Source organism: Chlorocebus sabaeus, chromosome 11 (genome assembly GCF_047675955.1).
Source record: "Chlorocebus sabaeus isolate Y175 chromosome 11, mChlSab1.0.hap1, whole genome shotgun sequence".
Taxonomy (NCBI): Eukaryota; Metazoa; Chordata; class Mammalia; order Primates; family Cercopithecidae; genus Chlorocebus; species Chlorocebus sabaeus.
In genome coordinates, this window is record NC_132914.1 from 50464597 (window position 1) to 50535022 (window position 70426).

The window sequence follows — 70426 nt, forward strand, 5'->3', positions numbered from 1 at the left end:
TCAGCGTTTTAAGGAGAGGCCAGTGAGGGCAATGAGAGGATGGGCACTCCTGAGAGCCAGGTGTGGGGGTCTGTACCCTGGGGCTCCTCTTTCCCCAGGCCAGAGAGCTGCCCCTGCTGGCCTCCTACCCCAGGCATATACAGGCAGGGGCTTCCCAGCATGTTCTGGCAGCAAAAGCACCCTCACAAACCAAATCACGTGCACAGCCTCATGAGTAAAACAGATAAGGAGAGATGATCCAGTTGGTGCAGAGGAGGGGACCATGATACTTCTCACCTACTGACCTCCCCCTGCAGCCCTGAAAGCAGTCCTTAGGGTCCTCAGTTTGGAAACCCCTGTGTCTGGGCCATTCCCATCCTTCGACAAGTATGTCTAAGCAGCACATTACTGTTGGTGGGCCCTCCTGGGCTGCAATATAATCTCTGAGGTTTTTTTCCATGACAATTAAAAGTTTCTATTGTTCAGTTTTTGAGCCCTAAATAGAATTTTTTTGAGACAGGGTCTCCCTCTGTCACCCAGGCTGCAGTGCAATGGTGCAATCACAGCTTACTGCGGCCTCAACAGCCTCAAGTGATCCTCCCACCTCAGCCTCCCGAGTAGCTGGGACGACAGGTATGCATTATCAAACCCAGCTAATTTTTGTATTTTTTTGTAGAGACAGAGTCTCACCATGTTGCCCAGGCTGGTCTTGAACTCCTGGGTTCAAGCGATCCACTTGCCTCAGCCTCCGCCTCCTGAAGAGCTGAAATTACAGGCATGAGCCACCACACCTGGCCTATGATCTCAGTAAAATTGATTTTTTTAACACTGCCATTAAGTTACCATGGCTTTGGATAAATTCTTCCCCTTCCTCAACCTGTTTTCTTATCTATGAAATAAAAAGTTTGGAGTCGATTGCATCCAATGCCCCTTCTAGCTCCAGCACCCCCTCCTCTCTATTCCTTTTTCTATATAAGCAAAATAACCTGGTGGTTAAGAGCTTGGGTTATGGAACCAGATTGCTTGGATTCCACACCTAGCTCTTCTACTTACTAGCTGTGTGACCTTAGGCAAGTTATTTAACCACTCTGCCTTATTTTCCTTATAGACAAAATTAGGATGATAATAGTATTTGTATTACAGGCTGCTGTGAAGACAATCAGTTAAAGGCTTGACAGCAGTGCTGACACACAGTTGGCACTCAAGGAGCATTAGCAAGTATTCCTCAAAGTGTTGTACATGGGGTGGGCTATACTCCGTCTGTCTGAGAATGGAAGCTAGAGACCTCCCAGGCTAGTGAGGCAGAGCTGACCCTAAACCGCTAGGCCTTTGTGTTCCTAAGCTGGAGGTTAGGATTTGGCTGAAAATCCCTCTGCTGGCCTTCCAGAGCCCTGGAGGAAGCTTTATCAGGACTCTTTGGGGCTCCTCTGAGGAGGATGGGGTGATCAGGCCTGAAGAGTGAGAGTTGCATCCCAGCAACGGCCAGGAGCCCTAAGGGGTTGGCAGCACTAACGTTGCCAAGGAAGGGAGCAGTGTGGTGACAGCCTCGGGTCGGGCCGACTGGTTTGGTAGCAGGGTGGGGAGGGCCTGAGAGTTGCAGGGCTGAGAGGTCAGCCAATTGGGGAATCACTTAGAAACAGCTTGAAGAGTGGGGTCCAGGCTCAGAGCAGAGAACTGTGGAGATGAAGAGGAAAGGAGGTGATACCAGGAGACACACGGAGGAAGGAGCAGTAAGATTTAGCAAGTGATGGAGGCAGGAGTAGGACAGAGGTAGCATCCAGGGTCACGGGACAGAGCGCTTGAAATTGCAGCCCTGGACACTACTGACCCGCCTCTAACCAGCAAGACGACTACAGCATGAGCGTTCACTTCTGTGAGCGTGAATCGCCTAACCTGTAAACTGGAACACCACATGCCCACTGCTGAACCCAGGGCTGTGGTGATGGTCACAGGCAAAGTAATGTATTTGTAAACCACAAAATCCAATTAAATGTGGATTTTTCTTGCCGACTGGATGTGGGGGCTGAGAGAGACATCACTGAGGCCAAGAGGATGAGCTGGGAATCCAGAAGTCAGGGAGTGGGGAAGCAAAGAAACCCGATTCCCGTAAGGGCTTCCATAAGCCAGATGCTTTACACATGTTCTTATCACAACCCACTTTACAAAGGAGGAAACTAAGGCTCAGAGAGGTTAGGTAACTTGACCAAGGTCACACAGCTAGTAAGTGGCAGAACTTGGATTTAAACCCAAGTTGCCTAGTTCTGAAGCCTAAGATCTCTTCACTGAACAAAGCATGCCGTCTGCCCCTACAGAGTTAGTGGGAGGCTGAACGGGCACCAGGGGGTGGCTGGATAATAGGCAGCCACTCAGCCAGGTCTGGACTTGAGCTGCTTACATATTCCCTCTGAGCTTCGGTCTCCTCTTGTGAGCCATGTACAGCCCTGGAGTGGCAATGATATCAAACTAATGTACCTAAGTAAGCATGGCGATTGGGACGTAGTGAGTATGTGATTGTTGCTGTGTCAGGCATCAGGACATTAATCAATGGACACAATTTCAGTTCCCCAGGCAGGACAGACTGCAGCCACAGACAGCTAGCTGTAGTCGTACCATTTATTGAGACACAGACAGGGAAGGGGTGTGTGGGTAGATTCAGGGAGAGGGTGGGTCTGGTGGGGGACTGGGGAGGTTGAAGGGTCTTTGGGGACCACTCTCAATTTCTCTCTCTCCAAATGGCTTGGGAAATTCAGCCTCCTCTCAGTGGTCAAAAGATCACCCCCAAGTCACCCAAGCACATCACTCAAGCTGGCAACTTTAACCTTCCCTCCCACCCTATTGCAGGACCAAGAAAAAAACCTGAGTAGATTTGAGTGCTTTCCAAGATGCAAATAGTCTGGTATGAAAACACCCTGGGTCTGAGGTCCCCTGGCTGTTCCTGCTCCTGAGAAGTGACTGGAAAGGGCAGCAGAGGTGGGGTGAGGAGGGCAGGGAGAGGATTGCAGGGACCCTTGCAGGGCTCAGCAGCTAATACCTCCGGCTGGAAGTCTTGACCGTGGTGGTCTTCCGCAGGATGGAGGTTCCCCCAGAGACTGGCCCTCCCTTGACGGTGCCGTAGCCCACATTTGTGCTGAATCCACCCTTGGTGGCCCCCCCATTCCCACCCAGGGCGATGCCACCTCCGCACACAGTAGTGGAGTTGCCAGTCACAGCTGCAAAGCAAAGGGTCTGGATTAATCAGGGTGGCTGTGCCAGGAGAGGGCTGGGGGACACCCAGAAATCAGTGGAGAATCAGAACAAAATCAGGCAGCAGAGCTATGGGAAATGGATAGAGAAGCCCAGTACTAAGACCCTCTGAACCTGTCTCCAGGGGCTCGAATGGAGGAGAGCATGCTTTAGGACAAGGACAGGTTGCATAAACTGAGCAGAGTTCTGGGGCCTGGCCAGGGGTGGAGCAGGAAGCGGGGAGTAAATACTCACAAATGCTGACTGCACTGGGACATTCTCCAGACATCCTAGGGGACACAGAAAGGCCGGGAGAGCAGTCAGTGGTCCCTGGTGCCCACATGAAAACCCTCTCCTTCCCTCTGCCTTTACATTGGATCAACTCAGTGGATCCTGATGACAAGACCAGGAAATGTGAGAAGTATGTGTATAGGGCTGTGCCCAGGTCCAAAACCCGGTGCTGCAGAGAAGGCAGAGTGGCCAGTAGGCTGTGCCAACTCCCATCCTCCCCTTTTCTTTCCTCTCTCCCCATGTGGGCTACGGACAGCATCCCTGCCCCAATGGTAACAAGCCCACGACCAGATAGAGCTGCCTAGTTTCTGCCCACTTTCTCTCTATTTCATGCCTTTCCTAAGGACAGAAATGGATTTTTTTTCCAAAGCTTCCACTGCTGGTGGAATCTGGTGATAGAAGAGGAAGTTCCATTCCTACCGGGCTGTCAGCCACAATGAGGATTAACAAGAGTTGTGCCAGCCAAGGAAAGGAGTGACGGAGGCAGTGGGCACAAACAGATTTTCCCCCGGCGTGAGTCAAGATCTTGCTCCCTGGTTCCTCCCTCTCCCTCTTGACCCCAGAGCAGACTCCTCGGGTTCTCCCCCAGGGCAGGCCTGAGCAGCTCTCTGGGTCGGGCAGGAGGGGCCACCACCTGCTCTCCTCGCTCTCCAGCAGCTTGCGGTAGGTGGCAATCTCCACGTCCAGGGCCAGCTTGACATTCATCAGCTCCTGGTAGTCACGCAGCAGCCGTGCCAGGTCCTCCTTGGCCTGGTGCAGGGCCACATCCAGATCCCCAAGCTTCTTCTGAGCATCCTTGAGCGCCAGCTCCCCACGCTGCTCTGCTTCCTCAATGGCCGTCTGCAGCTGCTGACACTGCCCAGCGGGGAGAGGTGTTGGAAGCACCCTCCGGGGTCATCCCATTCATCTCTCTGCCCTCAAGCCATGAAGGCATCATGATTCCCACATCCCTGCCCCCAACCAACTGGGAAAGAAAGAAGAGAGAAGTATTTATCTGAAGAGATGCTATTACACAAGCAGGATCAAGTAAGGCCACTGGGAAAGTCCTCACTGAAGTCTAACGTCAACCCCTCCTACTGCAGATCAGCCCAGTGCCTCAGAAGAGATGAAATAAATAACAGAGCCTGATTAGTAACCAAGTGCTTCATTCTAATCTGTGGAAGAACCCACACTTTTCAGCTGTCCTCAAGATGGAGTCAGCATCAGCATCTGTGACCTGGCCCCTTGAACCCTCTACCTCCTGTTCTGACCTCCTGGAGATGGGATGGATCAGTCTTCTTGGAGAAGGTTGTGCCACCTGCTCTACCACTCATATACCATGTGGCATTGGACAAGCCCCTTCCCTCTCTGGGCCTCAGTCTCCCCCCTGTAAAAGGAGCCTGTGATCAATGGCCTAGCATTCTATTGTGTCCATCAAGAGAAGAGCAGGCCTAGCCCCTCGGGATGACAATGAGAAGGCCCTACCAACACCAGGCCAGACCCCCCAGCCCCCAGGTAGAGTCCCACCTGCTTCTTGGCTGCATCTACCTCCCCCTGCAGCCTCTGGATAGTGCGGGTGAGCTCAGCAATCTCGTTCTTGGTGTCCCGCAGGTTGTCCCCATGCTTCCCAGCCGTCACTTGCAGCTCCTCATACTGGGGACCAAAGAAGTGGCAGTGAGCTTTCAAATGGCCCCAGCCCACTCTCACAGCTGGAGGCCCCTTGCAGGTTGAGTATACCTGGCCCCCCAGACTCTAAGAGTCCCAGAGGCCCAAGCCTCTTACGATGGGAGAAGATCTGATCAGACCCCAGGCCTCACACCTGAGCCAGCTATGCCTCTCACCTTGGTCTGGTACCAGGCCTCGGCCTCAGCCCGGCTCCTCTGGGCAATCAGCTCATACTGGGCCTTGACCTCGGCGATGATGCTGTCCAGGTCCAGGTTGCGGTTGTTGTCCATGGACAGCACCACATTGGTGTCAGACACGTGGGTCTGCACTTGGCTCAGCTCCTGAAGAAACAGAGACAGTTGCCACCAGCATCCCTGCTCCAGGCCCCAGGAAGCCTCAGGGGGTGAAAGACAGGTAGCATCAGGAGGCCTGTGCTCTTGTCCAGGCTCCAGCCTAGAGCAAAGTCACAACTGGAAAGACCTCAGTCTCCCCAGCTATAAAATGAAGCTCCCATTTTTACAGACTTCATTTATTTTTGTGGGTTTGCAGGTTTCCAAAAGATTAGAGAGGGAAAAGAGAATGTGTACTGCCTGCACTACCACTGATGCCCGGCACTGTGCTAGCACATTCACTAACCCCTCTAGGCCTCAGAACACCCTGTGCGGCAGGCGGACCCATGGCAGGTTCACAGGGTGCCCATGGCAGGCTCACAGGCAGGCCCGCGGCAGGCTCACAGAGTGCCTTTGTGCAAATTGGGGAAAGACAGCCCTTCAGGAGGAAGCAGCACGTCCAGCACCAGCCAAATCACCAGCTGCACCACCATCCACAGTGGCCCTGACCGTGGACATGTGATGAAAGAGGTTTGGAGAGAAGTGATGCATCCAAGACCACCAGGTCCAGGGTGGGACCCAGCCTCGGACCAGTCAATTACACCACAAAGCCCAAGTGGTTTCCTCTAGAGCACACAGAAAGGTATAGACTGTCATGATGTTCTTGGGCCCTCCTGTTTCTAGAAGTATCGTCTTTCACACATAAGTAGGCTTCAGGATGCTGTGAATGGCAGGTTAGGTGATGGGGAGTCAAGGGTCTCTGTTCTGGTCTTGGGACCAGCCGGATCACTGGTCACACGTGGGGCTCTGCCTCCATCTCTCCCATGGTCCTTCCTGCTCTGGGCTGCCCATAGAATGCTCTAAACAAATCACTCATTCACTCAGTACTCCTTAGAGGCTCCCTGATGGGTGAAGAACCTTAACCCTAAAACCCAACACCTCCCATATTCTGGTCTTGTGTCCATCCTTTCTCAAACACTGGCCCTTCATGGCAGCCCAGGGAATTAGAATAGAATAATAATAACAACCCTCGGATGCTGAGCATCACTGTGGTTCAGGCTCTGCATTAGGCATGTGGCAGGTACTAACTCATTACATGCCCTTTTCCAGTAGCACAAAGAGATTAAGTAACTTGCCCCAGATCACAAGCCAGTAAGTGAGAAGCTCAGTTTCAAACCCCAGGAGTCTGACTTCAGAAGCTGAGAGGACATAGACTAAAATAGAGCTAGGCAGGAACAAAGAGAGACAAGGGGTAAAGAGAAATACCAAAGGCAAAACCAATATCCATACTGATGTGGATGCAGGTTGTTAAATTAGATTGTATTTCAAAAAGTGGGATGAGGAGGTTAGAGACAGAATCAATCCAGTCACTACAAAAACTTGTGGTTTTTGGAAAGATATGAGTTTTGGAGATAGACAAGCCTGAGATCAAGTCCCCGGCCTGACATGCACTGGCTCTGTAGCTGATGTAGCAGCTAAGACTTGCGATGCCTCAGTTCCTTCTTCTGTACCACGGCCTGATCATACTTTCTTCCTGTGGTGGTTGTGGGGCTTAAGATCCATGTATGACCCATGGCATGTGCTGATTTAAGTGCATTCTTACCTGCCCAGACTTCTCTGAAGGCCACTGGAGGTGCCCATAAGGCCTATTTGTCACAGATAAGATTGTGTTGTCACAGCTGCCTTGACTCCTTCCCCACCAAGATGAACTGTCAGCATCATCTTGAAGCATCCTGCCCCTGCCCTCCCCAACTCAGGGTCTCTCTCCAGCTCCATGTCAGAGCATAGTCCCGAGGAAAATCAACCCGAAACTTCTAAGACAAGGAGGCAAAAACTCTCCACTGAACAGCATCAAGAGTGGATGAGATGATGCAATGGTCTTGCTAGACCAAGGGGATAGAAAGGTCAGGCTTGGCCAGGTGCAGTGGCTCACACCTGTAATCCCAGCATTTTGGGAGGCCAAGGTGGGCCGATCACTTGAGCTCAGGAGTTCGAGACTAGCCTGGGAAAAATGGCAAACCCTGTTGCTACAAAAAATACAAAAATTAGCCGGGCATGGTGACGTGTGCTTGTAATCCCAGCTACTTGGGAGGCTGAGGTGGGAGGATCGCTTAAGCCCAGAAAGTCGAGACTGTAGTGAGCCATGATTACACCACTGCCCTCCAGCTAGAGTGACAGAATGAGACCCTGCCTCAAAAAAAAAAAGAAAAGAAAAGAAAAAGTCAGGCTTTCCAATGAAAGGGAGTTCATGAAATCAGAGCAGAAAGAGCTCTGTGAATCGCTAAGGTGTGTGTCTCCTTAGACACCAGGGACTCTAAGGGGGAAAGATAGTGGAGACGTCTAGGTAAGGGTAAAGGGAGCCAGCAGGCAGAAGTGGCATAACTAGAAGAGGGACTGGGTTCTGCAGACACCCCAGGCCAGAGAGAGGCCACCATGGAGGCTGCCTTCCTGCCCCGTGAGACACCCAGTGATAGGTGGTTCACCGCCCAGATTGCTGTGGGATCTGGCTTGGCCAAAATCAGACCGTGGCATTGGTTACTGAGAGCCATGCTGGTTCCGTGACTGATTGAGCCCATGAGACAACAAGGGAACGACTGTACTGGCTTTTGTTCTCACCCCACTGAGGCACTGCTAGGCCGTGAGGACCTCTGACAGGAAAGGGCCCAGGCTTGGTCTCTACTTCTCCTTCCCTTGCCTCCTCCTCACCTAACTGTGCCCACACACTCGATGTGGGCACTCACCACCCACTGGTACCCAAGCACCATGCTCCTTCACGCCTCTGTGACACTGCACAGGCTGGGCCCCAGGCTGCGAAGTCCTTCCTGCTCCTTCTCTAGAAGTCTAGCCCCTCCATCAAGATCCAACTCAGATGTCATCTCCCTCGAAGGCTTCTGCGGCCCTTCTAGGAAGGGTCGGCCACGGCGTCCCCATGTGCCTTTGCACCTGTGCCTGTCCCCCACAGCTCTCATCACCTGATAACCTGTCCCCACAAGAGCTGAGACTTTGTCTTTGTTGCTATGTGGAAGCTGTTCAGTAAATGTTTGTTAAATAAACAAGGCATAGCAATGCAAAGGAATGCTGAGTGTGCCAGCTATGTGCCTTAGACCAGAGAAAAGCCAAGTCCTAAACAATCAGAGAAGAAGAGGAGAGAGAATGGAACCTAAGGGACCACAAGGAGGCCCCAGACCATGAATGACCATCAGTGACCCCGGCAAAGTAGAAACTGGGGAAGCACCTAAAAACTCAGCATGGCGGCCCAGAACACTTCCCAGCAAGTTCCATCCAGACAGGCCATGCAGAGATGCTGGAAGGCAAGCAGTCCAGCCAAGGATAAACCTGGGAAACAGCAAAGTCAGAGGTCAGATGCTGTTAGATGAACTCTAGGCAGGAATAACACGGAGGTCCCTTTGGGCTGATCCCTACGAAAGATCCAGAAAAGGCCAATCGCCCAGCTAGCTGCTTTGTCATTTGCCACTTTTCCATCAAGAACAAACCGGTAATCAAAGTGGAAAGCACAAGAAAAATACTTGAGAGGAAATGGGGACAGGGAAGGTGAGAGGCCTTGGCCTTGTTGGAGATCCCAGAGATCCAGGCCGGAAGAGCATACACTCAGAGGCTCCAGGGACTGCCAAGGGGAGGAATGCCTGGTTATCCTTGAGAGATATGGAGAGGAGGAGACCCCAAAACCCCACAGTAAATGGCCTGATTTTCAAACAGGAGAGATTTGGAATTCTTCAAATAAGGCTGACATCAACCTCCTCCAGACCCATAGAATGAATTCCTAAATGTGTGTGGGAGGCATGAAGCCATCATGGGTTCCCTAAGGAAAAGTGGAACCAAGTGGATTTAATTTTCCTTCATGATTATAATATTAAACTGCTAAAGGTCTGCCATGGACAATGTTTGACCAAGCCTTTCATAGCATTCTTGAAAGAAGACAGAAAAATGTGGTCCAGGTAAGGGTACTGTTAAGGGGATTTTAAAGTAGCTGAGGTTATTTAACCACAAATTATTGATTAACAGACATGGAACAGTCTGTTAACAGTCCCATGGAAAATCACCACTGAAGACCCACAGGACTTTATTTTGGGCCCTGATTGCCTTAACATGTGTATCAATGATTTACACGAGATGCTATCAAATACCTACACTGAAAGTTTATCCCATCTGCAGATAACACAAAGCTATGCATCACTAATACATTGAATAAAAGAATCAAGTTACTCAGAGCCCACAGAGCTCAAAATGTTGGGATGACACCACAATGGCATTTCATAGGAAATAAAGGGAATGGTTAACTATGCCACTCAGTTTCAAAATTCAGCTACCCAAAATTCAGCTACAGGAAGTTGGAGGAGAGTAGATGTGTGTCTCATTTGAAAGGATTTATGTGAAAAAGTCCAGGAGGGGTTCTAAGAAGCCAACATTGTGAAATGACTTCTAAAACAACACATAAACTAGTGCACTATTAGGCTGCATCAATAGAGGTTTGTATCTGGAATCTCCCTCCCCATCCCTCTATCTTCTGAATACTTTACTCACATGCCACAGATTTTTATCCTCTCATCATCGTGACTTCTAAAGGGCTGTCATGTGAAAGGCATAAGTCAAATGGAAGACAACTGGATATGTGCAGCCCAGAGAGCAAAGTCAAGGGCAGAAGTCATGAGAAGGAGATCTAAGTCTGTGCTCTAATAAAGTTGTTCAACAATGGCAATGCCTGCCCTAAAAAGTAGTGAGCTCCCTACCACAGCAAGTGCTAGAGTAGAGGTTACATATGATAGGGATATGTCAGGGATATCATAGAAAGTGTTCTTGTACTGGATGAAAGGTTGGTCTTGAGGTCCTGCGGACCCTAAGAGTCTATGATTCTGTGGTCAATTCATGTTAAGTTCAACCCTCTCACTCCAGTCTCCAAAGCCGCCTTGTGTTCTGGAACCCCTCCTGGATTCTTTAATCTACCCACTACTCACCTTCTACTCCAATCTGGAATCCCAGTCCCTCCTGTCTGCCCATTCCTGCTCCCTCATCCCTTGCTCCATTATAAACTGGGCAGGAGGGGGCAATATAACAGTGCCAAGAGTCAGACTTTGGAGTTCAAGAGCCAGATTCAAATTCTAGAATGCTTCTTCCTAGCTATGTGACCACAAGCAAGTAACTGTGAGCCCCAGGGTCCTTGACTATAAAATGGAGACAATAATAGTACCTGCATTATGGGGTTATTGAGATGATTATGTTAAAAGCTTGCCCCAGTGCCTGGCCCATCAAAAGCACTTAATACGTGGAAGCTAATATTAATTAAAGTGTCAAGGTTTGAGGCTGTGTGCGGTGGCTCACGCCTGTAATCCCAGGGCTTTGGGAGGCCGAGGCGGGTGGATCACCTGAGGTCAGGAGTTCAAGACCAGCCTGGCCAACATGGCGAAACTCCATCTCTACTAAAAATACAAAAATTAGCCAGGCGTGGTGGCAGGCACCTGTAGTCCCAGCTACTCCAGAGACTGAAGCAGGAGAATCGCTTGAACCTGGGGGCAGAGGTTGCAATGAGCCAATACTATGCCACTACACTTCAGCTTGGGCAACAGAGCGAAACTCCATCTCCAAAAAAAAAAGTGTCAAGATTTCATCTTCCACCAATGAGGCTGCACTGGTGAATTCAGGTCAGACCTCCATTGAAAACCCCCAGTGCTGTTTATGATGTATGCAAACTCTCCCTGCCCATTGGCCACCTCACCATTTCATAGAGTTGCTGCAGGAAGTCAATCTCCTGGGTCAAGGTGCCTACTTTGCCATGCAAATCCATCCGGCCCATGTACGCTGCATCCACATCCTGGGGATGAGAGAGCAAGACACAGCCTCAGCCCCCAGGGATGTCACCTCCTCCCGAACCAGCCCAGTACCCTGGCAGCCGAAGGACCACCTCCCCCACCCCACTCGGCTCACCTTCTTGAGCACCACAAACTCGTTCTCCGCAGCAGTGCGCTTGTTGATTTCATCCTCGTACCTGTTACACATGGGAGACTCAGGCCAGGCTCAGCCTGGCTCTGCCTTTCAGGCATGGGGCCCACTCAGCTTTATGGAAGCCCTGATGGATCACTCACTGGTCAAGAACACCTCTGAGGAGCAGTTCTTTAATGTGGCCAACCAGTGAAGAAATGTGGGGTCTGCCTTGATTCAAACATTCCCTCTCCCCACCCCATTTTAGGGAAAGAGACACAGAACTTGTGCAATAGTATGGCAATCAAGAGCTGCCATCTCTTTGGATCCAAGCCCTTAGGAGGCTTTAGAGGGACAAGTGAAGATGTGTCAACAGTGGCTGACCTTTACTGTCACTTTCAACAACACGGTGTCATTCAAACCAGCTAACTCCTCCCCAACCACTTTCGATGAGATTTTAAGGCTTAGAAATTGCCATGGTCGATTTATGCAAAAAGTCATTTTTAAATATGCCTTAAAGTTATAAATATACATATCAACCAATTATAATATATAAACCTTATTTGGAGCTTGAGTCAAACAAGCCGTATTTTTTAAAGTTACGACATGTATGGGACCACTGGAAATCCAAAACTGGCTGGATATTTAATTATACTGAGGAATTATTGTTTTAAAATGTATTAGATGTGATTATGGCACTGTATGTTTTATTGAGTCATGTAGAAGAACTACATTCATATATGCAGATATATGAATATAACTTGTAAAATATTAATGAATGAAATGACAAGATGTCTGGGATTTGCTTCAAGACTACAAGGGAGTCAGAACACGTAGAAAAATGCAAAGTTAAAAAACAAAAAAGACTACACAGGAAGAAGGGAAGTGGGGAGGTGTAAAAAATTGGCTATGAGCCAATAATGATTAAAGCTGGGTGACAGGAACATGGGGTTCACTATACTATTCTCCCTACTTTAAAGACTTTTTAAAATTACAAACAAACCTGCCAATTCTCCAGATGGCAGCAGGTGCTGGACCTGAGCACCTGAGGGATCCAGCTCTGTCTGTGTGTCCCCCAGGTGAGCCTGGGACCCTGGGAATGGGGTGGCCCTCTCAGCAGGTTTCCCACTGCCCCTCCTCATTCCCACATGGCCCCTCCTGGCCTGCTCTCCTCACTTGTTCTTGAAGTCCTCCACAAGGTCCTGCACATTCCTGAGCTCTGAGTCCAGCCTCCCCCGCTCGCTCTGAAGTCTGTCCAGCGTGCTCCGCATGCTGCCCAGGTAAGCCTCAAAGAGGGGCTCCACGTTGTTTCTGGTGACACCCAAGTTCTGGCCTTGCTCCTGCAGCAGTGCCCACTTGGTCTCCAGCACCTTATTCTGCTGCTCCAGGAACCGCACCTGAGCCAGAGCAGAAAGGGTGGGCTGACGTCATCCTCCGGTCACCAGAGGGGCCAAGGATGGGGTCCATTGCCACCTCCCCTCCTAGGCCAGGGCATCATAGGGACACTGCAGCCGCACCTACACCTTGCTGTGGGGAAGGGTCCTTAGGGGAACAGACTGCTGGAAATGACCGTCCCATCTGATGGAAAGAACTCTAACAAGTTAATAAGCACCAAAGCCTAGCTCAATAGCAGTACCAATTTACTAGTTGGTAGCCTTGGTTGAATCATTTCTCTCTGAGTCTCCTTCTCTCACTTGTCCTGCGTAAACTGGACTAGATCTATGTTTCTGACCCCTAATTCTGCATTAAAATCAACTGTTTAAAATGTAAATCAACTGTTTAAAATCACACACTTCGGGAACCTGAAGCTGGAGGAGTGCTTGAGTTCAGGAGTTCAAGACCTGCCTGGGCGACATAGCAAGACTGTCTCTACTAAAAATCAAATCTACTAAAAATCTCTACTAAAAATTAGCCAGGTGTAGTGGCATGTGCCAGTAGTCCCAGCTATTCAGGAGGCTGAGGTGGGAGGATCACTTGAACCCAAGAGATGGAGGTTGCAGTGAGCTTTGATTATACCACTGCACTCCAGTCTGGGAAACAGAGCAAGACCCTGTCTCAAAAAAAAAAAAAAAATTAAGAAAATTGGTGAACTGGGTGAAAGAGTATATAGGAGTACGTTGTACTATTCTTGCAACTTTTCTGTAAATTCCACATTTTTCCCCAAAAAATAAACTTTTTAAAAAAATACCGATGTATGGGCCCTTCCTCTATAGACTCAGAAGGAAGCTTATAGTGTGAGTTTAACAGGACCCCCAGGAGTTTTTGACCCAGCTGGGGTTCCAAGACAATCTCTCAGACCTCCAGCTCCCAGGCTATGATTCTGCAAGCCTGGGAAAGGTTTTGGCTTATTTGGCCTCTGGGACAGTCCCACAGGAAAACCAAAAGTCACTAGGGGAGAGGGTGAGGAGGCAGGCAAGATGGCTTGCTTCACATTCTGTCATCCAGTCTTTCCAGGTCCTACCTCCACAGCACCTGGGCCTCAGTCACATGGCCCGGGAGCACCATGCTGCAGGTGTGCCTATCGTGAGCAGTAACACCTCTTAGTGCCAAGAACCACAGAGTCCAGGGGCCTGGTTTCCAGTCCTGCCTCTGCCTCCAACTCCTTGTATCATCGTGGGCAAATCACTTGAGCTCTCTAGACCTCAATTTTCTCATCTCAAAAATGGGCACAATATCACCATTTCTGACTCTTCATAAAAGCACTGTAGGTACCACAGGAGAAAAGAGATGTGCATGTTCTTTGGAAAAATACAAATCACTGAACCAAGGGACATTTGTCTGCCAGACCTTCCCCATCATGACCCACATCCTTGGCTCAGGATCGAGGAGGACAATGCCAGCAAAACAGACCAGGAAATCCCAGCACAAGTGCTGCCCCCATCCATGTGGAGCAAGGGCAGGGTTCAGGACACGCCTATGGGCAACAGGTCAAACTCCACACCCCCAGAGCTTGGTGACCTGACGACCACCCTCCTCATTGTCCACCCCAACCTGAGCCTCTTCACTCAAACAGAGAGGAAAAAAAGGAGAAGCAAAGGGGAGCCTTCCTCTATGACCCCACCCACACACAACTGTGTTCTGATCACATCTTGCCCTTAAGCCTCCTCCGAACCTGAAAGAATGAAACAAACAGGGCTCCATGCCCTTAGCCTTGAACAACTCTTTCAACTCCTGAGCCATTGTTTCCCCAGCTGTAAAATGACAAAAGGCAATGCGGACCACCCCGCTAAGAGGAGCAATGAGGACCATCCATTTTTTGATAATGAGGTAAGGCTACTGTGTAATCAATCGTATTAATCATGGTGGTAGAATAGGCTTCAACACAGGCAAGGTGGGCTTGGCAAACAGGACTCATGAGTAGACTGGAGACTCCCCCGCACAGGCACAGCAAAGACCTGAAGGTTGCCTCCAGCCACCCACATCTCGGTATCCCAGGCTTAGACGGGGAGAGCTCCAGAGCTCTGTCAACAACCACCCTAGTACAAGGGGGCTATAGCAGCCCTAGCCCAGCCCACCCTCTCTTAGAGGTCCCACTTCTTCCCCAAGAGCTCCCTTCCTCCTTCCTGCTTGGCTCACCTTGTCGATGAAGGAGGCGAACTTGTTGTTGAGGGTCTTGATCTGCTCCCGCTCCTGAGTGCGCACTCGCTGGATCTCGGGGTCTATCTCCACATGGAGGGGAGTCAGCAGGCTCTGGTTGACGGTGACCTCCTGGATCCCCCCAGGAGGACAAGTGGGCCCGAACGTCTGCCTGCCAGCCCCCTGTCCTGTAAATGCCCTGCTGCCAAAGCCAAAGCCCCCCAGAGCCCGCCCCGAAGAGGCCCCTCCGGCCACACTGACAGAGATACTCTTGTGGCCCCCCAAGTTATAGAGGCTTCGGCTGCCAAAGCCACCTGTGCTGGGGCCACAGCGGGCCCCGCCACCACTGCCACTGTTTCGGGACACCGTCACTGAGCTGAAGCTGGTGCGGGCCTGGGACCCACCCCCTCCACTGGCAGAGTTGGAGCTGAAGCCCCCTTTGGTGGAGTATGTTTGCCGAGAGACAGAGGACCTCATAGCTGCAGAGAGGCCAGAGGGCAGGATGAGAGGGCAGGAAGGGAGTGCCGTGAGCTGCTGGGCCACCGTGGGCTTTTTATCTTTTCCCAGCTGGGCCGGCTCCCCAGCTCCACAGACACTCCTGCCCCATCGCCCCAGGGGGAGAGGGAGGGGTCTCCCCCAGCAGGAGGGAGGGGCCCCCCTGGTTATCACCTGTGCTCCAGAGCTGGGGCTGAGCTGAGACTGTCTGGGGCAGGATGCCACCTTCTCCCCGTGCCCCCAGGCTCTCCTTGGTTGGCACAGGATGATACGGGCTCCCACGGCCACCCCCACCACCCAGTGGTTGCCTTGCTGTCCTCCTACCCAGCCCCAGTGGCCGCTGTCAATAGAGCTCTGTTCTACGGGGTTTGTCCCAGGCCCCTGTTGTAAGCCAAGGCTGCAGGGCCTGGGGCTGTGCAGGTGGTAGGAGAAGGAGCATTGAGCAATGGGCTGCCAGAGGCAGCATCCAGGCCTGCTCCCTTCCCACCCCCAGCCCACAGCCCACCGTTCCTCACAGGTCCAGGGTGGGTGACACAGGTGATAGGGTCAGAGTGGGGATAGCCTGTGCCTCTGCCATAGAGCGACAGAGCCTTCTGGGAAGTGAGCCTGTGCAAGCAAAGTGAATTCAAAGACAGAAAGAGGGTCCCTGGCCAATCATGGGGGCAAGGCACTTGATCAGGAGGTAAAAAAGGCCTGGGGTCCTCAGGCAGGGCCCAGAAGCCTGGGAGCAAAGGACCCTCTTATGGAGGCTGAAGAGACAGCAGGGGATTTAACCAATACCTAAGATCCCTGACCCTCTGCACCACAGCAGAGTCCCCACAGAAATGTTCGGCCACTTTGGAGGGAGCTGGAGGTGGGCTGAGGACACAGACCACCCTGGGTGGAGACAGGCACAGCTCCAAAAGGCAGGTGTTCTGAAAAAGCCCCAGGAGACCCATGCAGAAACCCTGTCACTCCCATCTTCCCCTTATGCAGGAGCCCATGTGTCTGATTCAGAGGGGCCAGTGGAGCTCCTTAAATCACTCCATATGGTCGCCCCCAACTTCCTATTCGCCTCAATCTGCTGGGACCAAACAAAGGCCCAAGCAAAGACAGAGACGTCAACTGTCAGGGGCAAGGGGTGATTGAGGAGGTGACTTTAGACACTGGCCCTCCTCACCCCCTTCATCTCTCAGCAAGAAGATGGGCTCAAAGTGAACCGAGACTTGCCTGAAAAAAAAGAGCGAGGACAGCATCATTGTGCTCCCCACCCCCACAAGATGAGCAGAACGACCAACCAGCCTGTGTCCCCAGGATCCCAAAAGAGAGGACATGGGACTGCCATGGAGAAGGCTTGGCCTCCCTCAGCCCAGGGAGGGCAAGTGAAGAGACTGCCTGCTCCAGGACCAGAGGGAGCTGTGGGATCTTCTCCTGGGGCCCCTGGGAGGCTGTAAGTGGCTCCCAGTTGCTTGAAGAAGTTGAACCCGGCTCCCACGAGGAATGAGAGTGACAGCACTTGCAGAACTAGTCCCTTAATAGCCAAGAGGAGATTTTGGAGTTAGGACACTGGGCATTTGAGGAGCCAAGCCGAGCCATCTCCCACACTGAGTTGTGTGTCCTGGGGCAACTCACAACTTCTCTGAGCCCCATTTCCTCCTCTGCCTATAAGCAGGGCCCTCCATGGAAGCCCTTTGGAAAAGCGATCCCTGGATGAAGCCACCACTTCCCACTGACCTTTGTTTCCTTTACCCAGGCTGAGATCACTTTCTCAGCCTCCCTTATCTCTCCCTGGGCCGTGTGGGAGGAGGAAACAGTCATGAGTGGGCCCTAGCCTCCAGGATGTGGCTGTGGGCCCCCTCTGAGTCACAGGACAGCCAGGCTGGTGGGAGTGAGAGGCAGTCAGTAAACACAAGTCTCACCTCACCCCAGACACTGACACTCACGCCATCCCTCACACACATTTACCAAGCTTGCTCTCTGGGCCAGGCTTTGTGCTGGGAGCTGGGGACAGGTGCACAGGGCCCAGGGCACACTCTCATGGAGCTCCCGGCTTGCTGCTTGAAGACAGCCTCCCTCCCACCCAGGCTCACAGTCCAGGCCCAGACAGAAGTCTAGGAGGCCACTTTGCCTCCACCAGCCCTCACAACTCTACCTTCAGACAGGACATGCAAGCTAAGACCTTCTTTCCGCAGCCCAGGGAGGAGCGGTTTCCTCCCCTCCTGCCCTCCACGGAGAGGAAGAGCTGCTGCACACTGCTATACTCATTACTGAGGGGCTCCATCTCTGGAGACTGTCACCTGCCCAGAGTCCCTCCCTGATGGCAGGACACAAAAGCAGAGGGGAAAGAAGGTTGCTGCCGCCAAAGGGAGGGGGCAAGACAGTGGATACTGCCAACCTAGTACCTACCATGGGCCAGGCTGGGTGCTGAGCAATAAGAAAGTTACAGGAACAAAGGAGCCTCCAAAGGGTAGGGCTTTCTGAGCTAATTATCGTCATTTTTACAGTCAGCATTTACTCAGCACATACTATGAGGCAGACAGTGGCCTGGGCACCATCCCTGCAATGATGTGTTGAGTCTCCACGATGGTGATGCTCCATCTGCCTCCCTCACGCTCCATTCTCCACCCTCCTCTGACCCTTGTGGGCTGCTCCCTGGCACTCTGGCTTCCAGTGGGGTTGACCAAAGGGAGACACCAGCAGGAGATCAGAGGGAGGAGAGAGGTCAGGTGCTTCTTCCCAGCTCCCTCCCTACTTCCAACCCCTTCAGACCACTGTCTGGGGTCATGGCTGCGTCTCCCCAAGATTACAGCTTCTGCCGCCTCACTGCTTCTCTTGACCTTCAGCTCTACATAAGGCGACCAGCCCATCCTGATTTTCTCAGGACTGCCCAGCTTTAGCTCTGCAAGTCCTCTCAGTCTTGGACACACTGAGAGGGTGGACCTCGCTCTAGGGGTGGTAACAGCTTCCCCCCATTGCTGGTCCCTGGCCTCTCCATCCCTGTTCCCTCAGCCCTACCTATACCACTGTAAGTAATCCTTTCGTTAAAGTCAGTTTAGCCCTCTCAGGCCCTCACTTCCAAGATGACAAAGAAAAGAAGGAACAGCAATCACGCCCACGGCCACGTGCAGCCTATTCACTGCACAAACTCTACCTGACACGTGCCCGAGGGCAAGGCCATTAAGAAAGTCTTCATCTGAAAATGTGGTAGAGGCCACCACCATCAGGGACATTTCCAAAGCAAGTGTCTTGTATGTCTGGGTGCTTCCCAGGCTGAATGTGAAACTGCATTACCATGTGAGGGGAGCCGCTCACAGCAGGCCAGGCAGGAAGCAGCCTTGTGAAGCCCAGAAGGACCCAACACCCATATCTCGATTCAGAATGGCAGGTGCTGCCCGCAACCTCTGCCAAAGCCCACGTAAGGGGCTGAATCCCTCAGCACTAAAGAAAGACTATCCTCTGGGAGTGTGGAGAAACGGAAATTATACTTTTTTAAAAAGTCAATTTAATTGAACTACCTTGAATGAATTCCGTTTCCTTCTGGGATCCTAGTGGCACAGTTGCCACACAGCCCTGTGAGGTACATATTATTATTATTCTCTTTTTACAGATGAGGTAATTGAAGAGGTCAAGCCGCTTGATCAAGGTCGCACCACTAGGAAACGGCAGAGCTGGGATTCAAGCCTAGGAGTTCTAGCCACATCCTCACCGGTTCCTGTCTCCTTCACACAAAGCTGAAAAGCCTTCTTGCATAATTTGGATGGAGAGATTCATGGATCTGAGGAAAGGCCTGCCCTCCCTCTAAAGCAAGGACAGGTGTAATGTGAACTCCTGCAGCCCAGACAGTGGAGTGTGAGGTTGAGCAAGGTCCCCCACCTGTGTCTGGAAAGCAAGAATGGAGAAAGAGCAACTGCAGGCACCCGTGAGGCTGCTGGGGGTGGGTAGAAAAGGTGATCCTTCCAGCCCCTCCTGGCACCCCACCCGACTCCCACACTCCTGGCTTCCTGCAGAGTTTCCTGAAGGAGAGGAAAGAGGAGAAGTTTCCAGCCTCATGTTCAGACTTGCCCAAAGATAAGATGAGAGCCAACAGATAAGGGGGTAGGGGCAGAGTTTGAGCCGCAAGTCTCCATCAGAGCCCCCAGGCACAAGCTGATCACATCCTCATCCTGGGTGCAGGAGTGCAGGCTAATTGAGAAGCTGAGTCCCTGACCAGAACCAGACAGACACAGAGCCCGGGACAGCAACAGGTGCAGCCAGACTGCCAGGGACAGGAAGGGCCCAGCAGGTTAAACATGAGAATTAGCGAATCTTCCTAGGAGGAGAAAAATTTGGTGCACAGTCAGGAAGAAGGAAGGGGGCTGCCCACAGTAAGAACTAGAACCTCTTAACACAGGCAATTGACGAGGAAGTGAGCTACAAGCACAGCTAAAACATCAGTGGAAGTATGAGAGATGGAGGGCACCCCGAGGAACACACTGGAGGGCTTGAAGGATCCCTTGATAGAGTGGCTGGGATGTGGAGTGAGATGCCAGTAGGACCCGTTTGGACACACATATGCCACAGATTGCCTTCCAAGGAGAGGAGGCTGGGGAGCCACACAGCTTTTGTTTTGCTGGGTGAGGTGTGCAAGCACTTAGACCATTCAGAACGGCAGGAGGGGAGACTTTATTGATTTTTGCAGCATCCGCTGTGGGCTGGCTTGGGCTGTGGGCAGTGGACACAGAGTTGGCCGTGCAGAGCCGGCTGATGGGGGGAGCAGGCCAAATGTGTTCAGGAAGGAGGTGGCTGCTGGCTCACTCAGTAGGTGATGGATGTCTTCAGACTCGACTCAACTGTCTTCTTCAGGATGGTGTGGCAGCTGGAGCCAGAGCTGGAGCCAGACACAGAGCAGGAACCCAAAACAGGGTCCTTCCCAGAGCCCAGGATAATGTTGGAGCCTCCAGTCACGATGCTGGTGCAGCAGGACCCAGAGCTGCCTTTCCTGCCACCAAGTCCACAAGTGCTCCCCAAGCCTCCACCAACTCCTCCAGACACGACAGTGCTGCCTCCCACCGAGGCTGCCAAGAAATGCACCGGGTCAGAGCAGGGTCCTCGGCTCCCCATGGGGATCCCATCCCCAAAGTCCCCCGATACTCACAGATAGTGATCTGGCTGGGGCACTCCCCAGACATCCTAGGGGAAAAAGGACAAGAGAGGGATGCGCTAAGAAATACTGCAAAGAATGCATCCCTACAAGCTTTTAAGCCCCTCAGAGCAGGCCACCCACCCTCTCAGCAGATAAAATCCACAGTCCCCAACTTAAAATATCTCTCTGCAGCGTCAGTTGCCCTTAGCGACTCGCAATGTCAGGAAATCTCTCGGAATCCTCTTTAGCAAGCAGCTCACTGTGTTGGCATCCCATCCTCCTCCCCCACCTCATATTCCCAGGTCCCTCCAAACCTCCCTCACCTGCACTCCTCGCCCTCCAGCAGCCTGCGGTAGGTGGCAATCTCCACATCCAGGGAAAGCTTCGTGCTCATCAGCTCCTGGTACTTGCACAGCAGCTGGGCCAGGTTCTGCTTGGCCGTCCTCAGAGCAGCCTCCAGCTCGTGCACCTTGGCCTGAGCGTCCTTGAGGGCCAGCTCCCCACGCTGCTCAGCGTCAGCAATGGCGGCCTGCAGGCTGGCGTTCTGGAAGCGGGGTAGAAATGAGCGAGAAAGTGGTTGTAAGTCCAACATAGCCTCTCAAAGCACCCCCTGTGGATATCACTTGAGGGCTGGGGTGGATCATAATCTCATGAGCTCAAAATTATACATGGCCGTCTGTACCAACACCACCCCTGCAACAGGCTCCTCTCATTCTAAGGGAAGGTATTGCTTCCCTCACTTCCTTACCTCCTGCAGTAGGTTGAAGAGAATCCCCCAAAACTTTCATGTCCACCCAGGACCCCAGAATGTGATCTTATTGGAAGTAGGGTCTTTACAGATGTAATTAATTAAGGATCTCATAATCATATCATACCATACTTAGGGTGAGCCCTAAATCCAATGACTGGTGTCCTTATGAATAGAAGAGAGAACACAGAGACAGACACAGAGAGAAGAACTCATCAGAAGAGAGAGGCAGGGCTGGGTGTCGTGGCTCACGTCTGTAATCCCAGCACTTTAGGAGGCCAAGGCAGACAGATTACAGGAGTTCGAGACCATCCTGGCTAACACAGTGAAACCCTGTCTCTACTAAAAATTAAAAAAAAAAAAAAAATAGCTGACCGTGGTGGCACGCACCTGTGGTCCCAGCTACTGGGGAGGCTGAGGCAGAAGAATTGCTTGAACCCAGGAGGTGGAGGTTGCAGTGAGCCAAGATCGTGCCATTGCACTCCAGCCTGGCAACAGAGCAAGACTCTGTCTCAAAAAAAAAGAAAAAAAAAGAAGAAAGAGGCGGAGATGGGAATGATGCAGCATTAAGACGAAAAATGCCAAGGAGCTCCTGGAGCCTGCAGAAGCTAGCAAGACCCAGGGAGGACTCCCACTGCATCTTCAGAGGAAGCACAGCCCTGCCAACACCTTGATTTCAGACTTCAAGCCTCCAGGACAGGGAGAGATTACATTTCTGTTGTTTTTAGCCACCCAATTTGTGAAGATTTGTCACGGCAGCCCTAGGACACTAGTACAACTCCTGTGCCACCTCCCCACTTGCTCTTTCCCTATTTCTTCCCACCCCCAGCCCTCGGCACCTCTCCCAGGGTGCTTAGCGCTCTTCCTGTACCGTGGATCACCACCTACAAGGCTCCCCCTGAGGGCCACCAACGTTCTTTTTTTTTTTTCAGACAGTCCCATTTCAAATACTTTGTCCTGTTGTCAGAGTACATCAAACCGTGCGCCTCAATTTTGGGTTTGAAAAACATAATCTCAGCCGGGTGTAGTGGCTCACACCTGTAATCCCAGCACTTTGGGAGGCTGAGGCGGGCAGATCACTAGATCAGGAGATCAAGACCATTCTTAACACAGTGAAACCCTGTCTCTACTAAAAATACAAAAAAAAAAAAAATTAGCTGGACATGGTGGCACACGCCTGTAGTCCCAGCTACTCAGGAGGCTGAGACAGGAGAATCTCTTAAACCTGGGAGGTGGAGGTTGCAGTGAGCCAAGATCACGCCACTGCACTCTAGCCTGGGTGACAGAGCGAGACTCCTTCTCAAAAAAAAGGAAGGAAAATATAATCCCTTTACTGACAATAGAAAGCTAGGGGAAGGATGAGATCCCTGTCTTTATCAGCCTTACAGTTTATTTGCCCTCACATCTGACTCAGGAAAGAAGGAATTATCTAAAGTCTGTCATTATTAGATCCCCACTCTGTGGATAGAAACATAATCTCTACTCTACAGATGAAGAAACTGAGGCTCAGAAAGATGGGTGGCAGAACTGGGATCCTAACCCACTTGGGCCTGCGCAGGGGAGCCCAGTTAATCATGTTTGTGCAGGAAAAGCAGCAGGGGACAGTGCTATATCCCCAGGAGGGATTCTCCCAGGAAAGGCACATTGCTGTGTGAGGAGCTGTGATTCCCAGGCCCAGGTACCCAGTACACACTCCTGCATGCTGCCACTAGACTCTGAAGACCACATGCTTCAGAACCAGCTGGGCAACCTCATTTAAAAAGCAGGTTTCTGGGCCCCATCCTTAGAGATTCTGACTCCTCAGCTCTGCCAGGAGGCCAGGAATCTGGATCTTAACAGCTGCCCCAGAGGATTCCAAAGCAAGGGGTTCAAATTGGTTGGTGAAACATACTGGCAGCAAATTGAGTAACAGGACTCATCACATTCCTCTCAGGCCCTGCCTCTCATTGCAAACAAGAGCCAGAAGGATGGTTTGGGATGAAGTGTGGGTTCTGGATACTCCAAGAACCCTCCCCAGAGGGCCTTGCTTGGGAGTCAAGGGACCGCATGTGACTTTCGAACCAAGCTGTAGTGCTTGAGGAAATGACCTAACTCTGTGGTCTCTGCTCTCCATCCTCCATTGATCCCCAAATTGATCTTTTGGATTTAGGAAATATGAGTGCAAGAATACTTTACAGTTTGAGAATTCATAACACTTCACACCTAGAAGTGAGGTCTCCTCACTGCAGGAGGAGCAGGAAATGGCTTCCTTCCCCTTGCCAATCCCTTCCTCTACTTCTGACCATTGTAATGCATCTACCTAAGGAGAAGTTAGCCCCACCCTGCCACCCACCTCACTTACTCTCTGAGGCCCTGGCTCCCAAATTCCCCCACAGGGCCCCAGGACCTTCAGTGTTTGACCTTAAAGTCCCTGCTGGGCTTGAGAAGTAAGAGTCAAAAGAAGAGATAAGAAAAGAGATGTGGGCTGGGCACAGTGGCTCACACCTGTAATCCCAGCACTTTGGGAGGCTGAGTCCAGTGGATCACCTGATGTCAGGAGTTCGAGACCAGCCTGGTCAACATGGTGAAACCCTGTCTCTACTAAAAATACAAAAATTAACCAGGCATGGTGGTGGGCGCCTGTAATCTCAGCTACTCGGGAGGCTGAGGCAGGAGAATTACTGGAACCCGGGAGGCAGAGGTTGCAGTGAGCTGAGATCACGCCATTGCATTCCAGCCCAGGCCAACAAGAGTGAAACTCCATTTCAAAAAAAAACAGAAAAGAAAGAAAAAGAAAAGAGATGAGGCTGGGTGCAGTGGCTCACGCCTGTAATCCCACCACTTTGAGAGGCCGAGGTGGGCAGATCACTTGAGGTCAAGAGTTTGAGACCAGCCTGGCCAACATGGTGAAACCCCGTCTCTACTAAAAATACAAAAATTAGCCAAGCATGGTGGCACGTGCCTGTAATTCAAGCTACTCAGGAGGATGAGGCAGGAGAATCCCTTGAACCCGGAGGCAGAGGTTGCAGTGAGCCAAGATCACGCCACTGCACTCCAGCCTGGGCAACGGAGTAAGACTCTATAGGAAAGAAAGAAGGAAAGAAATAAACAAGAAAGAAAGAAAAGAAAAGAAAGAGATAAGAAAAGAGAAAAGAGATGAATTAACCATCTCCCCAAAAAGTTGAAAGCAAGATGTACACCTGGACATAGGCTCCAATGCTGTCAGCCCCTCCCCAACGCCAGGGGAGTGCAATGCAGTGGCACTATCCCACAGAAGCCAACATGCAGCTAGAAGTCACAACAGGAAGGCTGAATTCACCCTAAATGGGGCTTGAAGTTCTCTTCTCCCCAAATTATCCAAAGCTCCAGCCAGTTATCAACGTCCTCGACACAAACCCACTGGCAACCCAAATGGAGAGACAGAAACTAGGAACTGGGGAGTGAGTTGAAGACACAAAGGCAATGAGAGGATGTTTGGGGGGCTCTGGGAATCTACCTGCTTCCTGAGGTTCTCAATCTGACTCTGCAGCCTCTGAATCTCTTGGTGCAGCCGAGAGATCTGGACTTTCGTTTCCTGCATCCTGTCTCCATGAAGCTGGGCAGACACCTGAAGCTCCTGGTACTGAGAGGGGAACAAAGGGGACACCATTAGTTGAGAGGACCGCCACCTTTGACCATCTCCTCATGTTTGGAATGCCACCTCTCACTTCCTTATTTGGAGTGTTTGTTAAACGCCTACAGCCAGGACACAGTGGGATGTACTTCCAGAAGTCCAAGCTTATCTCCCACAGTTCCTCTGCATCACCTCCCTCCTGGAGGGGAAATGGCCCTGCCCACCCAGCCCCAGACCTTCAGGGAGGTAACTGGAACTGCCCCAGTGGAATCTAGGTGGATGACCACCCTAGACTGTGGGCATGGAGACCTAGCCATTTCCAGCATGGTGCTGCCCTCCCGGGTCCCACCACCTTGGTCTGGTACAGGGCCTCAGCCTCAGCCTTGCTGGTCCGGGCGATCTCCTCATACCGGGCACGGACCTCAGTGATGATGCTGCTGAAGTCCAGGTAGCGGTTGTTGTCCATGGACAGTACCACAGACGTGTCGCTGACCTGGGTCTGGAGCTGGCCCAGCTCCTACAGGGAAGACAGGTTCAGTGTCCACCCACCCCCAGCTCCCTCTCCCCTTGAAGCCTAGGATGATTGAGCAAGATGGCAAATTTCTGCTTACACACCATGACCCCCATTCATCCCAGGTGGCATTGAGTATGCCCTGCTCACCATGGGACTTAATCTCCTCATTCAAAAATGAGGGCCATAGGAGGTGGTCTCTGAGGTCTCTTGCAGCTTGGACATTAATGGAAAATGACCTGCAAGGCCCGAAATCACCCAGCCCCCATCACTCATCAGGCTTCATTTTTTTTCTTCTTCTTCTACTTTTTTCTTTCTTTCTTTCTTCTTCTTCTTCTTTTTTTTTTTTTTTTTGTTTTTTTTTTTTTTGTTTTTTTTGAGATGGAGTCTTACTCTGTTGCCCAGGCTGAAGTGCAGTGGCATGATCTCAGCTCACTGTAACCTCCGCCTTCCAGGTTCAAGCCATTCTTCTGCCTCAGCCTCCCTAGCAGCTGGGATTACAAGCACTTGCCACAAAGTCTGGCTAATTTTTGTGTTTTTTGTAGAGACAGCATTTCACCAGGCTAGTCTCGAACTCCTGACCTCAGGTGATCCACCTGCCTCAGCCTCCCAAAGTGCTGGGATTGTAGGCACGAGCCACTGTGCCCAGCCATCTTCAGACCTCTTATCACATTCCTCTCTCTCTTGCTCCTACAACTCTGGCCACACTGGCCTTCCTGCATTTCCTCAGACAGCACACACCCACTGTGGGCTGCAGCCACTGCCTGGAATCCCGGAAACCCCCCTGCATGGTAACCTTTCTCACCTCCTCCAAATCTTTGCTCAGATTTTATCTCCTAAATAAGGCCGACCCTGGCCACATGATTTGAAATTGGCACCTGCTCCATGTTCCCAATCCTCCTTTCCCTGTGCTCATTTTCCTTTTTTCCACTGTGTTTATAACCTCCTAGCATACTGTATAATTTCCTTATTTACTAAGTCTGTTGCTTATTGTCTGTCTCCCAATAGAATGCAAACTTAGCCGGGCGCGGTGGCTCATGCCTGTAATCCCAGCACTTTGGGAGGCCAAGGCGGGTGGATCACGAGGTCAGGAGTTCAAGACCAGCCTAGCTAAGATGGTGAAACCCCATCTCTACTAAAAATAAAAAAATTAGCTGGCTGTGGTGGCAGGCGCCTGTAACCCCACCTACTCGGGAGACTGAGGCAGACAATTGCTTGAACCCGGGAGGCAGAGGTTGCAGTGAGCTGAGATCATACCACAACACTCCAGCCTGGGTGACTGAGCAAGACTCCATCTCAAAAAAAAAAAAAAAGCAATCTTTTTGTCTGTAGTGATTTTTGTCTGGTTATTCATTGATGTATCCCCAGGACGTAGTGATTCACATAGTAAGTTTTTAGTAATTGGTTGTCAAGTGACTGAATGACCCAGAATCTAAGCCACCCTAACAGACTTCCCCTCTGGCCACTCTCCCCATGGCCACGGGGAGCCTGCCCACCCTGTCCCCTCTCTTGGCTCCCGCCTGCCCTTTGGTTGAGCCTCACTTCTTCATTCAGATGCTTCAAGAAGCAGATGTATTCTCTCAGAGTCTCCAGCTTGCCCTCCAACTCCATCTTGCTCAGGAAAACCCCATCCGCATCCTAGACACAGCGGGAGAGAAACCATGCAACCCCCTCTTCTCCTTTGGGGATCCTACTCTGGCTCAGGAATACTGTTCATGCACTGCTCGACACCCATCCACCATGCCTCCCAAGTCCCCCTCCTTCCTCCTGCAGCCCCACCCTGTCCTGCTCTCTCCTTTGCCCAACATTGACCCAACATCGCCTTCAGGAAGTCTTCCCTGATTAATCACAACCAGTTCTGCTTCTTGCTCTCCCTCCCCACCCTCTCCTGCTGTGACATCAGAGCTCGTCAAGCAGTCCTTCAGTCAGATCTTGTCTTGGGGTCCCTGTGTCTAGGCAGATGTCCCATTTCCCCAGGGGAACCCTGCAGGCAGAGCGATAGCCTGTCCTAAATCAGGACCTCTCACCCTTTCCCTCCCAGCCTAGGACTAGGCTCCGTGTACAGTGGGTGCTCAGGACGTAAGTGGAGCACTGGCCCCCACCCTCACCTTCTTGAGGACCACAAAGTCATTCTCAAGTGTGGCGCGCCTGTGGGCCTCCTCCTCATACCTGCCAAATAAGTAGAGAAGGACGCAGTTCGAGGTTCCACGGTCAGAGCTCATGCCCCCACTTCCAAGCATGACTTCCCTGAAAATGACTCCTTGCCTGAGAATGCCCCCAAACAGGACAACAAACAGCCCTTCTCTCCTGTCCCGCCACGTCCTGGCTACGTACCTGTGCCACTCTTTCAGCCCATGTCCTTTTGATGACGACAGTCACATTGTTTCAGTTTATAAGGCACATTAGAAAACCTTTTCCCACTTGCTACTCACACCCATCACTGGGGCAGACAGTTTGGGTTTTATCAGAGAGATTAGACTATTTGACCAAGACCCCACAGATGACTAGGTAGACAAAACAGAGCCAACCCGGGTCTCCTGACCCCAATCCTGGGCTCCTTCCAGACCTGCCCTCCTCTGCCTCATATCCCATCATCCCAACAGACCTGGGAGGCTGGAAGGGCAGGTGACATTTCCCAAGTTTACAGAAGGGAAACCAAGTCTGGGAGAGATGAGATGCCTTGCCCAGGCCGCACAGCTACCCCTCACTCACAGTCGCCCCAACCCAAGCCCCCTATTAGTCCAGGGCTCTCTCCACTCCACCAGGTGACCTAGGCGTGCAGCCCAGAACCACAACCCATCTGTGAATTGTGTCACGGGCCTGGGGATGGCCCCACTAAATTGATTCCCTCCCCTCCTTGGGAGGAATCAATTTCAGTCAATTCAGAGAACATCTGAATCACTTTAGCCCACAGCCTGTTGAACAGGAATTTCTCAAGAAAAAAAAAAAAAAAAAGCCACTGGGGCATTGTTTAAATAAGCCCTTCCCAGCCTTGACCGGAAACACGGGCCCTTGTAGCTGGGGCATGTAGGACACTGGTCTCCTCGCCTTTCCTCCGAGGTTCTCCAGACCTGGGTGGGGGCTGCGGGACACCTCCTTTACCTGTAGCAGGTGGGCACCTGAGAGCCTGGGGAATGGGGATGCGGAGGGGTAGAGGGGAGGCCAGTCATGTGCCTCTGGGTGCTCAGTATGTGGGACACCTCCTGACTGACAGACCCAATCTGAGTCCTCCCAGACCCCGCCCACATAGCATGGGGAAATTTCAGTGTGCCTACTTGAACTTATACTCCTCCTCCTGGTCCCGGCAGGCCTTCAACTCAGCATCCAGACCCCCTCGTTCTCCCTGGAGCTGCTGCAGCTGCTTCCTGAGCTGATCCAGGCAGGCCTCAAAGACAGGCTCCAGGCCCTGCTGGCTGCCACTCAACCCCTGTTGCTGCAGCAGGTGCCACTTGGTCTCCAGGACCTTGTTCTGCTGCTCCAGGAACCGCACCTGCAGCAGAAGCAGAAGATCCCTGAGGCTCCCGTGGGACTCCCTGTGTACGGCCTCTGGAAAGTAAAGCCTGTGGGACCCTCCCATCAGCCCCACCTTTCCGCTGTCTCCCTGCCCAACCTGGCCAGGGGGAGCCTCATGACCTTCCATGACACTCTGAACACACCAAAAGACTGGACAGACTAATGGGGCAGGGTCTTCCCCTCTGCTGGTTGGCTGTTCTCTGTCCCTGAGCCCCAGTCATGGAACAACAGGGCCTCCGCATAGCCAGAGAGTCCAGTTAGTCCACAGGAGGGACTTCCTTGCTGCAGAAGTTATTAGAAAAGTGGTAGAAGGAGGACAAACGTCCCATTCCCAAGTCCATCAAGAGCAGCTTCTCTAAGGGAAGCACAGAGACAGGGGCTTGGCTGAGCTGACGCTCACCTTGTCAATGAAGGAAGCAAACTGGTTGTTGAGGGTCCTGATCTCCTGGGTCTCCTGCGTCCGCACCACCTGGAACTGGGGGTCGATCTCAATCTTCAGTGGGGTCAGCAGATTCTGGTTAATGGTCACTTCTTGGATGCCCCCCGGAGGGCACAGGGAGAGCCCAGCCCCAGCACTCCACTCCCCAAACTGCACCCCCACCCTTCCCCCTGACCCCCAGGTACTCCCACGAGAGCCTCCCAGGCACCCCCCAAAGGAATTAAGGCTCCTGCTGCTGAAGCCGCCCCTGCTGCAGCCCCTTGAGCGAGCAGAACAGGCTGAGCGAGAGCTGAAGCCCCTCTGGGCCCGGCATGGGGAGAGAGACATGGCAGAGAGAGACAGTCACGCAGCTGCAGACGGACAGACAGATTGTCAAGGTGTGTGAGTTTCTGCCCTGGGGCCCCAGCACGAGACTTTTATCCACTCCCGTACCTGGGCTGGGCCTTGGAGAGCAAGATGCTCTTGATCTGACTGTGTCTGTCACTTGGCTCCAGCTGACTTATTCTGACGTGCCTGGAGAATAAGTGTCCAGCACGTGCAGAGCCAAGGGAGAAGGAAACCCAGACCCTGCCCTCGGAGCTCCCAGGTTGTTGGAGAAATAGGCATGCCCAAAGGCGAGGAAGCAGGCAGGAGACCAGGATGTCAGTGCTGAGGGACGGGGAGGGGTGGCCAGAGCAAAGTCACTGAGGCCACTCAGGGAAGGCTTCCTGGAGCAGATAGGGAAGCAGCGGGGAGGTTGAAGAGGAAAGAAAGCTATAAGGGGTTCAGAGGAAGCATCAGAGTGCCCTGGATTCTCAAGGGAGAATCTGCCTCAAGGAGTTGGAGAAGGAACGCACTTGCAGCGCCACAAAGCGAGGAGGTGTTATTGCCATCGTTGGCTAAAAGACACTCCAGGATTTGGAAATGAAACAGAAAAACAGGGTTTCCAAGTCCTTCCTCTTTCCCAACCCAGCAATCATCCATGAGGCACCACCCACTGAAACCAGGCATCTCCATCCAGGATCTCATGGACAGTTCGTTTCTGACCCAGCCTATGGCTCTGCTCCATCCACAAGCACTCAGGGCCAGGCCCATCCACCTGCCATCAGGCTCTGCTTCCTCAGGTTACAAATCAGAGCCACCCAGCCTCCAAAATGAAATGTGCATTTAGGGCCGGGCACAGTGGCTCATGCCTGTCATCCCAACACTTTGGAAGGCTGAGGTGGGTGGATCACTGGAGGTCAGGAGTTTGAGACCAGCCTGTCCAACATGGCGAAACCCCATCTCTACTAAAAATACAAAAATTGGCCAGGTGTGGTGGTACACACCTGTAATCCCGGCTACATAGGAAGCTGAGGCAGGAGAATTGCTTGAACCCAGGAGGCAGAGGTCGAGCAGTGAATCAAGATTGCGCCACTGCACTCCAGCCTGGGCAACAGAGTGAGACTCCATCTCAAAAAGAAAAAGCAATGTGCATTTAGAAAAATACTCCAGATGGACTGGGAGAGGAAACAGGACATTTGGGGTTCCCCACAGGACAGTCTCTGCCTCTGGCCTGAAAGTCTGGTGGTTGGAGGAAAACTCTAGGGTTCATGTGATACTTCAGTACAAACTCTCCTGAGTGGCAGGACTCCTGGAAGGAAGGCATCCAGTAGACTCCACTTAAGCTTCTCCACCACTGGCCGGCAGAGTTGGACCACTCTGATTTGGGCAAGTATCTAAAATTTCTTATTTACATGGCAAGGGGGCTATTTCTTCCGGTCCCGCTCCCCTTTCCTAGAGCCTGGCACATTCGTAAGCAAGGACACTGGGGCCTTTGACAATGCAACTCAAAGCAAGAACAAACAAAGGCTCAGAATACTGAACACTCAAGAGATGTGCTATGAGGAAGTCACTCTTAGCAATGTGAACAATCCCACAGATATTCCACCGCAAGGCCAGATAACAGTGAGTGCGCCTCACCTCCCTCCAGAGGATTAAAAGCCCCTTCCTCCTTCCCCTGGCCCCAACCGGCAGCACGCCTTAATGAAACTGAATGGCAGGTGACCTCAAGAGGAAGAAGAGGCAGGGCCTTCAGTGGGGAGAACAAAGGAATTCAAGGAGGAAGGGACCAGGTAAGGAAGAGAAGAGGAGAGAAAAGACACAGGAGGAGAATTAGGTGCACCAAGGAGAGAGGAGGCAATGCAGAGCATCCAGAGTCCAGAAGAGGGCTGGGAAATGCATTGAATTCTGCTCATTCCTCAGGGGATTCCAAGCCCTACTCCCTGGGGACCACTGTGCAGGGGCGAGGTTCTGGGCCTGCCTTCCAGATCCCACAAATGTGCTTGAGAAAGATTTCTGTGAACTGAACTCTACCATCCCTCCCTGTCAGGATTCAGGGTGGAGGACAGAGGCCACATTTGGGATGGGGCCAAATCCACCTCCATGGAACTTCCCCATATTTGTAATTTTATAGATAACAGAGCCAGAAGGGCACTTCAAGGTCATCTGAGCCAATGCCTTTGTTTTACACTCGAGGACCCTGAGGCCCCATAGGTGTGGGGCAGGGCATAGAGACTGCATACTCTAGGGCAACATAAGAGGTTCCCGGGTGACCTCTAAGTCTGCTCTGGCCCATCCCTCTGTGATCTTAGGGACTTGCTCAAGGCAGCCCACAGAGCTCCTCAGGCTGGAGGTACCACCTGTACCCAACTCAGACCACTGCCCCATGGAGCAGCCCACAATGAACATCCTCCCTGTTCCACATGCCCACCCGCCCTTCAAACTGTCTAAGACAGCACCACTAAACACTGAATCACAGCTCCATGATGTATGTCCTGTCCACCCCTCTATCCAGCTCAGCGTCTGGCATACACTAGGCATCAATCACTATTTGTTTAAACAGATGAATTTTTATCCATGACCATTATACCCAGGGACCTTGCAGAATCCCCAGATTTGCAATTGCTGCTGTAACAGATGCTGCCCCTACTTAGAAATAATTCCCCTACTTAGAAAGATGGTCATGCAGTGATGGGGAGAATGACAACAGTCTGGAGATTGAACCAGGCCCCTCAGCAGCCGAGTGACTTGGTTTTGCACACAAAGGTGCACAGAGATCCCAATTCATGCAGCAGCAAAAGTATAATTGGCTCACATCATGGACTTAATTCTAAATCCTGCAGTGCCAAGGCTCTAATGGGTTATATCTTTCCTCAGTTTCCCCTGCTCCAGGTTAACCCTTCTCAACCACACCTCATGCTCTACAGCCTGTCCCTACCTTGGCCCTTATCAATGGGAAAGGCCCTGCCAGCACAGCTTTTTTTTTTTTTTTTTTTTTTTTTTTTGAGACAGGGTCTAGCTCTGCAGCCCAGGCTACAGTGCAGTGGTGCAGTCTCCACTCACTGCAGCCTCAACTTCCCAGGCTCAAGCTATCCTCCCACCTCAGCCTTCTGAATAGCTGGGACTACAGCCACACACCACTGCACCTGGTTAATTTTTGCATTTTTAGTAGAAATGGGGTTTCATCATGTTGCCATGTTGCCTATGTTGAACTCCTGGGTTCAAGCAAACCGCCCACCTCAGCCTCCCAAAGTGCTGAGTTTACAGGCATGAGCCACTGCACCCGGCATCTCAGCACAGCTTCTTATGGCTTTCCTGTAGCCTCTTCTCTCACCGTACCACCCTAAGTTCACCGTTGGCCACAGCTACAAGTCTCCAACCTTTCTCTCTAATTGCTCTCAAGCCGGTTCTTGCTTGTGCAGTCGATCTTTTCACCCAAAAGTCATTTCTTCACATTTATTCATTTATTCAACAACATATGGTTGAGCATCTACCATATTTCAGGCCCTGTGCTGAGAGTTAGAAATTTACCTGAGAACCAGGCTGGGCACGGAGGCTCACGTCTGTAATCACAGCACTTTAGGAGACCGAGGCGGGCAGATCACCTGAGGTCAGGAGTTCAAGGCTATCCTGGTCAACATGGTGAAACACTGTCTCTACTAAAAATACAAAAATTAGCTGGGTGTGATGGCAGGCTCCTGTAGTCCCAGCTACTCAGGAGGCTGAGGCAGGAGAATCACTTGAACCCAGGAGGCAGCTGTTGCAGTGAGCCGAGATCACGCCATTGCACTCCAGCCTGGGCAACACAGGGAAACTTTGGGAGGCCGAGACGGGCGGATCACGAGGTCAGGAGATCGAGACCATCCTGGCTAACACGGTGAAACCCCGTCTCTACTAAAAAATACAAAAAACTAGCCGGGCGCGGTGGCGGGCGCCTGTAGTCCCAGCTACTCGGGAGGCTGAGGCAGGAGAATGGCGTAAACCCGGGAGGCGGAGCTTGCAGTGAGCTGAGATCGGCCACTGCACTCCAGCCTGGGCGACAGAGCGAGACTCCGTCTCAAAAAAAAAAAAAAAAAAAAAAAAAAAAAACAGATATTTACCTGAGACCAAGCCCCAGCCACTGAACTAAGAGACCTTAGAGTCTATTGGGGAAACAGATATTAAACAAGTCTTTAAGTGTAATTATGATTGGGAGAGAAAAGTATAAGGCACAAAAGAAGGCTAACCTAGTTTATCCCCTAATTTATTCTCCAACACTCCAGAACACTCCAGCCTCAGGGCTTTGGCACGCACTGTGTCCTCTTCCTGGCATGCTCCTCCCCAGATACCCACCTAGCTTACTCCCCATCTTCTTCTGGCCTTCCTCCACCTTCTCTGGCTGCGCCAAACCAAAACTGCAACCCCGAGACCAACCCTCCTTTGCCACTCTTCTCCCCTTCCCTGCTTTCTTTCTACTTGGCATCTATCGCTTCCTCATACACCGTGTATTCTACTCACTCATTCTGTTTGCCAGCTTTCCTGCCCTAGAATGTGAGATCCAAGAGGGCAGAGATTTTATCTATTTTGCTCACCTCTGTATTCTCTGCACTTAAGAATGGTGCCTGGCAGCCAGTAGGTGCTCAGTACATACTAGTTGAATGAATGAATCCCCATTCAGTTTCATCTTGGTGATTTCCTGTCAATCTCTGGGGATCCTTCTGATTCTCAATTCTCTTCTTTGAAACAATAGTCATCCCCCGCAACCTGCCCACCCATTCATTTGGGAAATGTGGTTTCATTACTCTATATGCACATGAGTATGTGTTATTGAGCATCTACTATTGGCTGAACAATCAGTTAAGTGATACAGGAGATACACAATGCATAAGCCGCCTCTCCAACCTGAAGGAGTGTCTAGTCTCATGGAGGATACACACATGAGCACAGAAACCAAGAGGAGGAAGGAGCTAAGAGGGTCTGTCCTGGTTGCAAGTTGGCATGTTGGTGTGGTGGGGGAGCTCCTATTGCTCCAGCAGCCCGCTCTTGAAGAAAAGCAAGAACAAGGGCCCGTGGCGTGCTCTTCTTAGAAACCCTCCCTCTGTTTGGGAATCTACCCAGCTGTACTTTTCTCCACATCCCACTTTTGCCATCTTGCCTTCAAGAACATCAGAAAATTTGTCAAATGTCTCATTGAATCCCAGAGAGCCTCTGTCGGACCTACAATAACTATGAAGATCACATTGTCACCAGGCGCTGTGGCTCACACCTGTAATCCCAGCACTTTGGGAGGCCAAGGCGGGTGGATCGTTTGAGCTCAGGAGTTCAAGACCAGCCTGGGCAACATGGCAAAACCCCATCTCTACAAAACATACAAAAATCAGCCAGGCGTGGTGGTGCACACCTGTGGTTCCAGCTACTAAGGAGACAGAGGTGGAAGGATGTCTTAGCCCAGGAGGCAGTGGTTGCAGTGAGCCAAGATCATGCCACTCCACTCCAGTCTGGGCCACAGAGCTAGACCCTGTCAAAAAAAAACAAAGATAAACAATACTGAATGGGCAAAAACTGGAAGCATTCCCTTTGAAAACCAGCACAAGACAAGGATGCCCTCTCTCACCACTCCTATTCAACATAGTATTGGAAGTTCTGGCCAGGGCAATCAGGCAAGAGAAAGAAATAAAGGGTATTCAATTAGGAAAAGAGGAAGTCAAATTGTCTCTGTTTGCAGATGACATGATCGTATATTTAGAAAACCCCATTATCTCAACCCAAAATCTCCTTAAACTGATAAGCACCTTCAGCAAAGTCTCAGGATACAAAATCAATGTGCAAAAATCACAAGCATTCCTATACACCAAGAACAGATAAACAGCCAAATCATAAGTAAACTCTCATTCACAATTGCTACAAAGAGAATAAAATACCTAGGAATCCAGCTTACAAGGGATGTGAAGGACCTCTTCAAGGAGAACTACAAATCACACTGTTCAAGGAAATAAGAGAGGACACAAACAAATGGAAAAACATTCCATGCTCATGGATAGGAAGAATCAATATCATGAAAATGGCCACACCCGCCCAAGGTAATTTATAGATTCAATGCTATCCCTATCAAGCTACCACTGACTTTCTTCACAGAATTGGGAAAAAAAAAAAACTACTTTAAATTTCAGATGAAACCAAAAAAGAGCCTGTATAGCCAAAACAATCCTAAGCAAAAAGAACAAAGCTGGAGGCATCATGCTACCTGACTTCAAACTATACTACAAGGCTACAGTAACCAAAACAGCATGGTACTGGTACCAAAACAGATACATAGACCAATGGAACAGAACAGAGGCCTCAGAAATAACACCATACATCTAAAACCATCTGATTTTTGACAAACCTGACAAAAACAAGCAATGCGGAAAGGATTCCCTATTTAATAAATGGTGCTGGGAAAACGGGTTAGCCATATATAGAAAGCTGAAACTGGATCCCTTCCTTACGCCTTACACAAAAATTAACTCAAGATGGATTAGAGACTTAAATGTAAGACCTAAAACCATAAAAACCCTAGAAGAAAACCTAGGCAATACCATTCAGGACATAGGCATGGGCAAAGACTTCATGACTGAAACACCAAAAGCAATGGCAAAGAAAGCCAAAATAGATAAATGGGATCTAATTAAATTAAAGAGCTTCTGCACAGCAAAAGAAACCATCATCAGTGTGAACAGGCTCAGTGTGAACTGAACCTACAGATTGGGAGAAAATTTTTGCAATGTATCCATCTGACAAAGGGCTAATATCCAGAACCTACAAAGAACTTAAACAAATTTACAGGAAAAAAGCAAACAACCCCATCAAAAAGTGGGCAAACGATATGAACAGACACTTCTCAAAAGAAGACATTTATGCAGCCAACAGACATATGAAAAAATGCTCATCATCACTGGTCATCAGAGAAATGTAAATCAAAACCACGATGAGATACCATCTCATGCCAGCTAGAATACTAATCATTAAAAAGTCAGGAAACAACAGATGCTGGAGAGGATGTGGAGAAATGGGAATACTTTTACATTGTTGGTGGGAATGTAAATTAGTTCAACCATGTGGAAGACAGTGTGGTGATTCCTCAAGGATCTAGAACTAGAAATACCACTTGACCCAGCAATCCCGTTACTGGGTATATACCCAAAGGACAACAAATCATGCTACTATAAAGACCCATGCCACGTATGTTTATTGTGGCACTATTCACAATAGCAAAGACTTGGAACCAACCCAAAAGTCCATCAATAATAGACTGGATAAAGAAAATGTGGCACATATACACCATGGAATACTGTGCAGCCATTGAAACAGGATGAGCTCATATCCTTTTGCAGGGACATGGATGAAGCTGGAAACCATCATTCTCAGCAAAATATCACAAGGACAGAAAACCAAACACCACATGTTCTCACTCATACGTGGGAGTTGAACAATGAGAACACATGGACACAGGGAGAGGAACATCACACACTGGGGCCTGCTGGGGGCTGGGGGGCTGGGGGAGGGATAGCGTTAGGAGAAATACCTGATGTAAATGATGAGGTGGTGATGCGTCAAACCATCATGGCACATGTATACCTATGTAACATACCTGCACATTGTGCACTTGTACCCTAGAACTTAAAGTATAATAATAAAAAAAATTTTTTAAGTTAGCATTGTCAGTGAGCTGTTTTATCCAAAGATCAAACAATAAATGGAGACTTTATGACAGGTCCGGTTCTCAGAACTTACATATAATAAGCATTTAGTGTTTACATTTACACTCCAACTTTAAAACATTTAATGCTAACAACCCTATGAAGTAGGTACTTTATCATCACCATCTTACAGAAGGGGAAACTTACAGAAAGGGACATGAAGAGAACAATAATGGTAAATGGCAGAGCCAGGATTTGGACACATGCTGCAGGCTTCAGAGTCTTTGCACTTTACCACCACACTGTGTTCCTCTCAGAGACCCAGGAATGTCAGTGTTAAAGGCTACCTTAGCCAACTGAAGCCCAGAGAAGTGGAGCAAAGTACCTAAGGTCACACAGCAGATCCCAAACTGAAACTCATCCCTCAACAATCATTCACGCAGCATTTAGGAAGCATCACCAGGTGCCAGGCACCATGGGAGCCCAGGTTCAATGAAGATTAATCAAAGTCTCTGCATTGCAGGAACTTGCAGTGTGGTGAGGGAGAGGAAGGGTTGGGAAACTGGGGAACCTACGTGAAAACCAGTAAGGGCAATAGAGTATTGGAGGCACCATTTCAGAGACTGTGGAAGGCTGCGTTTTTTCTTGAAGCAGAAGCAGCAGGCATTCTTATTCTTGGCATGCTCCAAGAAAAAACAAAAGTCATCTCCTGGGGTCTAAAGCCTCCAGGCACAAAGGGAGCAGAGTGTAGGCTGGGAGAGGAGGATGGAGCTCCGCCTGGGCGAAGGGGAGGCTGGCCCACCCACACGCGTTCAGGTCCCCTGGCTTTCACAGGCCAAGGAAGGGCTTGGCTACTGTCGTGTTGTTTGAGAGGGACTGCACAGAAAAGGCTGCTGTGTCCTGCCCCTGCCGTTGGTCAGCCTTCGCTCCCTCACCATGGACACCCCGGTGACCTCCCTGATCCAGGCACCATGGAAGCTTCTCTCCGTTTTTGGCTTTTGCAGCTGAGAAGTGCATGCCGAATTCTAACCCAGGATATCCTGACTATCCTGAACATCGGTCATTGGCATTCAACCTTTACCATCAAGCTGCATTGACATTCCATAGGTATTACGGCATACTTAAGACTTTTCTTTAGGCCGGGCGTGGCAGTTCATGCCTGTAATCTCAGCACTTTGGGAGGCCAAGGCAGGTAGATCACAAGGTCAGGAGATCGAGACCATCCTGCCTAACACAGTGAAAACCCATCTCTACTAAAAACACAAAAATTAGCTAGGCATGGTGGCAGGCGCCTGTAGTCCCAGGTACTCGGGAGGCTGAGGCAGGAGAATGGCGTGAACCTGGAAGGCAGAGTGCAGTGAGCCGAGACCACACCACTGCACTCCAGCCTGGGCAACAGAGCAAGACTCTGTCTCAAAAAAAAAAAAAAAAAAAAGTTTTATTTAAATCAAATCTAAATCAGTTCACTTTTTTCTTATCCTGACCCTAAACAATAACAGCCTTGAAATCTTGACTTCTGTGTGCTAATTCTTAATGCTCTAATTCATATTCAATAAAACATAACTATTAAAATGTATGACATTTGGCTGGGCGCAGTGGCTCACGCCTGTAATCCCAACACTTTGGGAGGCTGAGGCGGGTGGATCACCTGAGGTTGGGAGTTCAAGACCAGTCTGACCAACATGGTGAAATTCCAACTCTACTAAAAATACAAAACTAGCCAGGCGTGGTGGCGCATGCTTGTAATCCCAGCTCCTCGGGAGGCTGAGGCAGGAGAATTGCTTGAACCTGGAGATGGAGGTTGTGGTGATCAGAAATCACACCATTGTAATCCAGCCTGGGCGACAGAGCGAAACTCCATCTCAAAAAAAAAAAAAAAAAAAAGTAAGAAATTTGTCTTTGCGCCACCTGAGTCCATCTTGTGTTTCTTCAGTGGCTTACACAGTACCCTTGAGGAAGGGCTCTAAGTTCCTCCAAAGCCAGGAAGGGCAAAGATGAATGTGGCTATTCTCTGACTTCTAGCACCAATCTTGGCCTGTCGGGCAAGAGAGAAAGAAGGGAGAAGATTACAGAGTGCACCCCTTCTCTACCCCATACCCAGGCAGAGCACACTCTGGCATTCTCTGCCCCTGGTACCCTCCTGCCTAGGAGGTAGCTACCCAGGCTACCCAGGTAGCCCTGCTCCCGTCACTGAACTGGAAGTGAAGGAAGTGGCACCCACCCAGGCAATGGGTTCACTGCAACAGGGAAAGGGTACCCCACAGGTAAGCCAAGCTGCTGCCTCTGCAGCCCCTCCATGCCCAGGTAGAGAGGCCCCGAAACCCACAAGAAGGGCATTCCTAAGGCAGAGACCTTGGAGAGAAAAGATTAGCAAAACATTGCCTGGGAGTCCAGAACTGAAGTATATGTCTCCAAGTTGAGGGTGGGAGTGAGGGATGATGCCAAACTTTGGAATAATAATGGCCCTTTTACCCATAGTGGCTAATATGATCATGTTCTACAACACACTTTTAAAAATACTATTACGGGTTGGGCACAGTGGTTCACACCTGTAATCCCAGCACTTTGGGAGGTCAAAGAGGGCAGATCACTTGAGACCAGGAATTCAAGATCAGCATGGCCAACATGGTGAAACCCCGTCTCTACTAAAAACACAAAATTAGCTGCGTGTGGTGGCACATGCCTGTAATCCCAGCTATTCAGGAGGCTAAGGCAGGAGAATCACTCGAACCCCAGAGGTGGAGGTTGCAGTGAGCAGAGATCACACTACCGCACTCCAGCCTGGGCAACAGAGTGAGATTCCCTCTCAAAAAAATAAATAAATAAAAATACTATTGGGAACTCTCTGAGTGCCAATCACTGGGCTGGACCTGTGCAGATCCTTCATCTTCTTTTATCTTCACCACAATCTGAGATGTGAGTATTATTCTTGCTCACTCTACAGACACAGAAACAAAGCAATTGTCCAAGATCTCAAAGATGGAAGGAGGCCAAGTTAGAATAAAAACCCAGATCTTCTAAACATACACTGCCCCAATAGTCTTCCCAGGAACACTGTACAGGCTTCATGTAGTACTTATGTGTACATGTTTCCTATATAACAAAGAAACCGGAAGCTTCCCTGGTGCTGGGGGCTATGGAGAGAGCACAAGGGAGAAGACACCAGCTCCCACTCTGCTGCAACACATAGCACTCTTCTCAGGGATGGGGCAGTGGTGTGTTATTGTTACATAAGGGGCTGTCTGTCAGGGAGGGAAGATAAGTCTCTTCTGTAGCGTTTGCCATTTTCCATGGTGCAAATATTCCATGGCTGATTTCAAGCTGCCACTATGATGTCACTGAATGCAGAGCTGGGAAGAGACGCACACAACCAGGTCTCCTGAGTTTGCTCAAGCAGGCCCAGCACACCATGGGCCAGGGTGAGGAAAGGGAGACTGTCCCAGGCTGGGAGTGAGGAACACACATCCAGGAACAAACTGCTGGTGCCTGAGAGAGGAAGGGGATTGGACAGAGCTTCCGACTCTGGGGGCCCCTGAGAGGAGAAGAGGGAAGTGTTCAGACAAGAACTTGAGTAGAGAGTCCAGACAAGCCCATCCAGGGCTTAGTACCCAGCCATTACCACCCTGACCCAATCAGGTTCAACCAGTTGGGTGCCCTGCTGCTAGCAACGGCTCCTGATTTGGAAAATATTATGAGGCCTGTTACTAAGGACAGCCTCCCAACACCCCAGAGGGTGAAGGGCAACTTCCAGGGGAAAGTTGCCAGGATTCCTACACCCTGGGGATGTTCAGTGAAAGCTGCAGCAGGAACTCCCGGACCAGGAGACAGAGTTGGGGGGTTACATGGACCAGCTCCCTCCCCCTCAACCGTCTCACCAGCCTCTCTCCCGTGGCCATCTGAGTGCTGTGCCCTGGGTGTTGGAAGTGAGGCACCCGTCTTCAAGGAATTTCCATCTGAGAGGAGATCCATATTTTCAAAACTGCAAGCTACAACCCACTAGTGGATTGTGAAATCAATTGCACAAGTCTTTACCAGCACATGAGTGTGCATCACAGGTAGTAAGGGTAATATTGCACCCTGAAATTTTGTTTTGTGTGTGTGTGCGCGTGCGCGTGCGCGTGTGCAGAACTGTAATATAAAATGAATTTATTATTAGAGATCATTGTTCAAAAACAATTTCAGAAATTCCCTGACAAACGAAGTCGTCCCCACACCCAAACACACACAAACCCAAGAAAATAAGACCAGAAACAGGAGCAGCGTTAGGTGTCACGACTTGGGGATAGAACATAGAGGGGAAGTCTGGGAAACTTTTCCAAAGGAGAGAAGTAATGAAAAGCAGAGTTGGAAAGGGGAAACTAAGAAACTGACGAATCTCTCCCAATCTATCCTGGAAGGGAGAGGAAATTCTCTTAATATCTAATCCCTAAACCCACTGATGTGCTCTTCCCTGCAGCCCACCCACTCCTCAAAAGGAAAACCCACAGCTCCCTCCTCCAGGTAACCACCTTTCCTGGGTCACAACAGTGACACAGCTGGTCGGGGCTAGGGAGGGTGGAGTGAGCTGGGCTCAGGGGCACAGATGGCAGCATGCTGGGCACAGCCAGGCAGGAGGGCCCAGCGCTGCGGGTGCTGGGGCAACACAGAACCATATCAGATTCATGCCTGCCCTTGGCAAACGTAGACTCTAGTTAAGAAGACCAAAGTAGGCCGGGCGCGGTAGCTCACGCCTGTAATACCAGCACTTTGGGAGGCCAAGGTGAATGGATCATAAGGTTAGGAGTTCAAGACCAGCCTGGAGAGCATGGCGAAAGCCCGTCTCCACTAAAAATACAAAAATTAGCCAGGTGTGGTGGCACGTGCCTGTATTCCCAGCTACTTGGGAGGCTGAGGCAGGAGAATCTCTTGAACTTGGGAGGCGAAGGTTGCAGTGAGCCAAGATCACACCATTGCACTCCAGCCTGGGTGACAGAGCAAGACTCTGTCTCAAAAAAAAAAAAAAAAAAAAAAAAAAGACCAAAGTAACACACGCCTAGAGCAACCCAACAGCAGAAACATCCCACAGGGGCGTAACACTTGCCAGTGCAGAATGGCAGAGCAGTGAGATCTTGCAGATCATCTCGTCCAACAAGCTGTTTCACTGCAGAAGAAACAAGCCCAGAGAGGAAGAGCAACAGGCCAAGGACACATAAGAAGGATGGGACTAGAGTCCACTAGGCCAGGACTCATTTCATCTTGCAATATGGACAGCCTGGAACAAACCCTAAGAGTAGGATGGAGATACAGGAAGGGGGACCTCAACATCCCACTTCAGACAAACTCATTCATACTATTATCCACCCATCAACATTGACTGGGCACTTCTCAGTGCCAAGCACTGTGCTGCGTGCTTCAGATGCAATGAATAATCCCATCTAGGGGAGAGTGGAGTGCACCTGCTGCCCTCCAGGAAAGAACACGGGCTCTGTGACCTCGCTGACTGGCTGTAGCCTCCTTTATCATCAGGAAGCTCTCAGGTCTAACCTCACTCCTTCCTGCTGCAACATCAGCCCAGTTCCCCTTGGCCCCAGAGGCACTGCTTGCTGGCCTGACCTGGCAGGTGGGGAGTGTGCTTGTATGGCCCAGGGCCCTCTCCCAGCTCCTGAGTCAGCCTGATCCATTGTTCCAACGACTCTGCCTGCTAAGGTGGCTTGAAAGCCCAGCGAGCCCGGCCAGCTGAAGCTTGTGGGTGAAGAAGGGGCAGAAAGAGGGAGAACTGGGGAAGGCTGATGTTGGGTGGGGAAGCAGAGCGGGTAGAACAGGCAGGTCTCACCCACTGCCTGGCTTCTTAAAGTCAAAGTTTATAGGATTTTTTTGTTGTTGTTTGGTTGGTTTTTTATTGTTTTGTTTTGTTTTGTTGTTTTTCTGTTGTTGTTTGTTTTGAGATAGAGTTTCGCTCTTGTTGCCCAGGCTAGAAAGCAATGACATGATCTTGGCTCACCGCAACCTCTGCCTCCCGGGTTCAAGCCATTCTCCTGCCTCTGCCTCTGGAGTAGCTGGGATTACAGGCATGCGCCACCATGCCCGGCTAATTTTGTATTTTTATTAGAGATGGGGTTTCTCCATGTTGGTCAGGCTGGTCTTGAACTCCAAACCTCAGGTGATCCGCCCACCTCAGTCTCCCAAAGTGCTGGGATTACAGGCATGAGCCACCACTCCCGGAAGAAAGTTTGTAGTTTTAAAGATGTAGGAGGGGCTTGGCACAGCGGTTCACACCTGTAATCCCAGCACTTTGGGAGGCTGAGGTGGGTGGATCACCTGAGGTCAGGAGTTCAAGACCAGCCTAACCAATATGGTGAAACCCCATCTCTACTAAAAATACCAAAAAAATTAGCCAGGCGTGGTGGTGCACGCCCCTATTCCCAGCTACTCAGGAGGCTGAGTCAGGAGAATCGCCTGAACCCAAGAGGCAGTTTGCAGTGAGCCAAAATCGTACCATGGCACTCCAGCCTGGACAACAGAGTGAGACTCCATCTAAAAAAAAAAAAAAGATGTAGAGGGAGAGGGAGAAGATCCTAAGCCTTGTGGTGCTTCCTTCTCTTTATATAAGTAATACTAACTCAGAATTGAAAATGTTGAATCGACAGACAATAAAATAAAATCAGAAAAAATGAAACTCTTCTAAAATACTGTCACCTAGAAGTAGCCACTATTAACATTTTAGTGTTTAACCTTCCAGGTGTTTCTATATATAAATATCCTTTTTTTTTTTTTTTTTTTTTTTTTTTGAGACGGAGTCTCGCTCTGTCGCCCAGGCTGGAGTGCAGTGGCCGGATCTCAGCTCACTGCAAGCTCCGCCTCCCGGGTTCACGCCATTCTCCCGCCTCAGCCTCCCGAGTAGCTGGGACTACAGGCGTCCGCCACATCGCCCGGCTAGTTTTTTGTATTTTTTAGTAGAGACGGGGTTTCATCGTGTTAGCCAGGATGGTCTCGATCTCCTGACCTCGTGATCCACCCGTCTCGGCCTCCCAAAGTGCTGGGATTACAGGCTTGAGCCACCGCGCCCGGCCTATATATAAATATCTTTCAATTTATTCAGTCAACACATATTTATTGGACACTTACGATGTGCCAGGCACTATTCTAACAATGGGGATATAGCAGTAAACAAAACAGATCATTGCTGAGTGCAGTGGCTCATGCCTGTAATCCCAGCACTTTGGGAGGGCAAGGCAGGAGGATGGCTTGAGTCCAAGAGTTTGAGGCCAGCCTAAGCAACATAGTGAGACTCTGTCTCTACAAAAAATCAAAAATTAGCTGAGCATGGTGGCACACACCTGTAGTCCCAGTTACTTGGAAGACTGACGTGGGAGTATCGTTTGAGCCTGGGAAGTCAAGGCTGTATTGAGCTATGATTGCACCACTGCACTCTAACCCGGACAGCAGAATAAGACCCTGCCTCTAAAAAAAAACATAAATAAGTAGAAGGGCCAGGAGTAGTGGCACACGCCTGTAATCCCAGCACTTTGGGAGGCCGAGGTGGGCGGATCACGAGGTCAGGAGATTGAGACCATCCTGGCTAACACAGTGAAACCCCATCTCTACTAAAAATGCAAAAAATTAGCAGGCTATGGTGGTACGTGCCTGTAGTCCCAGCTATTTGGGAGGCTGAGGCAAGAGAATCGGTTGAACCCGGGAGGCAGAGGTTGCAATGAGCTGAGATCATGCCATTGCACTCCAGCCTGGGCAACAGAGCAAGACTCCATCTAAAAAAAAAAAAAGGTAGAAGGAATACATTCTAAAATAATGATAAAATAATGATAAAAAGTAGAGTAAATATACAAGCCAGTAACATAGTCCTTTACTATCATGATCAAGTATTATGTACTGTATGTAATTTCATGTGCTATATATTGATACAATTGGCAGCACAGCAGGTTTTTTACACCAGCATCTTCACAAACACATGAGTAATGCCATTTGATACATTATGATGACTACGATGTCAATAGGCTAGAGGACTTTTTCTGTTCCATTATAATGTATGGAACCATTGTCATATATGCACCATATTTACAACAGAGACCTCATTACGCAATGTGTGACCATACTCATGTGTCTGGTATAGCACTATATTCTACTGCAATAGATGCATCATCCATTTATATTAATATGTATTTCCAGGCCGGGTGTGGTGGCTCACTCATGTAATCCCAGCACTTTGGGAGGCCGTGACAGGTGTTTAACTTGAGGTCAGGCGTTCGAGGCCAGCCTGGCCAACATGGTGAAACCCTGTCTCTACTAAAAATACAAAAATTAGCCAGGCATGGTGACAGGTGCCTATAATCCCAGCTACTGGGGAGGCTGAGGCAGGAGAATCACTTGAACCTGGGAGGTGGAGGTTGCAGTGAGCTGAGATCATGCTATTGCACTCCAGCCTGGGTGACAGAGTGAGGCTCCATCTCAAAAAAAAAAAAAAAAAAAAAAAAAGCCAGGCGCAGTGCCTCACACCTGTAATCCCAACACTTTAGGAAGTTGGGATGGGTGGATCACGATACGAGGTCAGGAGTTCAAGACCAGCCTGACCAACATGGTGAAACCCTGTCTCTACTAAAAATACAAAAATTAGCCAGGCATGGTGGTGCACGCCTGTAACCCAGCTGAGGCAGGAGAATTGCTTAAACCTGGAAGGTGGAGGTTGCAGTGAGCCGAGATTGTGCCACTGCATTCCAGCCTGGGTGACAGAGTGAGACTCCATCTCAAAAAAAAAAAAAAATGCATTTTCCATAAGTGGGATTATATTACACATATGAATTTTAGCAGGCTTTCCCCTCATCTCTATCAATAAACACATCCTTGGATTACTGTGAATGGCTTAGAATATTCTCTTGCACAGATTCTCAGGGGTTTTCACAAGTCCACTGCCTGATTTCTTTCCCAGAGGAGATATGAGCCTTGCTCTAGAAGCACCATCTGATCACAGACCTACACACGCACAGGCACACGATCACGCATACACACGCTGGAGTCCATAGGAGCCAGACAGTGCCTCACCAGACAGCGCAGTCTAATCCAGTCCTGCTTCCATACACCTTTCCAGGATTTTCCAGGGCCCAGACCCATTCCCGGTATTCCCTTGCAAGCAGGAGCAGGAGCCAGTTTCTCCCACTCTTGACTCCCCCTGCAGGTGGCCAGGATTCTTGCAATCCAGATACCTGAGAGCCGGGTTGGATGCCTGGAATGGAAGCAAGGGGCAGTTCATGATCTTCCTGGAAACCTCTTCTCTGCCACCACCTCCCTGGTGCCTGATGTGGGGATAAAGTCAGAGGCCGCCAAATGGAGACTCAGAGCGCTGGTAATTCCCAGGCCTTTTTCTGGACCTTGAGAAGTCCGAGTGGGCCCTGGGCCAACCTGGGAAAATTCACAGTGCATGGATTCTCTGGGAAGCTAACTCTTGGGATCCTGGAGACACCTTGGGCAGAACACAAAAGTGAGGCTGAGAATCAGGGAAGAGGGGCCCTAGGGGCTGATGGTCAAGATCAGATCAGGGGTCCGACTGCATGGATTCAGACACTGTCTCCACTATGGCCTACCCGTGCAGCCTCAGGCTAGCGACTTAACCTCTCTGTGCCTCCCTTCATTTTCCAGCTATCATAAGGGGATAATCAGCCGGGCGCGGTGGCTCATGCCTGTAATCCCAGCACTTTGGGATGCTGAGGTGGGTGGATTACCTGAGGTCAGGAGTTCGAGACCAGCCTGGCCAACATGGCAAAACCCCATCTCTACTACAAATACAAAAATTAGCCAGGCGTGGTGTCAGGCACCTGTAATCCCAGCTATTCAAGAGGCTGACGCATAAGAATCACTTGAACCCAGGAGGCTCAGGTTGCAGTAAGCCAAGATCTCCCCACTGCACTCCATCCTGGGCGATAGAGCAAGACTCAGTCTAAAAGAAAAACAAACAACAACAACAAAAAAAAAATCCAGGCGCGGTGGCTCACGCCTGTAATCCCAACACTTTGAGAGGCCGAGGCGGGTGGATCACCTGAGGTCGGAAGTTCGAGACCAGCCTGACCAACATGGAGAAACCCCAACTCTACTAAAAATCCAAAATTAGCCAGGCATGGTGGTGCATACCTGTAATCCCAGCTACTCCAGAGGCTCAGGCAGGAGAATTGCTTGAACCCAGGAAGCAGAGGTTGCGGTGAGCTGAGATCACGCCATTGCACTCCAGCCTGGGCAACAAGAGCAAAACTCCATCTCAAAAAAAAAAAAAAAAGGGATAATTACTCCTATTTCCTAGAGCTGTTGTGTGTGTTAACCAAGATGACACGTGCAGAGTGCTCAGAACAGTGCTTAGCACAGCAGTGCCCACGTGCCCACTAACTATTTGATTTTATGTTTTTGTTTTGTTTTGTTTTGTTTTGAGACAGAGTCTAGCTCTGTCACCCAGGCTGGAGTTCAGTGGCATGATCTCAGCTCACTGCAAGCTCCACTCCCAGGTTCATGCCATTCTCCTGCCTCAGCCTTCCTAGTAGTTGGGACTACAGGTGCCCGCCACCAGGCCTGGCTAATTTTTTGTACTTTTAGTAGAGACAAGGTTTCACCATGTTAGCCAGGATGGTCTCGATCTCCTGACGTCGTGATCCATCTGCCTCAGCCTCCCAAAGTGCTGGGATTATAGGCGTGAACCACCGCACTCGGCCTCGATTTTATTATTATTATTATTACTATCTTCTGAGCCCCACTCCCACCAGGCTTGGCCTAATAGAGGCTGACTTGCCTGTGTCTTCTCTTGCTCTCACTGTCATCTGAGGACAACCATCCCTTCTGGCTCCCTGAGATGAGAGGGGAAGAGACAGAAAGAAATAAAATGCTTAGGGAAAAGGGTATGCAGGGAGCTTATAGGATGTGTGTAAATAAATGGGGGGGCATGAGTGCAAAGGTGCAGAGATCATCTATGATCATGCAGGGGAGTGTGCACACCAGTAAAATCATAGGGGCTATGAAAGTAACACAGTTGGCCGGGCGCGGTGGCTCAAGCCTGTAATCCCAGCACTTTGGGAGGCCGAGACGGGCAGATCACGAGGTCGGGAGATCGAGACCATCCTGGATAACACGATGAAACCCCGTCTCTACTAAAAAAAAAAAACAAAAAAAAACTAGCCAGGTGAGGTGGCGGGCGTCTGTAGTCCCAGCTACTCGGGAGGCTGAGACAGGAGAATGGCGTAAACCCGGGAGGCGGAGCTTGCAGTGAGCTGAGAATGGCCACTGCACTCCAGCCTGGGTGACAGAGCGAGACTCCGTCTCAAAAATAAAAAATAAAAATAAAAAAAAAGAAAGTAACACAGTTATATGTGAGTGTGCCAGGCATCGGTGTGTGTGGAAGGGTGGGGTGGGAATGTGTACCTTCTGTGGATGGGTATAGTGGACGCTTGCATGTATCAGTGTGTAAGGGTATGTGAGAGAAAGGCAGAAGCTAGGCATGTGAGTGTGTATGGGGGTGTGTTATAAATGTGCAGGTGTGGGTGTGTGAATGTTCACCTTCCCCAACCCCACCCTGAACACACATCTCTTGGGGAGGGGGCTTCATCAGAGACAAAAGCACCCCAGGCTGAGGGGACAGTGTCCCTGACTCTGGAACAAACAATATTTTTCTCTTTCAAAGCTTTCAGGTTTCCTGAAGAAGAGCTGCTAGCTCAACCAAGCCCAGCCTTAAACCCGCCCCTCTGATCGAAACTCAGGAAGGAAACCAGCACCAGCCACCCCCATCCTGCACCCCCACCCCTGCCCGGGAATGCTCTTTGCCAGCAGAACGCATGCCACGCCCCCCATTTCTCCCTCCCTGCTTGGGCCCACGTGCTCTCCCCAGCCATTCAGGGAGCCCAGGGCAGCTCCCAACCACCAACAAAAGTTTAAACCACTCTCCAGGCTTTGGGAGCACTTTGCTACCTGCCCAGGCAGGCACTACCCCGGGGCAAGCAGGGCGCTCCCTGCCAGGGGAAACTGAGAGATGGGGGGTAAGGGGTGGCTGCTTCAGAGCACACAACCAACCCCCTTCCTGGGAGGCAGGCGCTCCACCCCACCCTGCATCTCTTCAAGAAGACAAAATCAGGAAAGAGGGCTGGGTGGGGAGGGCATCTTAGGAGGAAAGGGCCACTTAGAGGCAGGGTTTGAATATCAAGAATGTCCCTTCCTTTCATTCAAGTGTCCCAAAGAAGACCATTCCTCCAGGAAGTTGTCTCAGTTGTCAGTAGTAGTATATGTATCAAAAATAATTAGGCCAGGTGCAGTGGCTTACGCCAGTAATCCCAACACTTTGGGAGGCCGGGGCAGGTGAATCTACTTGAGCCCAGGCGTCCAAGATCAGCCTGGGCAACAAAGTCAGACCCCACCCCTGTCTCTACAAAAGAAATAAATGAAAATTTGCTGGATGTAGTGATGCATGCCTATAGTCCTAGCTACTTGGAAGACTGAGGCAGGAGGATCACTTGAACCCAAGAGTTTGAGGCTGCAGTAAGCCATGATTGCACCACTGCACTGCACTCAGCCTGAGAGACTGAGGGAGACCCTGTCTCAAAAAAAAAAAGAAGAAGAAGAAGAATTATCACTTAATGTGCAACTACTACATGCCAAGTACTTTACATAGCATACCTCTGATTAACCACATGTTATAGATGGGGAAACTGAGGCTCGGTTGTCCTAGATCACACAACCAATAGTGGCAGAGTAAGAATTTGAACCCAGGTCTTTCTGTAAACCATTTCTCAGGTCTATGTCTGCATCTGTCTGTTCTCCAGCTGGAATGGCCACCCCTCCACCAGAGGGGGTGGAGGAATCCAGAGAGAGGATGCACTCAGGCCAGATGGGGCAACGAGAAGAGCCGTGGGCTGGGAAGCTGGCAAAGGCTCCAGTGAAGGGGAGTGTGAGGGGCCTTGGGAAGAAAAGGGGAGAGATTGTTAAGTGAAAGAAAGGATGAGGAGGGGACCCATCTGATTGAGAGGGCAGGTGCATGGTTGCATGCAGTGTGGGAGGGAATAGGGTGCAGAGATGGTGGAAAGGAGGCCTGTGGCTGAGCCCAAGTGCCTACTTCCCTGTGCTCTCACTGCCCCAGGGAGGCCTGGGCCATTTGCCTCAAAGCCAGTGGTGGGCCAGTGGCCCCAGACCCCAAGGAGTATACATGCTGGGAGCCTCCTGGGCAACCAAGAGCCTCCAAACTCTGGAACGTGCCAGGGTTTCATTCCTGGAGCCACCTCATTCCCAGCCACAGAGAGGAGCACTCAAGCCCCGAGGGTCTCCAGGGAAGAGAAACTCAGTGGGACTCCAGAGTGACCAGCCAAGAAGGTTCCCAGAGGGGCAGACACAGAGAAGAGGGGCACCTGGCTGGAGATTCAGGAGACAGGAGATGGGCAGGGAGCAGGGAAGGTGTGGAAGGCAGCAGAGACGGCAGGGGTGGGGAAATGAAGAATGTGCGAGGAGGAAACTGGAATGAAAGTACCAGCTGGGGCTGGAGCAGAACATTTTGAGGAGGAGACAGAGCAAACCTCACCTAGGGCCACCACCCCCAGCCCCATCCCAGCTTCCCCAGGCCCTGCTAAGTGCCAGGAAGAAGCGGTGTCGAATGCGAGGAGTAGCAGGGCATCAGTTCCCCACAGCCCTTTCCGGATCTCTGGAGCTCTACTCCGGGAAAGGAGAGGGGACAAGTGTCACTCGAAGCCCCCAGGCCTCATGAAGGCCTTTTGCAAGAGTCAGGCACAGAAACTACGTTAAACCCCCTTCAAACGTTTTTTGGCAAACCTGACCCAACACAGGGTGATAGGCTGGTGCTGCCACAAAAGGGACTGAAGTTAGGTGGCTACAGCCATCTCTGAAAGGACAAAGTCAATATACAGAAGGACTAGGTCCAGGGACCCTGGTCAGGCGGGGAGAGGTGGCCCCATGGAAGCTGAGATATAGTCAAAATGACTTCTCTAGATCCCCCTCCCACATTTGACCCTCTGCCCCAGTCTTTTTGTGCCAAACCGCAACCCAGAGCCCCCCTTCTCAGAGACCTCTCAGAGGGACTCTGCTCTCAAGGTGGTGGGGGTGGGGCCCCCGTTGCATTATTTTCAGACTCACTGCACACCTATTAATTCGTAGGGGGCAGAAAAACTGGGAAACACTGATCTAATCCTATGGGAGCCATATAGAAACCATATGAAAAATGAGGATAATGGTCCCTGCCATGGGTTATGGTGACAACTGAGGTTTCCAAGTATTTAGCACATGCCTGGCACAGCTGGTTATTTGTGGGGAGGGGCAGAGAAACAGACCCTAACACACACAGATGGGTGGAGAAGAGGCAGACAATTGCAGGGCTGCTGGAGATAGTGCCTGGGCCCAGACACCCTCTGGCACTGGTCAGGCTCATTTGCATGTCGTTTGCATGTCCTCCGACACTGGTCACTCCTGTCGCTTCAGAGCCTCTGGGTCACACATTGTCTCTGTCCCTTCCTCATGTCCCTTCCTGGACTCCCGAGAGCTGAGGGGACCCCAGAGAGAAGAGAACCCCGAGTTCGGGGGTCAAGGAGCCTGAGGGAGGACCCTGAGTCTGAAGAGGGTAGGTGCTTTGGCCACCTAGAAGCCTGGCTTAGGGCGACCCCTGCAGGGCAATCCTAGAATGGAGGGAGGAGGTGGAGAGGTGAGCTCGGGCTCCCCCAAGCTCCCAGGGCGGCACCAGCCTGGCCCTTTTACCTCCAACACGCCCTATGCTTGCTGGCACCCCGGAGTCTGAAGGCAGTCTCCCGACTTGGGCCAGATAGAATCCAGAAACTCACAGCTGCCCCAACTAGCTAAAACAAAGGAGGTCAATGTGGGGGCTCTCAGCCATCAGCAACACCATCCAGATACCACTGGACCTGCACCAGTGCCTACCCCCGGTGCCACAGCCCCATCCTGCCAGCTAGCACTGGAAGGGATTGTGTTTTTACTTAGGGAAGAATTTAGGGAACAGAGAGGCTTGTGAAGAACTGGAGAGAACCTCACATAGCCTGTACTGAAGGTGGACCCACCAAGATTTCTCCAACTGGGGTCCCATCCACAGAGGATGACGCCAGTGGGAATAGACTGCAGCTGGTGGGATTGAGGTCAGGCCGGGGAGGGATTCCCCGCCATAGTGGGGTTATTTGGGGCCCACTGGGAGACACCTAGTTCGCTTCCCATCCAGAGGCAGTTCTGCCTGTACAGTTCAGCTGGGAGGGAAACAGCAGGGGAAATGCAGCAACTGCAACATTTCACTAAGGAGAAAAAAAATGTCAAAAATGCTCTGAGCCTGCAGTTTGCTTGTTGACATACACAGATGCTCACGCTTTTGCCATTGGGTTCCCTCCACCCACCACCCCTGCCTTGGCTCAGCGTGTGAATGGGGGCAGAAGGGAGGGCAGGGCAGAAGGGTGTGTGTGTGAACAAGTGAAGTCATTCTCTCTGGGTGGCTCCTTTTAATTAGCACCCTGAAAAAAACTCCCAGCTAGCAAAATTGAGTCTTGCCAACTGGGAGCCCCACCATTCTGACTCATCCAGGCCCTGGGGGCAGGAGTGGGAGCACGAAATCTGAGAGTCAGGAAGGGGGTTGTTGAAAGCCTGGGCATTTGAGAAGGCTTCCCAGTCCTCTGGAGGACCGTCAGGAAGGACGTGGTCACAATTGAGAGTCAGTTGGCCCCTGGGAGGCTTGGACTGAGCTGGTTCAGAGCAAGAGAATGGAGGCTGGCAAGGCATCAGAGAAATCACCGCTTTCCCCAGCTCCCCCGAGGAGACCAGTCTCTGAGCTTGGCCAGGGTCAGCCCTGGAGGTCATACTACAGGACATTATATCGGATCCAGGCCTGGGTGAAGCATTTGGGCCATTTCAGTTGTACTCAACATTCTAAGCAAAGAGTCACCTGGTCTTCTATGGCCAACCCCCAGAATCTAGACCCCGGGACTGGAAGCAGCAAGTTTACTCTATGAAGGGGACAGAGCAAGCCTCAGGCACCTTCCCTCAAGACCCCACACCCCACAGTCCAGAGGCCTGTCCATGCTCCTCCTCTCCCTCAAAACTTTTCTGCAGGCAACTGCCTGATAAACCTCCCAGAATCTGTGCCAAAGTCCTGGCCTGCTGTGTTCAGGTGCTCCACTGTTGCCTGGATTTGACACTCTCTTCCCCTATCAGGCTGGGAGTCCCAGAGGACAGGGCCCAAGCCTCTCCTTGCTCTGGTCTCCAACAGCAGCCCTTAGGACTACATAGTCCATGAGAGGGGCGCGAACCTGCTCCCTGTGAAAATGGGCAGCGGGGGAGGTGGGGGGAGCCCTGAGATTCGGGGCTTCTCTGGATGGGGAGGCAGGAGCCCCAGGTTCAATCCTGCTGCTGCTGCTACAGAATCACTGTGTGACCTCAGATGTGAAATTGTCTACCTTGAATCTAGACTCAGTAGCCTCGGGGGTCCCTTGCAGTCTCTGATAGTAGGATTATCTAGTAACTAAGGGTTCATTGTGGGCAGAAACACCAGGGCAATGGGAAAACACTACTTAGAAGACCAGGCTGATGTGGCCATGATTGAGCAGGAAAGGATTTTTACTGCCAGGGTCAGGAACAGGGAAGGCTTCTAGCTCTCCCTGGCTCTAGAGCACCATTTCCAAATGACCCCAGCTCCAGGAAGGATGCTTGGGCCCTGTCCTCTGGGACTCCCAGAGGTCAGGCAAGATCTGAGGACCAGCAACACAAGGCAAAGTAGAGCAGAGCTGCCTAAAACTGTCCAGGGCCCAGAGGACCATTCCCAGAGGCTGGCGGTCCCCCTCGGGCTACTTCCCAGGCCAAGCAGCCACATTTCCAAAACCGGAATCCACCAACCCAGAGGACCACTGCCCCTGCTGACCCCCAAACAGTCCCTAGAGAACCAGACCACTGTGCCCTCCCACCAACCACAACCACCCTGGGGGCCCCCACCCTGGAGCTCATGCTGTTGGGAGAGGGTAGGGCCTGATTTCAGGTGACAGTGGAGAAAGGATGGGGTGACTGCTCTTGGGGACAGAGAGTGGCGTGTTGGAAGAATGAAGGCGTCCTGTCCCTGGGGCTGAGTGGGAACCTGAGCAGGGCGGGCACCGCCCGACGCGGAGGCCTCCACCCCCGACCCAGCAGGGCTGCCTGCTCCCATCACACCCTGGGCAGTAAAACTTGCTTTCATGGTTGTTGCGGGGTTGTTGTTTTCCTTGATGGTGGGGGTGGGGGTCTGTTTGTGTCTTTGTGTCTTTGTGCAAATACACCTGTGTTGATATGTGCCTGGTCCTATACATTTATTGATGTCTGAGGTTTTGTGTGTGTGTAAATCTGCATGTGTCCATGCCTGTGTGTGTGTATGGATATATCTGTGGGGGAGATCATCATAGCTACCATTTATTATTTCAATGTACCTTCCAGGTGTTGTTTCCTTTAATCCTCAGGACAATCCTTTAAGGAAGATATTCTAGCTATCCCCATTTTACAGATAGGGATGTAGGGTTGGAGAGATCCGATAATTGACCCAAAGTCAGATCACCAGTAAAAGGCAGAACCAGGAGACTTCCCTCTACTGTTGAATGTGTCTCCCTGTGTGCCCGAAAATAAAGAGCTATATACGAGAATCGTGTAACATCTGCACATCTGTCTGTGTGTCTGTGTGTCTGCACCGTCTAAACCTGTGCCTGTGTGTGTGGGGGGTGTGTGTGTGTGTGTTTTGTGGCCTAGGTGCAAGTCAGGTGCGCCAGCCAGCAGTTAGCATCACCAGAGTCTTAGGGACAGTGACCCTCGGAGCATATTTTCTGATTGTATTTTCCCTTGGACATATTCCGACTGCATTTTCTGAAGCAGACAACAGCGTGTAGTGTTGCTGACTCTGGACAGAGAACTTCTGCCGTCAAGACCGTGGCAGGAAATGCCCCTGTGCCCCTGAGCCTGGCAAACAAGGCAGCCTGTCTCCTTCGAGGAGGAGCTGAGTGTCCCGTAGAGACAATCTGGGAAGGGCTCAGAGAGGGTCAAGAAGGAAGAAGAGCAAGGCTACCTCCCACCCCCCGCAGAGCCACCCGTGCCCCTAACCCGCTGGTGGGAGTGGCGGTGAGGGGCCTCTGGAAGAAGGACTGAGACGTCTCCGCTCGGTTCCCCTGAGAGCCCTGTGCTCTGTCACCGACAGCCTCTCTCCAGAAGTAGAGACCATGGGCTCTGGCTGGAGGCCGCGTCAGGGGTCTCTCGGGGCGGCTAGGGGCCCTGGGAACCGGGAAGCCCGGGGCGCGGCGGGGCGGGGCAGAGCGCTAGGGCCGGGTGGCGGCCTCGGATTGGCTGGGCCTGAGCGCTCCCACGGAGGCCGGGGGCCCAGGGCGGCGCCAGCCGCGCCCGCTCCGCGGTGACTCATCCTGCACCCCACCTCTGGAGCTGGACGGGCGCCCGGCCTCTTCCCACCCCAGACCCGCCCGCTAAGCCGGGACAGCCTGACTCAGCAAGGGGAGCCTGGCCTGCCTTCCGCCCCCTTCGCGTCCTCCCCGGGGGCAGAGGAGAGTGTGGGGGGAGAATGCGTTTCTGTCCTTGTGGGAGAATTTGCCCCGCTCTAGGGAGGGGAATCTGGTATCTGTTCTTCTGGAAGACTGTGTGTCTGTCCTTGGGCGGTGGGGCCTTCTGTCCCTCCGAAACGAGAGGTTGTGTGCCTGTCTTTCTGGGGGTGTCTCTGTGTCTTAAGATCTTTATGGATCCGGCCGATGGACTGTGGCCTTTTGGAATCTGCCTGTTGGTTTCTTTGGAGTGTCACTCACCACCACCACTCAAGATCATCTCTGCGCCCACCTACACCCTACTTCCCCAGAAGTGGGGAAGAGCTTAGCCGCTCAGTGCCTCTGTCTCACAGAGGCCAGGACAGGCCCGTCAGGGGTTAGCTCTGGGGAATTCTTCAGCTCTGGCTCTGGCCCCCTCCACAGTGCCAGGGTCCCTGAAGGTCAGAGGCCAGATGCTACCCTGCAGGCCAGGCTCAATCCCTACAGCAGTGCCTACAAGATCTCAAAGTGATCTTAAAGCAAGATCTCAAAGTCCTCTTCAACCAAGTGATCCCTCAAAAAGGGAAAAGGACCCACAATTGTCCAGAGACTACCGTGGGCCATGTGTGCCATGCTGGGAGCTTCGCGTTCACCTTATCGATGCTTCTCACAGCAACTCCAAAAACAACCATAATCCCCATTTTACGGGGGAGAAACTGAGGCCTAGGTGGTGGTTCAAGGTCATTGTGGCACAGTATGTGAGCAAATCTGGATTTGAACCCAGGGCTCTCTGGCTCTAAAGTGTATGCTCTTTCCACGGCTGTGGCTGCTCCCTGAGTGCCTTAGCCAAGAGTGGCCTCCACCTGGCCCCACAGCAAACCTGGGGGAAACTCTATTACCTCCACAGGGAGGCTAGCCTTCAACTTCTCCCGGGCTTTCCCATACCAAGGGAGGATCCCCGAGGACTGTGAGAGGCACTGGGGTGGGAAGGAGAAAGAAGCCAAGAGTCAGTACATGTGGGGTTTGGAGTATGCAACAGGATATGCCAGATCCCGGGGCTGCGGAAGGACCCTATAGCTCGACCCAGGCACACTTTGTAGGACACACACACACACACATCCACAATGGCTGCTGGACACACTCAGTGCACAGATCCAGCTGTGGGGTGATTGCAACGATGCCCACATGCACATGCGTGTTTCATGTGGTGCACACTTAATATATAGAACTGTTACCAACAGACATGAAGGCATCAGTGGAGTCATTACACACATTACACACAATGGTGTGTAGGTCATTACTGACACACACACACACACACACAGTCAAAACCACGAAAAAGCGGATGATGAGGGAGTGAGAAGAACGTGTGAAGTTGTTGTAGGAACAAATCAGCTCAGGGGCCTGGCCAAACCCACTCAAGCCCCAACCCGGAAAACCTGGACCTCTTCCTCTTCCCCCTACGGGTGCTCACACTGGACAGCCTTCCCACAAACATATATCCACGCAAGATTCTCACACAAGCACGTCCAGTGCTGGTCACACAGACACACAACCACCCATGCACTCACACAGACCCGTGGATCCATGTACACAACGTAGGAAGGAGGAATACAAATGCACACACAAATCAATCAAATGCACATATGAGTTAAATGCACTCACAGTGGGGATATGTGTGCACAGACCATGAGCATGACACACATCCCCCCCACAGCACACACCACTGCCCCTCAACCTTCCATCTTGGCACAAACAAGGCCTGGGCTTGCTCCATCAGCTCCATCCCCTCCTTGCCTGAGACAGGCCCTGCCCAACCTGCCCCAGCCTGCTTGAGTGGGGCCCCGCCTGCTCCCAGCACCAGCTGCCAGCCCAGCTCAGCACAGGGCAAGCTGCCCACTGCTCAGGCATGTCGCTGCCCCACCCCCTCTTGCTAGGCCTGCCATCTCAGCATCTGGGCCTCAGCCTAGGCCACACCTAGCCCATTTCTGCAGGTGAGTGGGTAAGCAGGGTGCTAGATCCCCACAGCTGGAGGCCAGGAAAGGGGCCAGGCAATCAAGATCCCATGGGGAAGGGACAGCCTGACCCAGAGCCTCTCACCTCCACCCCTGTGCCTTCTTTTTCTTTTTCATTTTATTTATTAATTATTTATTTATCTATTCTGAGACGGGACAGGGTCTCACTCTGTTGACCAGGCTGAAGTGCAGTTGTGTGATAGCTGCCTGCAGCCCTGAACTCCTGGCCTCCAGCAATCCTCCTGCCTTAGCTGCTCAAGTAAGCTAGGACTATAGGCACGTGCCATCATGCCCAGCTAATTTTTTAATTTTTAATTTTTCATAGAGACAGGGTCTCACTGTGTTGCCCAGGCTGGTCTCAAACCCCTGGCCTCAAGCAATTCTCCCATCTCTCAAAGTATTGGGATTATAGGCATGAGCCATCGCACCCACCCCTTCTCCTTTTTAGATGGACCCCTCCTCACCAACATTGGGTCCCCATAGGTAACTTCCTGGTTGCAGTCAGCAAACACACCTAGAACTACAGTTCCACTGTAGACAAGGTATTCTGTCCACACTGCCCCTAACCAACAAACATCTGTATACACACACACACACACACACACACACACACACACAGGCTTTCAAGCACACATACCACCACTGGAACAGATACCTAGCCCCTAACCAACAAACATCTGTACACACACACACACACACACACACACACACAGGCTTTTAAGCACACATACCACCACTGGAACAGATACCTAACCAGCACTCCCTGTCACAGGCCCACAGCACACAGCACAGGCAACTCAATCATATATACTCCTAGCACACCACACGGTGTCCCAAACCCCCATCTCACACTCACACACAGAGTTTCATGCACAGTCTCCATAAAATATGCACAGCTGGACACAGCGTCTCTATGCATGTCTCATCACGCAGACTTGCACAGTGTCATGAGGCTCTTATCATTATCCCAAACACAGTCATGCCAGGTCTGCACTGGGATAGCTGGTTCTGGGGGACAGGGCTTTGCACACTGCCTACCCATTGGCTTTGCAGTTCCAGGACGTTAGAGTAGCCTTCATTTTATCCCTGCTCTGCCCCTATCCAAGAGCCATGATAAGCCTGGCTGGGGCAAGGAGCTGCGAAATGTCACTGCCAAAGCCATGCCCTCTCACAGACCAGCCCCTCAGGCACGGGGAGAAAAGCAGAAATAAGCCAATGACTGGTTTAAGCTCAAAACCATAGGAGCCCTATGGCACCTGAGGTGGACCTGGGAAGAGGACACATAAACCCTTGAGCCTGCTGCCCCAGGAGGGAGCTGTGCAAGGGCCCAGCAGACCCAGGAGGGAGCTGTTCAAGGGTCCGGCAGACCCAGGTGCTGGAGTAGTAGGGGCAATGACAGTGGCAGCAAAGGCATCAGAGATAGGGCCTGGGGTCAAAAAGCAGTAACACCACTAGAGCAACTCAGGGCAGGCCAGGCCATTGAAGGGCGCCAAACTCTCCTCACTGTCCCCTTCCCCTTCCGCCTTTCAGCTTAGGAGTCAGGTAGCAGGTGTTCAAAACACTCCCACTAGCCTGGGCGACGTGATCAGAACTTGTCTGTACAAAAAATAAAGTAAATAAAACTTAGCCAGGCATGGTGGCATATATCTGTGGTCCCAGCTACTCAGGAGGCTGAAGTGGGAGGATCCCTTGAGCTTGGGAAGTCGAAGCTGCAGCTGCAGTGAGCCTTGATCACACCACTGCACTCCAGCCTGGACAACAGAACGAGACCCTGTCTGGGAAAAAAAAAAAAATGCAGTTCTCCCTAGGGCTCCTGGGGGCTAACTCTGCTCTGCTTCCTGATATGAGTGCTGGCAGCATGATCTGTTCAGTTTGTGAAACTTCATCACACTGGAGACTTATGACTTGAGTACTTCTCTCTATGTATGTTACACTTCCATGAAAATTGTTGTTGTTTTAAATAAATCTCCCCATGTGTATGAAGCTCCACATCTTTCTGGGTTGGTGTGCACATGTCTGTCTGTGCCTGTCTGTACCTGTCTGCGCCTATGCGCATACAACCTCCCATAGAAATTATTCCTTGTCTCTGGTGCCTGAGGCCCTCCATACATGCACCTGAGAGTACACACACGTGCACACCAGTGCACACATACACAGCCCCCTGCCTGCCTTCCCTCCATGATGGCAAGGCTGCCACTGCAGAGCGTGAGGAGGGAATGTAGTTAGGCCTTTCTTTCATTTAACAGCAGATGTTTACAACCATCTGCTCTGTGCCAGGCACGGGGATACAGTTGCATTCCAGGCACACTGGGCCCTAGCCAAGCTCATCCTGCTGAGGAGGCTGTGGTGTGGTGAGAAGAGCCCTGTAGGGTAGCACAGGGTAGGGGGAGCCCAGCCTCAGAGGGGCAGGGAGGGCTTCCAAAGGAGGAAATCCTAACTAAATTGGGAAGATGAAAGGCTCACAAGTGGATGGGTCAGTCATTGGAGGTGCATTCCAGGCAGGGGGACAGCACACACAGGGGGTAAGGGTGTGAGGGGGTGCGACTTCCTCAGGGAACCTCTGGGAGGTTCAGCTGCTGGAGTGGAGGGCCACGGCAGAGTCAACTTCAGGCGGGTCAGGTGGGCCTGGAGTGCCAAGCTCAGGGGCTTGGGTGTCTCCAAGGAAGGGTTTGGGCCAGGCTGGGACATGATTGGGATCAACTAGAAGGAGTGCTGTGGAGGAAGCGCACTGGACTGAGAGTCAGGACACGGAAGTTCTCACCCGACTCTGCCCGATGCTGCCCAACCCTCCTCTCTGAGCCTCCAAAACGACTGCGTGCTGCACCTCGGAGCCGCTGGCTCACGGGCCGCTGCGTTCTCCTGGGCCGCTCTGCTGCCACCCGGCCTGTCCTCCTGGGTCCTGCCCACTCCCTCCTGCCCCCAGCCCTGTGCAGGCATGGACTTCCCGCGAGGGCCTCAGCAGTCTCCAGGACGGAGGGTGGAACCCGCCACCTGCTGGAAAGGCCGGAGCCTGCGCAGAGCTAGCGCGGGGCAATGTGGCGCCCTCTTCGGGGAGCCCCTGCTACCTCGCGCCAGCACTCCAAACCTCCAGTGCACAGTGCAGTGAGGTGAGTTAGTCCACGTCCTCCTTGCCCAGGGTTGCCAAGGGCACAGGGCATAGGAGGACGTGGACTAATTCACCCCAAGCTCCGCTCACCAAGTCATGCCTTAGCCTACATTCCCCATGAGGATGGGAGCTTCCTCTGATTTGCACAAAGCCACCCGGTGGATTAGTGGTGGCCTGCAACCCAACAACCTCCCAAGTCAGCCTCCTGGGATAGGGAGGATGTAGTGAGGGGATGGATGTGCAGACTCTGCTTCCAGAAGCCGAGAGAGCAGTTTCTTTCCCTGCTCCTCTGCTGCCTCCTTGTGGATGTCTGATGTCTCTCCGGTTTGCACAAATCCATCCCTCTTCGGTCAAGACGGTCACCTAGCCGTCTTGGTGCCTACTCTTCAGGAGTTCAGGCAGGCTGACAGCAGGCTGCAGGGAAAGAGGAGAATCTAGGGCTGCCCACGCTTCTCTGTGTCCCTTGGGTCCCCAGCACAGCACTGGCCCCAGTGCCAATACTGGATTCTCAAAGTCTGGAAATGAAGGCAGAAGCTGGTGTTGGAGATTTTGCCCCTTTAATCAGCTCTGCCTCAATCCCCTCTGTGCTGGCTCAGGTTCTTATGCTGCGGAAATAAAGGCGAGCTTTGCCTCTTTGGCTTCGGTCTCCCTGCTATGTTTCCGGTGGCTTGCGTGATTTTGTCCAGGACAGGTTTTTTTGTTTTGCTTTGGGTTTTGGGTTTTGGGTTTGTTTGTTTTTTGGCTTTTTGTTTGTCTGTTTCAAGACAAGGTCTAGCTCTGTCACCCAGATTGGAGTGCACAGGCGCGATCTCTGCTCAATGCAACCTCTGGCACACACCCCCAACCCCCGCCCCCAGTCAAGTGATCCCAAGTAGCTGGGACCACAGGCATGCACCACCACCCCCGACTGTGCGTGTGTGCGTGTGTGTGCGTGTGTGTGTGCGCGCGCGTGTGTGCGTGCGTGTGCGCGCGTGTCCGCGTCTGCCTGCGTGTGCTTGTGTGCGCGTGCGTGTGTGCACGTGTGCGCCCGCGTCCGTTTGTGTGTGCGTGCGCGCGTGTGCGTGCGTGCGTGTGTGCTGCGTGCGTGCGCGTGTGAATGCGTGCATCTATGTGCGCATGAGTGCGTGTGTGTGCGTGCGCGCTTGCGTCCGTGCGCGCGTGCGCGTGTATCTGCACGCGTGCGTGTGTCCGTTTGTGTGTGCCCGCGTGTGTGCCGTGCGTGTGTGTGCGTGCGTGTGTGTGCATGCGTGCGTGCGTGTGCATGCGTGCGTGCGTGCGTGTGTGTGTTGTGTGCGTGTGTGGCGTGCATGCGTGTGCATGTGTGTGCGTGCATATGTGTGTGTGTGCACACGTGTCTCAGTCTCGCTCTGTCACCTAGGCTGGAGTGCCGTGGAGTGATCTCTGCTCACTGCAACCTCTGCCTCCCAGTTTTAAGCAATTCTCCTCCCTCAGCCTCCCCAGTATCTGGGATTACAGGCATGTGCCACCACACCCAACTAATTTTTTGTGTTTTTGGTAAAAACAGGGTTTCACCATGTCAGCCGGACTGATCTCAAACTCCTGACCTCAAGTGATCTGTCCGTCTCGACCTCCCAAAGTGCTAGGATTACAGGCATGAGCCACTGCACCCCACCCCTGCAATTTTTTTTTCTTTGGTAGAGATGGGGTCTAGCCATGTTGCCCAGGCTGATCTCAAACACCTGAGCTCAAGCAATCTGCCTGCCTCTGCCTCCCAAAGTGCTGGGATTATAGAAATAGGCATAAGCCACTTCGCCTCCGGCCATTTTGTTTGTTTGTTTGTTTTTTGTTTTTGAGACAGAGTCTCACTCTGTCACCCAGGCTAGAGTGCAGTGGCACGATGTCAGCTCACTGCAACCTCCTGGGTTCAAGCTGGGTAGCTGGGATTACAGGTGTGCTCCACTACACCCAGCTAATTTTTTGTAATTTTGTAGAAACGGGGTTTCACCATGTTGGCCAGGCTAGTCTCAAATTCCTGACCTCAGGTGATCCGCCTGCCTCAGCCTCCCAAACTGCTGGGATTACAGACATGAGTCACCGTGCCAGTCCTCTGCTCCTATCTTGTTTGGATTTTGTGAGATTCCATCCTGAGCCTGGGGACCTGTACATGTATGTGCTTCCTTCACTGAGTAAAAGGGAACCATTCAAAGGAGGGGAAATTGAAGAGAAAAACTAATAGACAGTATTGGGATTACAAATGTGAGCCACCGCATCACTGGCCATTTTTTCTAAACATTTGAATTAGTTGCCAACATTTAAAAATCAGAGGCTGATGCAGGAGGATCACTTGGGCCCAGAAGGTCAAGGCTACAGTGAGCTATGATGGCACCACTGCACTCCAGCCTGGCAACAGAGCAAGACCCTGTCTCTAAAACAATACAAATAAATAAAATAAAGAGATTTCATGTAAAAATCCAGATTTCTAATTTCTTTTGCAAAGTTGAAAATTCTGGCCACTCTGGAACCACATTCCCTGGTGGCTACATTGGCAGAGGGTGAGTAAAGAGGCTGCCTCAGACCTGATCCCAACATTTGAGGAATCAGGAAAGGGTGCAAAAGGAGAGCCATAGTTCCCAGCTCTTCTCACCTCAGCTCCTTCCTGCAAGCCAGGGGCCTGGCACACAAGCCTGCGGATGCCCCAGCTGCTCTTCCAAATGCTATCTGTATCAGGCCAATAGAAATATGTAAGTAACCATCCTGGCTAACACAGTGAAACCCCGTCTCTACTAAAAATACAAAAAATTAGCTGGCCGGCCGCGGCGGCTCACTCCTATGATCCTAGCACTTTGGGAGGCCAAGGCAGGAAGATCACGAGGTCAGGAGTTCGAGACCAGCCTGAACAACATGACGAAACCCCGTCTCTACTAAAAATACAAAAATTAGCTGGACGTGGTGGTGGGCACCTGTAATCCCAGCTACTCGGGAGGCTGAGGCAGGAGAATTGTTTGAACCCGAGAGGCGGAGGTTGCAGTGAGCTGAGATCATGCCATTGCACTCCCGCCTAGGCAGGGCGAGACTCTGTCTCAAAAAAAAAAAAAAAAAAAAAATTAGCCAGGCGTGGTGGCATGTGCCTATAGTTCCAGCTACTCCAGAGACTGAGGCAGGAGAATCTCTTGAACCCGTGAGGCATAGGTTTCAGTGAGCCGAGATTGTGCCACTGCACTCCCAGCCTGGGTGACAGGGCCAGACTCCGTCTCAAAAAAAAAAAACAAAGAAATACATAAATAAATTAAATATGAATGGAAGCCACTTATGGAACTTTCTAGTACACACATTTAAAAAAATAGGTGAAATTAATTTTATTAATATATTTTATTTAACCCAATATACTTCAAATATCATTTCAACATGTAATTAATATTAAAAATTATTAATATTTTACATTATTTTTCTCTTATATTAAGCCTTCAAGACTGAGTGTATAATTTATGTTCTCAAAACATCTCAATTCAGATTAGCTGCATTTCAATTCACATAGCCATATGTGACTAGTGGCGACCTTACTGGACAGTGCAGATCTAGACACCCCTAACTCCCACCCCAGCTGTCCCGGGACTAATAGTACGCAGGAAGTGAGGCATGGGGAAGAAGTCCAAGCAGCTCCTGGAAGAACGCTTAGGCCATTTGGACAGGACTTCAGGTCACAGGCCCTTTCTGGGTGTGTGCGCTTCCTGGGCCCCTCGGATTTCTCACCCAGGTGGAGGAGCAAAGCCAGAGGAGAAACAGAAAATTAAACCACACTTGTGTCCACATTTCAATCTTTGTGAGAGAATAAGAGCCCCATATGCTTCAAAAAAAGTAAGCAAAGCATAATTCTTTGTGAACACAACGAGTATGCCAAAGTTTCTAATGTGCGAACAGCATTATGTGTCTGTCTACATTTTCTTTTTTTTTTTTTTTTTTGAGACAGAGTCTTACTCTGTCACCCAGGCTAGAGTGCAGTGGTGTGATCTCAGCTCACTGCAACCTCCACCTCTCGGGTTCAAGCGATTCTCCTGCCTCAGCCTCCCTAGTAACTGGGATTACAGGCACCCGCCACCACGCCTGGCTATTTTTTTGTATTTTTAGTAGAGACGGGGTTTCACCATGTTGGCCAGGCTGGTCTCAAACTCCTGACTTCGTGATCCTCCTGCCTTGGCCTCCCAAAGTGCTGGGATTTCAGGCGTGAGCCACCATGCCTGGCCTAATGTCTGTCTGCATTTTCTTATAGACCTACTTTACTCTTTTACCTTAGCTGCCTGCCCCCATTGGCATTTAAAATTTTTATTCCCTTAGCCAAAAAATAAATAAATAAATAATTAAAAACCAAGGTCCTATATTCTGTCAACTTTTAACAATGAGAGTCAAAACATATGCCTAAGTATTGAGGTTATTTGAGCATAAAGTTTGAGGATAGGCCAGGACATGGTGGCTCATGCCTGTAACCCAGCACTTCGGGAGGCCGAGATGGGTGGATCACTTGAGCTCAAGAGTTCGGAACCAACCTGGGCAACATGGTGAAACTCTATCTCTACCAAAACTACAAAACATTAACTTGTTGTAGTGGCATGCACCCGTAATGCCAGCTACCTGGGGAGCTGAGATGGGAGGATTGCTTGAGCCCAGGAGATAGAGGCTGCAGTGAGCTGAGACTGAGCCACTGCACTCCAGCCTGGATGACAAAGTGAGACCCTGTTTTTAAAACAAAAAAACAAAAGTTTGAGGCTAGCCACCCAGATGACCTCCCAGAAAAGACAGACTTCAAAGGAATGGAGTCAGTGTTCCCACGGTTTTACTTCTATAGACGGAAACAGGGAAGTCTAACAGGGTTCCATATTTTCCATACAAAGCCAGTACATAGGTCACAGCGATTTGATTGATTACAGCTTTCTACATTCCAAAGAAGATTGCGTTAACATTCCGTGAGGAGGGGTAATGATCTGAGGGGGTCTTATCTCTGACACTATTTGGTTATTTGTAATCATTTACAGGAAAAGGAGGAAGTCACAGCTGCATATGTGTGGCACAGGCCACACAGTTATCCTCCACTCAAGGCTCAAAATAACTTAAAGTTCCAACACCTTTAAGTTTGAATTATTTAATTTCACAAGTCTTACTGTTCTAATAAATACCCAAAAGTAGACGTAGCTGGAAGGAAAGGTAGTGTCAGGGGACCACCTGGAAGCCAGGAGACGTGGCATTGCGGGGTGTTTGGCTGGACACTCCCCATAATGCCCTCCAGAGGGCGCCAGGAGCCTGGCTAAAGAGACTTGCAGGAGCAAAGGTGGTGACTCTCCCTCTCTCCACTCCAAGGCAGTCCCATCCAGCATGGTCCCACTCGGGTCCTCTCCTCCAAGCCTGCAAGTTTCTCCTAAATTAGAAGAGTCTGGGCAGGAAAAATAATCTGGAAAAAGCTCAGGTTTAGAACCCTTTGTTCTGATCCATGAGGCCACTAAATAGCTAGGCGACCCTGAGAGTCTGCCCCTCCGGGGCCTATATAATGGGGTTTTAATCGGCCTCACAGGGCACATGTGAGGATCAGACAAGGCAGAGCCTTCCTGAGTGCTTTGGAAACTGAAACCCAATACGGACATGAGAAGAAAACCTGAATGGAGCTCTTTCCCAGCTGGAACCAAGGAGGTGTCCTGGAAAAACCTGAGCTTTTTTCCATATTATTTTGCCTGCCTGAGAAAGAAGTTTGCCCAAATGATGCTTCAAAAGGCAAGGAGAGCCAAGCTCACTGGTTCACACCTGTAATCCCAGCACTTTGAGAGGCTGAGGCAGGCGGATCACCTGAGGTCAGGAGTTCAAGACCAGCCTGGCCGACATGGAGAAACCCCATCTCTACTAACAATACAAAATTTAGCCAGGCATGGTAGCAGGCACCTGTGATCCCAGCTACTCGGGAGGCTGAGGCATGAAAATTGCCTGAACTCGGGAGGCAGAAGTTGCAGTAAGCCAAGATCACACGATTGCACTTCAGCCTGGGAAACAAGAGAGAAACTCCATCTCAAAAAAAAAAAAAAAAAGGTGAGGAGGAAGCTTATCTATGGAAAAGTGAAGCACTATCACAAGGAATATAGGCAGATAGATAGAACTGTGAGATTCAAATGGCTCAAATGGCAAGCAAACCTGACAACCTCTATGTACCTGAGAACCCAACCAAGTTGGCAATCGTCATCAAAATCAGAGGTATCAATGTGTGAGCGAGCCCACAGGACCAAAAGGTATTACGACTGCTTCGCCTTTGTCAAATCTTCAATGGAAACTTTGTGAAGCTCAACAAGGCTTCCACTAACATGCTGAGGATTGTAAACCATATATGCATGGGGGTACCCAAATCTGAAGTCAGTAAATGAACTAATCTGTAAGTGTGGTTATGACAAAATTAATAAGAAGTGAGCTGCCTTGACAGAGAACACTTTGATTGCTTGATCTCTTGGTAAATACGGCATCATCTGCACGGAGGATCTGATTCATGAGATCTATATGTTGGAAAACTCTTCAAAGAAGCAAATAACTTCCTGTGACCTTTCAAATTATCCTCTCCATGAAGTGGAATGAAGAAAAAGACCACCCATTTTGTAGAAAGTGAATATTGGCAACAGGGAAGACTACATTAACAGGCTTATTAGAAGAATGAACTGTCTACCATAATTATTTTTCTTTTTTCTTTTTTCCTTTTTTTTTTTTTTTTTTTTTTTTTTTTGTTGTTGTTGTTGTTGTTGTTGTTGAGATAGAGTCTTTCTCTGTTGCCCAGGCTGGAGTGTAGTGGCATGGTCTCAGCTCACTGCAACCTCTGCATCCCAGGTTCAAGCAATTCTCCTGCCTCAGCCTCCTGAGTAGCTGGGATTACAGGCACCTGCCACAACACCCGACTAACTTTTTGTATTTTTAGTAGAGACGAGGTTTCACCATGTTAGCCAGGCTGGTCTCAAACTCCTGACCTTGTAATCCTCCCACCTCGACCTCCCAAAGTGCTGGAATTATAGGCATGAGCCACTGCACTCAGCTACCATGATTATTTTTCTAATCTTGTCAATTAATAAACAGTACCTGCTTTCAAAATGAAAAAAAGAAAAAGAAAACCTGAATGGAGGTTATGGAAAGTGAATGTGGTGCCCTGGGGTGGGTGACACAGAAGGGGACAGAGAGCTAATTCTCTCTAAGGGGATCCTAAGGGAAAGAGCATGCATCTTTATTCATAGTTTGCAAAACATCTTCACATGCATCACCTTAATAAACATTACTGCATTTAATCCTCATGAACACACTACAGTCTGATTGTCCCCATTTCACTGGCAGCAAACTGAAGTTCAGAGCAGGGAGGCAACATCCTCAGGGTCGTAGATCCCGCGTGAGTGGCAGAGCCAGGGTGCCCACCTAGGTCTTCTGCCCCCTCACCCAGGGCTTATCCCACTGTGCTGACTTTAATCATGTGTCCCTTGCAGAGGATGCCAGGGCCCATCTTCCTGAAACTGCTTCCATCAACTCCCTTCCTTGCTCCTAACACCCCGAGAAAAACAAAAAAGAAAAACAGGCCAGGCAAGGTGGCTAACACCTATAATCCCAGCACTTTGGGAGGCTGAGGCAGGTGGAGTACCTGAGGTCAGGAGTTCGAGACCAGCCTGGCCAGCATGGTGAAAACCCATCTCTACTAAAAATATAAAAATTAACCAGGCGTAGCGGTGCACACTTGTAATCCTAGCTGCTGGGGAAGTTGAGGCACAAGAATTGCTTGAACTTGGGAGGCAGAGATTGCAGTGAGCTGAGATCATGCCACTGTACTCTAGCCTGGGCAACAGAATGAGACTCCATCTCAAAAGAAAAGAAAAAGGAAAAGAAAAGGGTGCGGTGGCTCATGCCTGTAATCCCAGCACTTTGGGAGGCCGAGGTGGGCGGATCATGAGGTCAGGAGATCGAGACCATCCTGGCTAACACAGTGAAACCCCGTCTCTACTAAAAATACAATAATTAGCCAGGCCTGGTGGTGGGCGCCTGTAGTCCCAGCTACTCGGGAGGCTGAGGCAGGAGAATAGCGTGAACCCGGGAGGCAGAGCTTGCAGTGAGCCGAGATCACGCCACCCGCACTCCAGCCTGGGTGTCACAGCGAGACTCTGTCTCAAAAAAATAAATAGATTAAATTAAATTAAATTAAAATTTAAAAAGAAAAGAGAAGGGAAGGGAAAAGAAAAGAAAGAAAAACAACCTCCAATGTCACCCACGGCTGCTGAGATCGACTACAAATTTCTCAGCCCTGCAACCCAGGCCTCTGTGACCCACCAAAATGTCCAGAGAATAAAGTGGATTGGCTCAAAGGTATTGTGAAAATCACGAAGTCCAGCCCCTCCTCTCTGTTCAAGAAAAAGGGACCAAGGCCCAGAGAAGGGAGGGATTTCCCAAATGTCCCAGAGGAAGCCAAGAATGTGGAAGCCAGTTTGCTTCCCTGCCAGTGTTCTCTCTGCTCATCACCCAGCCACCTCCGGCACCCACACCTCTGAGACAAGCTGATGTGCTCAGTCTTAGGATTTGCTTCAGCTGGGAATAACAAAGAAAAAAAAAAAAAAAAAACAGTGGCTCAATCCAGAATTTATCTCTCAATTCCCAGACAGAGATAGTCTGTCCAAGGCCAGTATGGCACTGCTTTATGGAAGGGACCCAGATCCCACCTCTTTCTTGCTCGGCCAAGGGTGACTTCCATTCCCCAGGTCACTCATGATCCAACATGGCTACTAAACTTTGGCCATTATGCATGCATTCCTGCCAGCAGAAAGGAGGGGTGAAAGAAGCAGTTCACGCTTCCTCTCCCTTTAAGGACAGTTTTTGTTTTTTGTTTTTTGTTTTTTTTTTTGAAACAGAGTTTTGCTCTTGTTGCCCAGGCTGAAGTGCAATGGCACAATCTCGTCTCACCGCAAATTCCGCCTCCCAGGTTCAAGCGATTCCCCTGCCTCAGCCTCCCGAGTAGCTGGGATTACAGGCATGTGCCACCACGCCCAGCTAATTTTGTATTTTTAGTAGAAACAGGGTTTCTCCATGTTGGTCATACTGGTCTCAAACTCCTGACCTCAGGTGATCCGCCCACCTCAGCCTCCCGAAATGCTGGGATTATAGGCGTGAACCACTGCACCCGGCCTAAGGACACTTCTTAGACCCTGTACCCTCCACTTCTACTTCTGTCCCTTGGAAACATGGCCATAGCTTAAGCATAAACAATGCAGGAAAATGTCTTTATTCCAGGTAGCCGTATGCCCAAATAAAAAACAGGGTTCTAATTACTGAGGAAAAGGGGAGAACAGGTATTGGGGGACCACCAGGGTTCAATGTCTCACTAAACCCCCAGAGTCCATCATGCACACTCTTCCTCGCCTTGCCGTATTCCAAACACCCAGTCCTTCCTCCATCCTGTGCCTGAGACAAGGCCTGGTTCATCCTAAATGCCCAATGTTTGCTGAATGACTGAACAAATGCAATTGACTTTTCTGGAATAT

The 70426-nt window shown here is 50.9% G+C and overlaps 2 protein-coding genes across 3 annotated transcripts; both read right to left on the reverse strand.

Annotated features, from left to right (window-relative positions):
- Positions 1–2539: 2539 nt before the first annotated feature.
- On the reverse strand, positions 2540–15754 carry KRT79 (keratin 79). Its single transcript, XM_008003352.3, has 9 exons — positions 14976–15754; positions 12576–12796; positions 11406–11466; positions 11197–11292; positions 5313–5477; positions 4999–5124; positions 4127–4347; positions 3457–3491; positions 2540–3188 (listed from the first exon to the last, which is right to left on the reverse strand). The coding sequence occupies exons 1-9, from the start codon at positions 15450–15452 to the stop codon at positions 3004–3006; spliced, it is 1587 nt and encodes a 528-aa protein (XP_008001543.1). The 5' UTR covers positions 15453–15754; the 3' UTR covers positions 2540–3003.
- Positions 15755–18940: 3186 nt separating this feature from the next.
- Positions 18941–29909, reverse strand: KRT78 (keratin 78). Of its 2 annotated transcripts, none has more exons than XM_008003353.3 (9): positions 29336–29909; positions 28698–28912; positions 27531–27591; positions 26965–27060; positions 25264–25428; positions 24795–24920; positions 20895–21115; positions 20584–20618; positions 18941–20503 (listed from the first exon to the last, which is right to left on the reverse strand). In XM_008003353.3, exons 1-9 carry the CDS (start codon positions 29699–29701, stop codon positions 20244–20246), a joined length of 1545 nt encoding a protein of 514 aa, XP_008001544.3. In that variant the 5' UTR covers positions 29702–29909; the 3' UTR covers positions 18941–20243. The 2 variants fall into 2 exon arrangements, with proteins under 2 accessions (XP_008001544.3, XP_072877442.1); XM_073021341.1 differs by lacking the exon at positions 29336–29909 and adding an exon at positions 29009–29074.
- Positions 29910–70426: the final 40517 nt, after the last annotated feature.

Bases quoted from the DNA above. Each gene is read 5' to 3' on its own strand.
- KRT79 (XM_008003352.3), bottom strand. From the start codon at position 15,452: ATGAGGTCCTCTGTCTCTCGGCAAACATACTCCACCAAAGGGGGCTTC. The intron at 4,348-4,998 runs GTGGGACTCTAC...CCCGCTGGGCAG, and splicing joins TAGATGCAGCCAAGAAGCAG to TGTCAGCAGCTGCAGACGGC. The intron at 3,492-4,126 runs GTGGTGGCCCCT...TGTGTCCCCTAG, and splicing joins CTGGAGAGCGAGGAGAGCAG to GATGTCTGGAGAATGTCCCA.
- KRT78 (XM_008003353.3), bottom strand. From the start codon at position 29,701: ATGTCTCTCTCCCCATGCCGGGCCCAGAGGGGCTTCAGCTCTCGCTCA. The intron at 27,592-28,697 runs GTAGGCACACTG...CTTATTTGGCAG, and splicing joins GAGGAGGAGTATAAGTTCAA to GTATGAGGAGGAGGCCCACA. The intron at 20,504-20,583 runs GTGAGTATCGGG...ATTTCTTGGCAG, and splicing joins CCCCAGCCAGATCACTATCT to CCTCGGTGGGAGGCAGCACT.